Raw genomic sequence first — 71464 nt, 5'->3', positions numbered from 1 at the left:
CGTAGAGGGCCGGAGACAACATTTCTTATCGCTGCCTTCTCCTAACCATTTACAGGGACAGGTGTATAGAATGAGATGGGGAACATAACCTGAACCTACCTAGGGAGGTACACCATCTCCTGCCTCATTCCTGCCAGGGAATGAGAAAATGAGAGAATTCATAACCTCTGGGCAGCTAGCTCTCCCTTTGAAAAGTTACACTAATTGCTCCTTCCAGGAAGGTATGTATGTGCAGAACAAAGAAAATAGAAGGCAGCAACCAAGGGGACACAGAGAGTATTATGAAACAAGCATGCAACCCTTATACTGTATAGTTCATGTCTGAAGGGCAATTATTCCTCCAATATGTGCTGTCTCACATTGTCCAAGAGTAACTGTTCACAGTTCTTCAGAGCATACCTGCTTGTAAGGTAGCCTTTTCCTTTTCTGCAGTGCACTTAGAAATGCTGTTCACTCTTCAAAGCACTAAGATCCATACAAGATTCTTGACTGTTAGCACTGCAGGCTCCTTACACAACCTGACCACTCAAAGCTCAAACAGCCCAGCTGTCCATGCATCAATTCCCAGCTCACAGGTAGCTTGCACACACTGTATTGCACCCACAGCTTTCTGGTTCCAAAAGTACTGTGAAAGTTTCATCTGCCTGGTGATCAGCTTTCATCACTGGAACCCTTCACATCAGTCAATGCAAGAGTTGAAAGACTAGATCCAAGTCAGGATTTGCAGTCTCTGGACACATAAGAGTCCCGTTGTTTTGAATAGTGCTAACAACTCCATCAGAGATTTTCTTTCATGCAAAACTACCTCTGATGTCAATGAGACAACTGACTAAGCAGGCAGCAGGAACAGTAGTATGAATCTGGTCCAGCAGGAATATTGAAGTAGATAATATTGCATATGTCTCCTTTATAAAAATCCTTTCACACTGGTCATGAAAAACACAGACACAAAAGAGGTAACTTATATTTGCACATAAAAAACCCAGAAGGTATAGCATGCTAGAAAAGAGAAAGTATTTGTCTCCCCCCAAGCTCTTTCAATAATAAACACATTGTGTTGAGTTTGCATGGCCTGGTTTTTGGTAGAGGGGGAGCCATAGCTGTGGCTTCTGTGACAAGCTGCTAGAAGCTTCCCCAACAGAACCAATCCTTGGTGGTTCCAAAGATGGACGTGCTGCTGGCCAAGGCTGGGCCAAATAGAAATGGTGGTAACACCTCTGTGGTAACATATTTAAGAAGGAATCAAAAGTTGTGGCACAGTTTTAATTGTGACTAGAGAAGAGCAGAGTGAGAATGTGTGAGAAGAACAACATGCAGACACCAAGGTCAGTGAAGAAGGAGGGGGAGGAGGTGCCCCAGGCACCAGAGCCAAGATTCCCCTGCAGCCCTTGGTGAAGACCATGGTGAAGCAGCTGTGCCCCTGCAGCCCATGGAGATCCACAGGGATGCAGAGATCCACCCGCAGCCCAAGGAGGAGCCCCACCTGTCAGAGCAGGTGGATGCCTAGAGGAGGCTGTGAGCCCATGGGGGACCCATGGAGAGAGGGGCCCTGCTCCCAGACTGGAGCAGCCTGTCCTTAGAGGACTGCACCCCATGGAAGAATGACCCACGCTGCAGCAGTTTGAGGAAGACTGCTGCCCATGGAGTGGACTCACGTTGCAGCAGTTTGCAGGGAACTGTTGCTTGTGAGATGGACTCACGCTGGAAAAGTTCATGGAGAACTATCTCCCGTGGGAGGGACCCCACGGTGCAGCAGGGGAACGACTCTTCTCCCTGAACAACAAGAGAAGCCTCAGATGATGAACTGACCATAATCCCCATGCCCTGTCTCCTTGCATCACTGGGGTAGGAGGTAGAGCTGGAAGGAGAGAGGGGTGGAGGGAAGGTGTTTCTAAGGGCTTATTTTACTTCTCATTATCCTGCTCTGATTTTGTTAGTAATACATTCACTTTATATCTCTAAATTGAGCCTGTTTTGCCCACAATGGCATTTGATGAGCGATCTCTCCTGGCCCTTATCTCAACCCATGAACACTTCATTCAATTTTCTCTCCTCTGTCCAGCTGCAGAGGGCAGTGAGTGAGCAGCTTTGGAGGGTGCCTGGCATCTGGCCAGCATCAAACCATGACATAAATATACAATCATATCAATTTGGGTTGCTTGTCCGTATGGACAAGAATAGACTTAGCTTACATGTTAACTCAGTGCTGTACTCCAAGCTTACTTCTAAGAGCAGTTCTGACGAAAGGAAGTTCAAAACCACCAACTCCCAAAGAAGCACCTCTAGGTGAAATGCCAGTCATCTGTCGTTTGCAGCATAATTACTATAATTATTTAAACAAGTCTGGCCTATAGAGCTGTTTGAAATAGGATAGACAATCCAAGCCTGGAAGCTACCAGATAAACAAGACTGCACAACACTGCTGGTATTGCATGATTCAATTCAGTAAGAAAAGGTAGGTATGCCACTGAAACAAAAATGTAATTCACAGCTCCTGCACTGTAAAAGGGACAAACAAAAGCCGTAAGTTGCTTGGGAAAGAAGAGTTTCCTCTTCAGGCTTTCCTGGAAGTCTGAATGGCCACATGCCTGTAAAAAATACCATTATGAACACGTCTGTCTGTACCCAGCACACAAAGCCTCACTGCATGGATTTTCAGGCACAACAGGCTACCCAAAATGTCATTGTTTCTCATCTCAAATACTATCTGACTTCAAAACATACACTGTGATTTTCAGAGGTGCTGAAAATCTAAAGCAACTGGATATAGTTAATGTAGCTATAAAGAATTCCTAAGGGAAGCATCACTGCCGTAGCCTACATGTAACAGCACAGTCTTAGTAAAATGTGAAGTCCTAGCCCTAACACAGAGCTCCTTATGCTTTATACTTTTTAGAGAATTATAGAATGGTTTGGGTTGGAAGGGACCTTAAAGATGACCTCATCCCAACTCCCCTGCTGCAGACAAGGACACCTTCCACTAGACCAGGCTGTGCTAAGTCTTTTCCAACCTGGCCTTGAACACTTGCAAGACTGGGGCCCATATCCTTGTGCAGTACCAGCCACAGTCTGATCCATCACATACTTTACATTCAGAGTTTTGGGATGCATACAATATTCAGAAGCCAGGGTATAAGTTTTATAACTGTAGCTATTCTCTGCACCAGCTTCCCACTTGGATGCATTTATTTTGCAGAATACCTGACTTATGCTTAAATTAAACCATATCCAAAGTAAGCTACCCTAAGAGCCCAAAACCATTAATTTTACTTTCACCACTTAATTTTATGCCACCAGTGTTGTTCAGACAAGCCCTTAGATAAGTAGGCTGCTTCACTTTCTTGGTCAACACACAAACCGACTGTAGCAGGCTTTTAGAAGTGGACAGAAAACTATCTTTCTGAATAAATTCTCATTCTAATTTCAGCAACCAAATTGCATTCACATGGAATAAATAACTGTTACTTCAGAAAAATCAAGTCTTGTCCATACCCAGACTCAGGAAGTTAAAAGAGAACTCAGACCTAAAGCAAGCAAGCCAAGCAAAGCTATTCCTCTTTTCCCCTTCTCCCTCCATCAGACTAGGTTTTAATTGGCTGCCCTGACAAATAAGCATTGGAAATATAAAAATAAATGCTAAAACCGGCAACATATAAAATACCATATTTAAGAAGTATATCAAGCTTTGTACTACAGGATAAATGGCCTATCAGGATGCATCAGCATGGAACAGTGGGGACACCCTGTGGCCACTTAGATTCTTTTCACTTCGATGTTCACATTATTCTTACTCCATTTTTCAACGACTTTTGCAAATTACATGCAAAGTCACATAACACGAGAGGGCCAGAAGACAATAAAATTTACTTAGTTAACTTCCCACCTACCACTTTATCTCTACAGTTGCTCTGCTCTCTCAGTGTTCAAGATCTTTTCTTCTTAGATATTGTCTTAGCTTCCAAGCTGAAAAATTAAGGTGCTTGAGCTCCTTAGGTGACAACACCAACCCCTGACAGACACGCATACAGGTAAAAAGCAAAATTCTAATTTAATTTATTTATATTTACAGCAGTGTTCATAAAAGGCATGTGCTTCTCAGATCTAGGCATTCTGCCAACAGGAAAAATACTATCAGATGAAATACATGTGCAAATCACCTGCCAATACTGTAAGCTAAGCAACCACAAGAAAATGAAAGGCCACTAACTCTTGTGAATCTGAACACAGTTCCTTTCACCCCTTTTCTTCCAAGGGAGAACAGTTTTAAAATAGATATGTGCGCAGATTATGAGATTGAGCACTCCTTGCAGACAATTCACTGCCCAAAACTCCCTCTGTTTTCATACTTACACAACAGACTTCAGCTACATAGCCTCAAGAAAAGGTCCCCCAGTCAGTTAATGGGACTGCTGTGGCTTCACCAGTCAAGGTCATAGCAACACACTCACTTCTGATCACATTTACTTTACCACCTAAAAAAAAAAAAGAAAAAGAAAAATAACTTCAAGGACAATTAATTTTTATTAATTTTTAAGGTTTGTATGTGAATACTTTCTCACTACAGGAAAGAAGAGGATTTTCTTTTAAATTTACAATTTTGAGCAATTAATAACTTCTACTTAGGATGCCGACAAAGGCTGGGAATAGCCAGTGCCAAATCCCAGGGCATACATCCAAGCATTCCCATGAAGAGCCTCTGCAGTTTGCATGGTCCACAAATTGAGTCGATTTACTGTGGCATTCCAGATGGGAATGTAGCAATCTAGGACTCTCCGCAAGTACTTTGCAGCTGTATAATCCATTTACAAGATCTGTTCTCGTATGTATCTTCTTTAAAGCAAAATGCACATCTCATCCCTCCAAGCAAGACTTTCATGTTTCCCATCAGGAACAGACTTTGTTACTTGCCAGTCATAGGAGATGTCAGCTCAAACAAGATCCTGCAGAAGAAGGCGCACTCCACACCTCAGGCAGTTCACTGGCAATACAAATCAAAATTCATCCAGCACACTGAGGTGATGTAGCATTTCTGAGCTCCAAACACCATTGTCCACTAAACTGAACCCTTAAAATAATCACATTTAAGCTAAAACCAAAGCAGTCTAGGTTATTCTCAGTGTTGAAGTTTGCTTAAACTGTGCTTAGACTGCACAGGTAAAGGTTGTACAGATGTTACAGTCAAGGAAAAAAAAAAGCTCTGCACTACCTGTGCAAAACAAGAGTTCATAATGATAGAAATGATCAACTCAGCTTAAATCTGCTTCCACAAAATACGCCTCTCAGCTTCTCTCACATTTGTCATCTACAGCAATATCAGAAATTATCTAATGATTCATCTTGAAAGCATTTATCATGCATGCTCTTACTAAAGATTTTTTTTTCCATCTAAATATTCACACACAAAACACTTTCAACAAAGATTTACCTGTGGGCTGAACCTCAATGTGCCCAAATCCACTATAAAGCAGGCTGCTCCAGAGTATACACATACCTGCAGTCATAATTGCCCAGCCTCTGGCCAGTTAACATTCCCATAAAACACTACTAAAAAGATTACTTTCTAGCTATTCTACCAACTGGGGGGGGGGGGGGGGAGGGAAGGCACACAGTTTTTGTCAGTAGTATTACTTACGATACATCCGGTAAAGAAAAAAAAAAACCTGGAAGTGCCAGGGACGATCATAACACGTTGAAGTGCCCTACTGCAGAACAAGGTAGAATTTAAGTCTTAAAGGAAGCAAGAGGGACTGTTTGGGCATGCTCTGCTTTATTCCCAAAATCCACAGGGACTGCTGCTCTACTGCCTTCACATTCTGCACACAGACCTCCCTTCCCACACCATGCATCTGTAGCAATTATTAGGCCCGAGAATGTGTTGATATTAGACACTCACTCCAAGACATCAGGCTGTGCACTTCCTCAGCATTGTACAAGGAAACAACTGAGAAACACCTGTGCTACATAACACCAGACTAATCCACTGTTAAAAGTCACAGTTTGTGCTCCAGTCTGCAAAGGTTTCTGCTGAAGAAAGGTGCTGAGCTGCCAGTGAATCATCACTGAGACAGATAATCTGAGACCAAGACAGCTTAATAAACAACTCTGAAAGGATTTTACAGAACCCATGTCTCATGTCACGCTTGTATAAGCTGTTTACAACAAGGGGCTAAGAAAGGAATCCTCAGGGAGCCACACAAGGGGGCATATTCTTCTCAGAAGAGTTACGTGATTTTTGGAATGAAGTAATCTGATGTACAGATGAATGAGACAATAAACAGTTTTTAGAGAGGGAAACGGTAACACTGGATTCAGAAACTAAGCACAGCAGGTTGCAAGCTTACAGAGGGGTGTTGAAAAGATTCGCACAATTTCCCAAAAGCTGATACACTTAATCCCTCAGAAAAGGAAGATTGAACTGTTACCATTACTCTCAAGTGTAATACCAGATTTCATAGATACAATGCAAGCATAAACCCTCCTCATGGCTTCATCTGGCACATGATTTATGTTACTCTTCAATTATTAAGGCAAACACTCAGACTATACCATGCATTATATCACTATAAATCCACTGGAAAGCATTTCCCTTAGCCATGGAAAGAAATCCATACTTGTTAACACGCCACTGCAGTAGAGACTACTATCCAACTACTTTTGTGCAACATTATCAGAAATGACAGGCCCATCTCTCAAGATTCATCACATTCTTATTGCAGTAAGTGAAATGGTTGAGCCAAATGTGGATCGTAATGGGTAAAATAATATTTTAAAATACAGCAGATTAAAAATTAACCCCATTCTTAATGCTAACTGCAGTTGTCTTCAAGTGAAACTTGAGATAAAACACTGTGGAACAACTTGTTCCCTTGATCCCTAGGTTAAATCTATATCATGTATATAAAGTGAGGACACCAGCCTTTAAGTGCTTTCACATTTTTCTCAGATGAAGTCTGTTTCAGGAAGAGAATCATAGGAGTAATAGTTAATAATAAATTAAACCCAACATATTAGCAAGGAGTTACTGTAGCCATTTCTATGAATCATATACAACTGCCTTAAAAAAAAAAAAATTAATACAAGCTGATAAGCTGGAAATGATGATTTTGAAAATTGATAATCCTTTCTTTTGTTTATACACACTGTATTTGCCATACTTGATAAACAAAATATGTCCACAGACAGCATGAGGATTGCTCTAAAACAAACAAGTCAACAAGAAAGTCTGCTCAATTGTTTTGCAGCCTCTGGCAATAAGTGCTGTATATTCATATAAACCTCATGACCAAAACTTTTGAACACTGAACTGCTCCGCAGCGAGAAGGCAAGCATCTTTCTCCCATGTGCAACTGAATGACCAATGTTCATAAGATATACATTTTGTATCATACAAACATTCCTTCTCACAGGATATAAATAATAACGCATGATCTATTACACCAAAGCCAAGCAGGACTGCCGAGTATTAACAGCGGGTACACAAAACACTCCTACTCTCCTCCAACTTTTACCTCGCTCCCCAGTCTCTCTGGGTCTTTTCTAACTACCTATACATGTAACATTCACAATTCCCAAAGCAGGGACAAAAAAGCAGAATTAAAATTATTAGCTCAACATGAGAACATGAAAACAGATAAACACAGGCCAGCCTAATGCCATTATTTTTTTAAACTCCTAATAATACTATGACTAATTCAGAGAAGTGTGTTTTGAAACATCCATGGTAGTTGTCTCTCACCTAAAACAAGCCTTTCTCCTTCCTTCCTGCTGCCTGATGTCATTTCTCCCTTAATCATGCCTTTATTTATACAAGCTGGTGTTTCAAACAACTACCTCACAAGAAAAGTTCAAGTAAATTAGAAATAACAAAATCAAATCTACAAGATCAGCCATGTGAATATATGCAATAGTAACTCCCCAGTGGTCATTCCAGTAAGTCTGTGCCTCCACAAAGGCAAAACAAACTGCAGGAACAAAGCCATAAGACTGGAGCAGCTATCATTTGACAATTCATTTAAATTTGTGAGCCCTGCATCAACTTATAAGGAACAACTTGCACGAGAAAGACTATTCATACAAGCTGAAGCAAACAAAATCATGCTCTTTACTTTTTGTACAGATCACCATGTACATACTATATAGCACTATTTAATTTCATTAAAAAATAAAAATTGCCACATAGCAAGACAAATTCCTGAGTAAGTCCGTCCTTTATTAAATCCTCAGTACGAGATGAAATGTCCTTTCTCCTTGTTATTTTTTAAACTATCGCACATGCTTTAAAACGTGACTAATGAAGGGTAGCTGATTGTCCCGCTGTTTGTTGACAGCCACCAAACGCTGCCTGCCCCTCCCCCGTGCCAGTCAGCGGCTGTTTCGGACTGCCAGCCCTCGTCCAGCGATGGACAGAAATAGTCCTACAAAGATGTCACTTGGGACAGCTGTACGTTCACACTACGGGTTGCAGAAACCGGTTTTCTGTCGCACTAAGCACCAGCTATATTTGGGAGAGTCAGTAGCACGAAAGCCACTGCTGCGGGCACCGAGCTCTCTCCGTGACCGCCGCTGGGCCGGCCCCCCCCCGGGCCCCGCTGGCCAGCAGGTCTGGGGCACCAGGTTCCGGCGTTATCACGCCGGGTGCTGGGCACGTCGGTTCCCGCGGAGGCCGTGCCCCGAGCTCCCCGCCGGCTCAGCCGAGCGCCCCATCTCCCGCAGCCCAGTTCCCGGGGCCACCTGCCGCTGGCAGACGACCAGGACCAGCTCCGCTCACCTGCGCTCACCGCAACGCCGCCAGCCCGCAGGCACAGACGGACAGGCTCCAGCCGCGGTCCGCTTCAAAGCGGCCGAGGCCGGGGCGAGGCCGGCCCGGGGCGGGGGCGGGATGCCCCGCACCGGCGCCGGGAGGGAGCGGCCCCTGCCGGGCGGAGCGGGGCGCGACGAGCGCGAGGAGGGGTCCTGAGGGGGCACGCGCGGGCTCGTGAGGCAGGGTGGGCTGAGGGCGCGCGGGGATAGCCCGGTACACCACACACCCTCGGCCCTTGCAAACAACACGACCGCGGCCGGCCACTTTTTTTTTTTACCTTTTTACCAGCTTTTTTTCCCATTTGCAGCCACCCTCGCACCAGTGCCGCCTCCCTCCCTGCCCGCGCTGAACACACGTGAGACTCCCGCAGGGACGCGGCCGCACCGCGTGTGGCAGCCCTCGGCAGCGCGGGGGCCTTCTCCCTGCGAAAGGAACGCGCTCCCTGGCAGGCAGCCCGGCTCCGCGGCGGGACAGTCGAGCGAGGGAAATAACATAAGAATAAAAATCAGTTCCGAAGCGCTTCCCAGCGCCCCTGAGACACCATTCCGACTGCTGCCCAGCGGCGCTGTCCCCGGCAGAGGGCGGCCAAGAGCAGCGCCGCCGTGCCCGACCGACAACCGGCCCCGACGGCCCTGGTGCAGCCGCCAGCGGGCCCGGACAGGGCAGGGAGACGGGCCGCGGCTCGTGGGTGCCCGGCACCTCCGGCCCCGCCGTTGTGCCTGGGCCTCAATAGGCGCCATTAGCGGCTACCGCGTGGACGGACATCCCGTGGGCGCCGTCAGCAACTGCTGTACAAAACACCCGTGCGTGCTAGGCGGAGTGTCGCCCCTCCGCGTGTAACGTTACGGAGATTTCACCGAAAAGCGCTGCCACTCTGGCACAGAGAGAAGGCTGCTGATCTCCCGCGATGCGCACGCTCTGCCGGGGCCAGAATAGCTCAGAGGGACCCCCAAACGCGGCTCCCCAGCTCCGCCTGCCGCCAGGCGCGCCTGCGCGGGGATGCCGCTCCTGGGGGACCGATGCGCGAGCCTTTCCCTGGGGTTGCCGGCCAGACGGGGGCACACACCGGAGACACGGCACGGCAGAAGCGGCCGGGCTGAGCCGCGGCCCCGAGCCCTCGCCGGTGGGGATAGGACCGCCCCGTCCAACCAAAGGGGAGGCAGCCTGAGCCGTAGGACGTGGAAGGTCCCCGTCCCTGGCGACCCCGCGGCCGCTCATCCCCACGCCCGGCGCCGCTCCCGTCCCGCACTCCGCGAGCCCGCAGGGAGCCGGCGCGGGCGGGCTTCCCATTGGCTGTTGCTAGGTGACGTCCGCCGCGCCACGTGACCGGTGTTAAATGCCGTCGCGGCGGGCGCGCGGCGCGCAGAGTCCGTCCCGCTGGCGGCGGCGGGAGCGCGGCTGCACCGCCCCGGCGGAGCGCGGCGGGCATGGTGGCGCGGCTCTGACCGCCTGTCCCCGGGGGGGACGGCCGCGGGGCGGCGGCCCGTGCCCCGGCGGGTGGGGGCGCGTGATGACGGGGGTGCTGGAGAGTCTGATGCCGGACATGCATACCAGCCAGATCTCCGCTGGCAGCTACCACCAGCACAGCGGCCTGCACAAGCCGCAGGAGTCCCCCACGCTGCCCGTCTCCACGGCCACCGACAGCAGCTACTACACCAACCAGCAGCACGGGGCAGCGGGCGGGCCGCCCTACGGCCCCGTGAGCTCCTACCCCTACGCGGGCGGCGGCACCGCCCCCTACTCTGCCAAGGCCGCCTACGACGTGGGTTACGGTGGTGCCTACGGTTCCTACGGGCCCTACGGCAGCAGGGCCTCTCCAGCCAACAACGACTCTGGTATGTCTGAGCCCCGCGTGGGGGACAGCTCGGTGAGCCTGGCGAGGAGGCGATCGGGGCTCTGGACACGGGGTGGGCCGGGAGAGCGCTCGTTCCCGGTGGGTGCCCCCGACGGGGCGGCCGGTGATGCCGAACTGCGAGCAGGCCCCAGGGTGGCGGGGGCGCTTCGCCTCACTGGGGTTGCTGTTTCTGCCGCAGCAGAGAAGGAAGACTGCGAGCCGGAGATCAGGATCGTGAACGGGAAGCCGAAGAAAGTGCGGAAGCCCCGGACCATCTACTCTAGCTTCCAGCTGGCGGCTCTGCAGCGGCGGTTCCAGAAAACCCAGTACCTCGCCTTGCCCGAGAGAGCGGAGCTGGCGGCCTCCCTCGGCCTCACCCAGACGCAGGTAAGGCTCTCCCGCCGGGGGGCCCCGGGCACGTCCCGCCCCGCCGGGGCCTGTCGCCCTCCGCGGAGGTGGGTGCGAGCGTGGGAGGAAGGTCGGCCCTTGGCGCCTCGACGGCCCCGGGGTGGGAGTGCAGGCGAAGCGGCAGCGCCGCTGAGGCAGCGCCGGGAGTGCTCGGGGCTGCGAAAACTGCGCGTCCCTGCCCCGCCGCGGGCGGCCTGGGCGCCGGGATGGCGCCGCAAAGGCAGCGGCCGCCTGACGCCCCTTTCCCCGCAGGTAAAGATCTGGTTTCAGAATCGCCGCTCCAAGTTCAAGAAGATGTGGAAAAGCGGAGAGATTCCAGCGGAGCCGCCTCCCCGCCGCAGTTCTTCGCCACCGTCTCCCTCCTCGCCCCCCGCCTGGGAGTTCGCTCCGCACCCACGTACCGCGGGCGGCGCCGGCACCGCCAGCCCAAGCCCAGCCGCCGCCTTCCTCGGTAGCTACTCGTGGTACCCGCCAGCTCCCGGCGGCCCCGGCGCACCTGTCGGCGGCCGCTCCCCTCCCGCAGCCGGCGCAGCCCCCGCATCACCACGGCAGCGGCAGCATCTTCTAGGCGCTGTAGAGACTTGAGCCCGCGGGCCGCACCCGGCAGCCGCGGGGCACCGATGTGCAGCACTGGTGTTTTGATGAAGCCTGACTCCGGCCCCGACCATCCCGGCAGAGAGGAACCGCTCCGCGCCCCATCCCACCCCGTTGCCGTCGGCGGCGGGGACCGTGTCTATTCGGCCCCGTGGGGTCCTCCCTCCCGCCGTGAAAATAACCACGCTGCGGAACACGTACTCACCTCCCTCCTCTTACCTCCGTCCATCTTCCTCCTATTCCCCGTCATTTTCATCAAACCACCGGTGCAGAACTCTGGTTAACTTTACTTTTTATTTTTTTAAAGTTGATAGGTGCCTTTGCGGATAACCTCACTTTGATGTTGGGGATTAAAAAATAAAACGATTTAAAAAAAAGATAAATAATTTTTATATGTAGATTTAAAACAGAAGCCTCCCATGTTTAAGGTATCCTTTTTAGCCGTGAACGAAACCGTCCGGCGGGGACGGGGACCGGTCGCAGGCAGCGGTGCCGGTGCGGCTCCCGCCCGTGCGCTGCCTCCGGGCTGGTTTCGTGCCCCGACGGGGCTTCCCCGGGTCGGGCGCCAGCCGCGGCGAGCCCTCCTCTCCGCCCCCCTCCGCTCTCCCCCCGCCGGCAACCTAGCCGCTGACATGCCCCTGCTCTCTTTGATGTCTAGAGTCGTGGAAAAAAAAAAACAAACGGTATTTTTGGTTATTTATTATGGAAAACTTATACACTCATTAATGTTTCTTTTACAATAAGCAGAGATTATTTAAATAAATTATTGTTTTCATGGTGCCCACTCTGAGTTTTTTTGGGGATGGGGGAAGTCGAGAGTGTCGATTGGGACCCGTGCGTTCGCTGGGTGGGAGAGCTGTGTCCTCTCCACCCCCTCCCCCTTGTAACTGTTGCCGCAAGCCTGCCACTTCCCCCCTCCTTCCCCTCTTTCCCGTCTACAGTAAAATCTCGCCCCTGACAGTCTTCTCGGCGAGGCCATGAATCACTCAGCGCTGCCTGCAGCAGCCCAGAGCAGCCCGCCCTTCCCCCTCTCCCGCCTGCTGGCGCCAGCGACATTTCACCCGGCACAGACTCCTGCCGTCTCACAGCTTCCCATGGCGGTCCGGAGGGGTTTGGGGCAGGGCCGTGCCCGGGGTTCCTAGTAGTCCTGGAGCTGGTCCTCGGGCACAGCCCTGACCCAGAGACATTTCGCCTTGCCCCTCTGGCAATGGCACCCAGGGGGGTAAGCTGCATGGTGGCTGCCCCAAGCCCCTCTGTGGTGCTTCAAGGCTGGAGGCACCGACTCTTCGAGATGTGCCCCTTGAGGACTGGACCCCTAAGGATATTCCTCTCTGGGATGCAGCCCTTCAGCTTCATCCTGCCTAGCTGAACTCCTCTGGGATATACATCGTAAGGGCAGGATCCCTCCAGATTGAACCCCTTTCCAGGCAGCACCCCCTCCGAGTTGCAGGTTCATGGGATGTATCCCTCGAGGGCTGGACCCCTCCAGGATGTGACCTTCTGGAACGCTCTCTGCATCCCTCTGAGCTGAACCCTCACTTTGGTGACCTTTGCTGCACCCTTCAGGGCCGCCCCGCTCGGGATGCCACCTCCCGGCTGTGCCCCTCCAAGCTGTAACCCTGAGGGGCATACCCCTGCGGGCTGCATCCCTGGAGGTCCTGTTGCTGGAAGAAGCAAAAGGGAGTAAAAGAAGGGGTCTCTGGCCTTTGTCACCCCGAGGACCCCGCCACTCTTGGAGAGGGCAGAGGGAGAGAGAGCCGTGCGGAAGATCTCGTTGCAGACAAGATGATGAAGGCCCAGGCCAGCTTGCCCGGGGTAGGGAACGAGCAGCGTGGCCGAGACTCTTCCGACAGGCCTTGGCATGAGGAGCCCGGGCGGGGCCGGGGAAGGCGGAGGGGGCCGGCCCCAGAAGGAGACACGTCGGGAGGAGGGGGGGCAAGAGGCGGGGGGAGCGGGAGGGAAGATTGCTTCTGAGAGCTTAGGGAAAGCTTGAGGGCGAGGGGAGGCGGGGGTCGAAGGAGGAGTGAAGAAAAGAGAAGAATGACGGGGGGGTGTTGGAAGACGAGAGTCGGGTGCAAAGAAAGAGAGAGGAGGGAATGGGAGAGACAAAGGGGGAAGCGGCAGCTGCCCTCCGGTCCCGGCGCTGACCCGGCGAGACACCCGGAGAGCCCAGAGGCGCCCCAAGAAACAGCGGGGCCGGCCCATCCCGCATCTCTCCCCTCCTTCACCCTCCCGCCGGCCTCGGGGAGACCCGGCGGCAGTGGCTTCAGCCTCCCGCTCGGGCCGGGGGGACGAAACTTCGCCGCTGGCGGGCGGCGAAGCGCCGGCGCGGCGAGCACGGAGCGGGGCGGCACAACTGGCGAGCAGCGCCGTGGAGCCCCGCGCCCCAGTAGTCTGACAGTAGCTGTGTTCCCGGCAGCGCGGTGTTTCTGCGGGCTATGACCGGGAGGGGTGGGGGGGGGGGGGGAAGAAGTGGGATACACCCCTTTGGCAGGTGACAAATTTTGCTAAATCGGTCGTCCGGGATGCACGAGGAAGCCGTGAGCGCGGGCCATGGCCAGGAAGTCGACGATTCCCATTCCCGTTCCCTCTCCGTCCCCCCGCCCCATCGTTTTCACAGACGTTTCTCGCAGTTAAATAAAGTTCCCCCCAAACATCTGCGCCCCGCTCCCTCCTGCTCAGCGTCTCCAGTCCGATGCAGCATTTGCAGTGCGGAATGTTGCTCGGCTCCGTGGGGTCGGGCAGGATGCCGACAGCGGCATGGGGTCCCTGGGACGGGGACCTGCCCAGCGGGGGAACGCTATCAGTGGTCGGGAAGCAGAGCACACCACACCCAGGACGGGAGCCTTCGCCCTTTCTTTCTGTTATTTAGTTATTTAGATTTTATTATGTATTTATTACTATTTATTTCTTGTCTGCTAGTAGCAGTCCCCTCTGGGCTGTCCGCACTTGGTGTGTGCGATGGGGTTGTTCGTCCTTCAGCATCCCGGTATCTCCCAGAGCCCTTTCAGGCTCCGTATTTCGCCCGCTGCGCGCATCCCAGATGCGGCTCACACCGTGCTGGGGTCGGCGACGGCAAGCGGACGCAGGGGCGCGTTACAGCAGCTCCCGCGCGCACCGCAGATGCACACGTATAGATATGCGTGTGTTTGTAACCTGTTCTCTTCTGCTCTTTTCCTGTCCGATAGGACGGGGCAGACACCGCTGAGAACCATGATTTCCCTCACAAGTTACACGGGGATTGGCCGCCCGGAGCCGGCCGAAGTCGAGGGGAGCAGAATAACAGGGGGCGAGAGATGCCCTGGCCTCCCCAGGACTCCGGGAAGGGTTCGGGGGGGGGGAGGGGAAGGGAGCCTGGGGGAGGGGTGGGACAATTCCACCCCACGTCCCAGTGCCGAGGTTCCCCCTTCCGGCCCGGTCCCGGCTCCGGGACGGGGGGGCGGCTGAGCGGGGCCGGTCCCGGGGGGGGCGGTCGGGATAAGTGAGGGCTCCGCGGCCAGCCCGGTCCGAGAGGGCGGCACGGCAGCCGCCCGGCCGAGGGGGCACCCTCTGGTCCCCCGGAGCACGGGCGGGGCCGGCCGGGCTTATACCGTGGGGAGGCAATTTACTCATTTGCCCGGTGAAAAGAGAAAGCACGAGAAATTCAATTAAAGCGGCTCTGGCAAAAGGAGTTATTTGAGGCATGAATGTCTCCCCTAAAGCTGCAGCAATCATGTGGCATTAGACACTTCCGGAATCCTATAGCCAACTTGAAAAATCCCAGACCCCTTTTTTCCCTAATTTTTGCTCTGATCTGTAATTTTATCCACATTTGCACTAGTTTGAGCATTCTGGCTCTCCCATCTGAAAGCCTGCAATTACTATATAATTCTTCGCAATTTCACATGTCCTAATATGGACTGTAATTTTTGCGCAAGACAATTTCCTGCTATTTCAAGCATCAACATTGTCAAAGTTGTATGTACATAATAAATGGGAATATCAATGCATAGTTTTTAGCATAACATCTTGACTCCTCGATAATTATATCCGTTCGGAGCCTACGCAGAATTAGCCTGAATTGCATGGTAACTGCTGCTGCTTTAAAATTTTTAAAAATTACTCATAATTTTCCCAAAGATTACCAAGATCTCGAGTGCACAATGTCATCAGCGTAATGAAGAGTAAACATTTATGCTAATAATCTGCAATTTTTTTCATCAGCTATAAAGACAGAGGCTATATAGCAGAAAATTTCAGTCATATTCTGCAAGAGCAGAGCTGCAAAAAGGCTGCTGCGCTCAGAGGCATGTGCATCTCTGGGGGATCTCAATCCACATTTGCACTCTCAGGATATTATTATTGTGCTCGGCTTCTTTTTTTTTTTTTTTTTTCGCATTCTTTCTCCCTCCCCGATCCTCTCCCTCTCTCTCACACTCTCTCGTTCTTCTAACTTTCGTAGCAAAAAGCCGCGTTCGGTCCTTTGGTTTGTTGTAAAGCAAAGACTTGTGCCCAGAGCCTCAGGGACTGAGGCGGAAGGTAAGGGTGGCGACACAGGCTCCTTTCTCGCGGGGGTAGGTGAGTTTATGGGGCGCGACGTGGACGGATACCCCGCGCGGGCCGGGAGAGGGGGGAAATACCGGCGGCGGCTCCGCCGGCCCAGTCTCCCGGCAAAACTTCCCGCCGGCGGCACCGGGGCGAGGAAGGGAGTGGGACGGCGGGCCGGGCGACGGGGATGCCGCGCACAGCCGAGCCGCGCCGCGCCGGGGCATCCCGCGGGCAGAGCCGCGCCGAGCCGAAGAGCCCGGCGCGGGCAGAGCGGCGCGGGTGCGGAGCGGGGGCACTCGCCACCCGGGACTGCCGAGCTGCCGGGGGCTGCCGGCGCCGGGTGAGCTCGTTTTCGGCGGTGGTTTCGTGGTGTGCGTTTGTCGGTTCCTTGCGAAGGGGAGCGTTACTGCCCGGTCCCGAGCCGGGAGGCGGAGGGGACATGGCACTTTTTCACTGGCATGAGAGCGGCGGTGGCGGCAGGAGCGGGATAGGAGGGCGGCGGCGGGGAGAGCGGAGCAGGCGGCGGCGGGGATTTCTTATCCCCCTCTGTTAAACGAAGGGAGCAAATTCCGAATGCAAACGGGCTTGGGCTCTGATATTTGATTTTTTTTCTAGTTTCAGGGGCCTCTCTGTGCTCTGCAATTAGATTGACACATGTACAACATCCCCAGCTATTCAAGGGGGTTCGCAGGGACACTCCAAGGGGATTTTTTTCCCTTTTTCTTTTTGGGTGGAAGATATTAAAGAGGTATCTGTTGTTTGGCAATTTTGCTAAGTCTGTCTTCATTACTTCAACATTGTGCATTTGCTAATTTGGAAGCCCCTTCCTATTGACAGCTCTGCTCCATACACCTGCAAGCAATTTGCAGAGCTCCAATATAGGAGAATTGCAGAGATGGCAGCTCGCACCTATTTTATTTTTTTTTTCTTCGCTTTTCTCAATGCACAGCAAATTTGGCTTTCAGTGCGTTATCTCTTTTGTTAATGCAAAAAGATTCCCTGGGCGAAAAAATTGCTCATAATTACCAGAGAGATGGGGAAACTGCATTAGAATAAATAAACCTGAAATTACTGTAATTATGTTGTGTTTGATGGGCTCGGCTTGTAATCAAGAAGAGAATACAGTGAAATGATGCTGACCCTCTTGGGTTTGCAGCTGTACGCGCACTTTGGGGTCTTTTTTTGCAGAAAAGAGTCATTTTGATCATCATTAAGCTGTGTGTAACCTATTTCAGAAGTGTTTGAAAATGAGGGGCACTTTTTTTTTTCTCCCCAACAAGGAAAAATATATCCCAAAATTACATTTTGCCATTTACAGGCTCATCCATAAGGTTGTATTTGCCGGGTGACAATTGGTAAAGGTATAATATTCGAAATCAGGACTTAATCATTGTAATGAGGTATTGTTTCAATATAAGCACCTTTGGATTATTCATAGTTTAATTAATATCCTCATTATGAAAATCTTCGAATCAGATATTTGATGAACTACTTGTCAGCAACAAGGCAGAATTAATTAGGCCTGTATTGAGATTAACATTTTCAAATGTACAATTATAATAGCCTCTAACTCAAGACCGCCTCGCTGAGAGAAAACTTATAATTTCTCTATTTGAACTGTTTAGCAAGACGTTATTGAATTAGAAGCTAATATATCTTTAAAGCCCTCCGAGCTGCCTGACCACCCCGCTCCTGTCCGGTCAAAGGTGTTTGGTCTCCGGCAGAGCCGCCCGGGAGTTGTGCGGGTCCTGGGGCGCTGCGGCGTCGCGGAGCTCTCCGGCTCCTCTCGGGACTTCGGGCCGCTCAGGACCGGACTCGGGCCGTGGCACTGCGGGAAATGCAGACCTGCGGAGCGTTTTCCGTGTCGGATACAGCACCCCCGCGGGCCGCTGCGCCGCGTGTGCGCGCTAGGGCGGAATGTTGCGCTGCCGCGCATCGGCTGCGCACCGGCCCCGTGCACTGGGGAGTGGTGCGTATCTCGGGGTGAGCGAGCATGGCCCCCGCGGGGCTGCACAGATCCCCCGCGGAACCTGCGCGCAGAGATGCGCACGGCCAGCCGGCCGAGCCCAGCCTCTCCCGGCTCCCTCAGCTCTGTAGAGCTTTACCCACTCCAGCAATAGCCACGGGTTGTGCCCGGCGCTGCGCCACGCCGGGGAGCGGGCACGGCTCAGTCTGGGGCTGGGATGACGGCGGCGGCAGAGGCACAGCTTTGCCTCCCGCGGCTCGGCTGTCGGGACGGCGGCCGCGGCTGTCCCGGCCTGCCCACATCCCCTTCCCGTCCCAGCAGCTGTGCCCGGTTCCCCCCCGGCCCCGAGCGACCCCTCCGCCGAGGGTCCCGCGGCCCGTCGCGGCGGCTGCTGCCGCCTAACTGGGACCGGCCGGGCGCACGGGGGACCGGCCGCCCTACCCGGAGCGCGTCGCTCCTCTCACTCCGTCTCGCCTCCCGGTTACGGCCACAGCCGTCCCACCGCGGAGCGCGGAGCCTGACCCAGACCCCGCTCCTGGCCGCGCTACGAGACAGGGAGCATGCATGTCTCTTTTTCCAAACCATAATTTTACTGTCTCAAAGAAACTTTATAACTTATGTACAAAGATTTGTGTGGGTTTTTTCCATTTCCTCCCCCAGATACAAAGCAATAAGTTAACATTCTCAATATAAAACTAAACTTTGACATATAGAACACTAAACACAGTCGAGCTCAGTTTATCACATTTTTCGAATTTCACAAGTAAAATGTCAAGATCTCAGTACACAAAGCATCATGTTTTACAGCCACACGAAACAGAACGGAAATAATAATAATAATAATAATAATAATAATAATAATAATTAAAAAAAGGCTAAATTTGTGCAACATGTTTACAGAACAATAATAATAATAATTAAGAATAAAATATGTACAGCGAGTAGCTCCTGCACGTCGGTTTGTGCATTTCGACTTCGGGCCGGCTTTGCGCGGGGAGGCCGCGTCGGGACTGCGCGGGTGTGCCAGCCCGTCCGCCCTCCCGGCGGGTCCCCCCCACCGCCCTCCGGGCTCTTGTTCCGTCCTCTGCGCTTTGCTTCACCTCAGCAAAGCGCTGGCAGCTGCTGCGATTCCACTTCAGAGTACCAAACAATGTGCATTTATTTCCTTTGTTAAATACGCGAGAAATGCAAATCATTCGGACCAAAACTCTCCACACCAGCGAAGTATAAAAGTTATTGTAAAAGTTAAAATCGCATCCTTCCCTCGTGGTGATTTATTCGGGGAGAAACGGGGGGGGGAACGGGACGACGGACCGTCTGTGGTTTTGTTTGAACTGTGCGTCCAAGCAGTACACTCAGCAAGCTGAGTTTGTTTTTAGCACTCTCATAGTGGTAATTTAAATCAATAAATAAAGCCCCTGTCTTCCCCTTTTAACAACAACAAAAAATATACAGATGGATACTGAAAGGTACAGAAAACGTCGCGGGAAAGAAGCTCTGGTAAATTGTACAGCTTCCTTCCCTCTTGCAATTGAAGAGACCGTCAGATCGGGGTAGTAAATAAATGACCTACATTTCAACAGACACAGACAGACAGACAGGACAGAGGAGAGGGCTTCCCCGCCCCCCAGACATCTTTTTCTGATTGTCCCACAAAGCCGCGGCCGGCGCTCGCTCTGCTCCCAGGCTGTTGTGCGGTGCTCGGGGCCGCTCCGTCAGCTGTCAGCGGTGGGAACCGGCCCGCATCACATCTGTGCTCTCCTGCACCGAGCTACCGTGCAGCGTCCTAATGGCTGGATGGGCAAGAGACCTCCTGTTTGTTTGTTTGCTTGGGCTTCTTTTGTGTTTTTTTTTTTTTTAACTCTTTCTCTCTCTCTTCCCCCCTCTTTTTTTTTTTTTTCCTTTCCTTTTATTTGACTTAATTTCTTTTTTTTTTCCCCCCGTAATAATTTTAATTCTTTTTGGGACCGGTAGTGCTTGCGTTAGGGGAAAACGTACATATAATCACATCAGTTGCGGCTGCTGCATAGCTTCTTGGTGGGCCGAAGGATACCACGACGTGTAGCTGGGGATGTAGGTGCCCGGGGTCCCCGACGAGGCCTTACCGGAGGAGGAGGTGGTATTCCACACTGGAGGCACGGGTGGCGAGCTGCCCGAGAGAGCCCTGCCGTTGGTCAAGGCGCTGCTCTCCAGGGCAGCCCCTCCTTGCTTCATCAGCTTCTTGAATTTGGAGCGCTTGTTCTGAAACCAAATCTTCACCTGCAAAGGGGAACGGGGCAGGGCTCAGCATCCCTCGGAACGGTCCGACATCCCCCCATCCCTCCCAGGGCACGAAGGACTCCCGCACCCGGCGGCCCCCCAGCTTCTCTCCCTTATCCCCCCCGCGATTTCTGTGTTATTTTGTGATGCCAAGCCACCCATCAGGAAATCCCTGGGCCCACTCCAGCGGGTTCTGCGGGGGCTTCCACAGCACCGGGAGTGCCCCGCGGGCAGGACGAGTGTCACCCCGGGCCCCGTTGCCCGCGGCTGTGACCCCTGTGCATTACGCGTGTAGTCTCCCACGCCGACGGTGGGGACACGGAGGGGACATGGGAGAGTGGCCGGCTCAGTCGGAGCTGTACCTGGGTCTGGGTGAGTCCCAGAGATGCTGCGAGCTCGGCTCTTTCGGGGAGAGCCAGGTACTGAGTCTGCTGGAACCTCCTGTTCAAAGCCTGGAGCTGCAAACTGGAGTAAATAGTCCTGGGTTTGCGGATTTTTTTTCCTTTCCCATTAAATCGAACTTCCCCTCCTTCTACCACAGTGCTTTTCTCCGATTCGGCCCCTACAAACAAACGATGCAGAATAAATAATAATAATAGCAGCAATAGCAATAATAGCTGTAACAGTAATAGCAGCAGCAGCAGTAGTAACAATAACAACAGCAACATCAACAATAACAATAATGAGAAGGAAGAAAAGTGAAGCTCGAGTAACGCTAACAAAGGCTCCGGGCGATTATGGCAGCCCAGGCTTCTTCCCAGAGAAAGTTTGCTATTTTTACAGGCTGCAGTTTAGGTTTAATTACCCTTAATTGCATACATTGTTTATAGCGCTACGCAATAAATAATTACGAAGACTAATACGTGCACATCTGGGTTGGTTTCTTTTCCAGCCAAGCATTGTGTGCTCTGTGTATTGGTCCTCTGTGATCCTCAGCCTCTCTTGACTAATATTTTGTAATTTAATTTAATTTTTTACCCCCATAGATTTTTTTTTTAATACAACACCCTCCCTCCCGCCTTGCCTTCCCTCCTCCCCTCCCCCCCCCTCCCCAAAGCCGAGTGCACCTACCTGTCTCCTCTAACCGGGTCTGAGTCAGGCTGGAGCTGTTGGGGTAGGACTGCACTGAACTGATGTAGGGGTTGGTCGAGTGGCTGCTGACCGAGTTCACATAGGGGTAGCCCAGCGGTCGGGAGAAGGACGAAGCTGTGCTGTACGAGCTGTCAGGCTGAGAGTGGCCCGCGGAGTGTAAACAGTGCATGGAATAGTGTCCGTGGGACATGGGAGAAGGAGACATTTGCTGGCTGGGCGGCCCAAACTCCATAAAGACAGCCTTCCCTGAGACGGGGCTATTTAGACTCTCTGGCATAGTAGTCATGGTCATTTCTTGTCGCTTGGTCTGTGTGTGTGTTCTCTCTTCAGCTTGCCTTTTTGGGGTCTGTTGTGTTTCTCAGGACAGGAAAGAACCCAATTTAAGCGAAACAGGGTTTTTCACTTTCCATTCATAAGAAAATGGAGTTTGTCTCTTTGAAAAGTCTAAGCATGATGCTGTAGATCTACACAAACTCGCCTAAAAGCTTTGACTCAGCCAAGTCTATGAATATTCATGAGACGGCGGAGCTGATTGGTCCGCCGTCTTGCATAATCGCTTTGGATTGGTCCGAGGCGCTCGGGGCTCGCCCGGACCCCGGTGAGCGCGGAGAGCCGGGTTGGCAGCGCCGCGCCTGCCCGAGCGCCGGCGGCGGCCGCACGCCCGCCCGCCCGCTCCCGGCCGGGCACGCCAAGGAGCCGCCCGGAACCCGCTCCCATCGCGGGCCGCCCGCTCCCGCCGCCGGCCACCGAGGGCTCCGAGCCGGAGCTCGGCGGAAGGCAGCGCAACCTCCTCCGCCCTTCTCCGCCCCTCGCCGCGCAGGCGGCGCGGAGGGGACAGCAGCCGCGCTCCGCCGGCGTCGGTGGGCTGCAGGCGTTCTTGCAGCTGCCCGCCCCGCTCCGGCAGACGGCGGCGGGACCCGCGGACAAAGCGAGCGGCCCCCGCCTGCCCGGCCGCGCGCACCCGCGGGCGCGCAGGGGTTCTCAGCTCCGGCCCGCGGGTCCCAGCGCCGCCCGCACCTCCAGATCGCGCTGCCCGGCTATTGCCGTTATTGTTTTAAAGGGAGAAAAGCAATCCAACCAAACAAAATCGCCCTGAAAGGCCCCAACGGCGCATTTGAGCTTAAAATGAAAACTTCCGCGTGCGTGAGCGGTAAATGAGGTGGGACTTAGGAGATCCTCCCCAGAAAGCCCGCGATGAATCCCAAATTACTTTGCTAGATAATTAGAAAGTGTTGATAATTATTTCTTTCATAATTCTGCGGTGTGACTGTAACAGGAAAATGATCTTGTGAAAGTTCACACGTGCAGATGTATTAGTTACTGATTCATTTGATTAAATGCTAGTCTCAAGTGCTCTGATCCACAGCTGAAGGCGGCCCCATTAGCATAACACTGATGTTTAATTTTCATACGCATAATTAGCCATATATTTAACACTAATAGCAACATGCAGCCTTCCAGCATTAAACAGCCTGGGATTTGATCTGGCCTGGGCTGAACTTTCCCGGTTACACCTAGGCTGTCTAGGGTGCGCAGTTATCATGGTACTACATCTGTGTAATCAAGCACATTTTGGCAAAGGGAGAACACCAATAAAAGTGAACATTCAAAACAAATCGCAGCGTTGATGTCGTTAGAGGTATTAGCGCCGGCAGTGGGGCTGGGGCACCCCCGGCAGAGCCCGCACGGTGCTCAGGCTCCTTCGGGCAGCGACGGCCCTTGAAGCAGCCGGCCCCTGACTGTGCAAAGCTGGCACAACCGAGCCCCTCTGGTCCGGGTCTTTTTTTTTTTTTTTCTTCCCCTCTTTCATTAGTGGCTCTGTCGGTTTTAATTGCCCGTTTCCTAACGCCTCTTTTGCTTCCTTTTCCCCTCTTTTTTCTTTCTTTTTTTTCTTCTCAGTGTTTTGGGGGTTTTTTGCTTTGCTCGCAATGTGCAAAGTTCATTCTCACAAACTCTCCGAGGCTTGGCGCGGAAGGGGCAGTGGCGGTGTTTCCGCACGCACGCGGTCTCCCCCGGCAGCCAGCTCTGCTCTCCTAGCCATGGAAGTGACCATCCAAGGCGGGTCAGCGAGCTTGACCGGGTAGGGAACAGGGCGCCCCGGCAGCTCCGGCACCTTTGCCGGCCCCAGCCTGACAGCTGCAGAGAGGGGAGGCCGCTCCCCGTCCGCCGGGGCTGCCGTCTTCTCCGATCGGCCGGACACAGGCAGTCCCGGGGCGAACCACAGTCCCTCCAACCCCGCCAAAACCCCGCGGACCGGTCGGTGAGGCTCTGCTCGCACCCGTCCTCCGGAGCAGGGCCACCACCCCTCCGTGCATTGCTGGCCCCGTCAGCGCGGCTTCGGCGGGCGCAGAGGGGCCGCGGCCACGGGACGTCGTGACCACGCGGGAGCGATTGCCACGTCGGGGCTTTCATCAGGCTGGCCCAGCAAGACCTTCTGCATGACGGGCTTGTGCGAGGCGCTGGCTGCCCCGAACAGCCGAGACACCTCTTCAGTCTCGTTCGTAATTAGGATTACAAAGATGCACTATCAATGCCTCCGTCTGGCCGCCAGCGCTCCGCAGCGGCCGGTAAAACACGCAGTCCCACCAGAGTTACCGGCGGGATTTCGGAACGCAGCGATTACCAGGAGCTGCCGGCAGTCCCCCTGCGACGGGCTGCGGGGGATTCCCTGCTCCCGGCTGCTCCGTTCCCGCCTCATCCCACGCCGCGGTAAGAGCGGGACAGGAAGCAGAGGGGCAGACGATGGTGAGAAACTTGACACCTGAGGTGCCATTCAGGGTCTCCCGACGTGGCCAAAACCCACGGGAGGCACCTCTGGTGTGCCTCCGGGACGTGCGGGACACCCAGCTGCCCCCAGTACCCTGGGCAGGTACTGGGGGCAGCGCGGCTGGGCGATGGAATGTAATGGAACAAAATACATGCCCCTCCAGGCAATGCCGACTGTCCTTCGCACTGTTTAATCTCTGCGCATTTGTAAACTTGGCTGCACCGTTTGTTTTGCAGGTTTTATGGCCTTCCAAGTTCCTCTCGGGGAGGATGAAGCTGAGTGGCTGCCCCGCGGTGTTAGCCGTATCCAGGGAGGGGGATCCCTGCTTTTTGAAAAGATGCTGTTAGAAACTATTAGAGCTGAGAGCTCACTGTACTTGAGTGAAAGCAAACAGCAGAGTAAAGCTGTAAGAAAGCAGCTTACTTTTGTCCAGGTCTACTGAGGGAGCCAGTACTGAGCCACTCTGGTTGCCTGAACCAGATTCAGGATTGCGTTGCCCTCAGCACGCAACCCCATCTGCCTGAAATGAGGGACAAGTAATTTGTACCAAACTGCACCGCTGTTGCCATGGGCCTGGGGAACTTCTGGAAGTCCTTTAATTATCTCCAAGGCTACCCCACGTTTCACAGGACCAGGTCCTGCTCTGGTGGCCTCCAAATACCAATGCCAGACCTGTTTGGCTCGACAGGGTGGTCGGCAACTGGCTAAATTGCAAATCAACCCCGGCACCCCTGACAGGCCAGGGACAGGACTGCAGAGAGCACAGGGCTGAGTGAGACCCAGAGCTCATGAGGTCCTTCGGTTCTAAACTCCGTGCAGGAGTCGGGGCTCATCCCCTGGACTGCAAACTTCTCTGCCTCCATATAATGCTTAAACTCTGGCAGAGTGCCTCTCCCTTAACTAACATGGGCACCACAGAGCAGTGATTACCCCAAACCGGCTAATTCTTCAAGCAGGGCAATTATTGATCCCCGGAGAGGCATGCTTTGCATCTCATTTTTAATCACTTTTTGTGCTGTGTAAAAAGAGGCAAGAAGGGGGGGATTGCTGCTGGGAATGATGCTGGGAAGAGTCTGCTGCCTCTGCCTGACACTCTCGGGAAACTTTTTTCCATCCTAGTAGGAGTTACAATCTGGGAAACAGCACTGTGTTAATCGCAATGAAGACAAATTGACTCCATACCTCAGCTATAAAGGGAAAATGCTATGTTTCTCTGTCCTCTCAGCTGCTTAAAGACGTATCATCTGATATCTATTTGTCCCACATAGGATTTGGAAGAGAGAGGAGCCGCTTTCTGTCCCTAACCCCAAATAACCCAAACCCTTTGCCACTTGCAGATGCTCCTTGGCTGCTTCAAGGGTCACAAAAAAGCTAAGGACTTTTATTAAATACTCACCAGGTAACACAGAGAAAGAACTATGTCCAGAGCCAACCCCTTAAATTGCTTTTTCTGTCCCCTGGATTGACTTATGCAGCACCCATTCCCCATAGAAATTACAGAAATCTCTTCTCTGTCCCGAGTGAAACTTGAAATCCCAGAAGTACAGCAAGTCCCTCCACTCCTTGCTCCATCTTTAGGCTTCCTCCATCAGTTTAGTGAGGATTTCTGCTCCCTCGGAGGTAATCACAATGGTATGTTCAAATTGTGCCGATCTGAAATTCACATTTAGCAGTTATTAGGGGGCAAACATATCCACCATGCCTGAAAACTCATTTGTTTGGGTTTTTTTGGGCTGTCAGTGATGACTTCCATGTCTTAAGAAATACCAAAAAACCAAAATCAGGCACCTTTTATTGTCTACAGAAATTGCAGTCCATTTATCCTCCAGAATCTTAAACTTGGGGGATCCTTCCATTATTATTGGCTCTGCAGCAAGAAAAACAAAAATATATTCTAAAGTTAGTTGCACTCCTGTGTGGATTGTGAAACAACCAAGAAAGGGAGGGTGTCCCAGCAGGTAGCTCCCCTTCCACACAGGTCCCATCTCCCTGGGCTGGCACTCTCTTGCCACATTAAAATGTGAACTAAAAAGGAAGACAAAATAGCAAGGTAGGAAGTTGCCCATTCCTCTTTTGTAAAAGCAGGGAATTTTAATCAAGCTTTAATTAAGACCCCGTGGATAATAACCAAAGCACCAACCACATTTATAAACAACAGATAGTTTTAAATATTTGAATTTTTAAAACAGGCTTAAAATGTTCATTAAATCAGCAAAACAACAATTTTCTTATTTCCCTCTAATTGCCGCGCCATTTAGCCACACAGTGAGAAAGCGGGCTTTCCCCCCAGCAGTCCTCCACGACTGGAAGTGAGCACGATCAGTCTGCGGGGCGAGGCTCCGGCTGTTACCGCCGCCGCAGTCCCCAAACCCAACAGCAGCTCTGGCAGGCAGCGAATGACTAAGTGCCACCAGGCTGCTCGGCTTCGGGGACTCGATCGCATCCTTCTCACCCTCCTCAAATCAAGTGTGCTGGCAGAGTCTCTGCCTTGCCAAAAATATGAGTCAGATACTAGTAAAATTTATAATTAACATTTCATTCTTTCAATCTTGTAATTTGAAAATTATTTCACCCAAATTGTTTCTGATGCATTTTTAAAATGATATTTTAATCTGTTCCCTAAGAGGTCAACCTCACCGACGTCCCCCTGTCTGCACGGCTATTTCTATATCCCAATAAAGAAATGCTACAGATCTGGGCTGCTCCTTGTGTGCTTTTTAACAGAAAACCATAGCAGAGAGTTACAAACCTATTGTGAACGCCATTCCCTCTTCCATTAACAAATCACTGTCATTGGCTACAAAAGAAAAAAAAACCACGCGTTTATGCATCTGTGGTCCTTTTTTTTTTTTTTTTTTTTTTTAAGAGAACGCAACCAGCCCTTTGTTTAAACCCCTTTTTAGTTCGCAGGTACTGTGCACCCGAGCCCTGTTACGAGCCGGAGCACCCTCCGAAAACGATCCCAGCCCGGCCGCAGCGAGACCACCCCGACGGCGGCTCCGTCCAGGCCGGGGGATTTATGTTTCAGCAGAGATCTTTCTTTGCCCCGTGACAAACTTTGCCGGTTCGGGCGCGGGCGGGATGCGGAGGCGCGGGACACGGCGGCTGCCGCCCGGAGCGGGCGGAGGAGGCGGTCCGCGGCGCTCAGCGGCCCCGACAACTCCGTTACCGAGCGACTTGTCCTCAAAAATACCCGCGCGACTCTCAGAAAACGAGGCCGGGGATGCCCTCCAGCTTCCCAGCGATTCAATCCCCCCACCGGCAATCCCCCGCCCCGCCGGACCGGCAGCGTGCGTGGGGTGAGGGTGTGTGTGTGGGGGGCTCTGCTCTCTTTACCGCCCTCCCTCTCCCTCTCCCCGGAGCCCTCTCATCGCCCGGGCGGAGCGGAGCGGAGCGGCGCGGGGGAAGACGGGCGCGGCCGGCGGGGGCCACTTACCATGGTGCCACACCTCGGGGTGCCCGTGAAAGTACGACCCGATGCCGTGGCCGACGAAGAAGGGGCAGACCTGGAAGCCACCTTGCCACGCCACGGAGCTGCGGGGGCAAAGAGGATCTGTCAGGGTGCGTGTCCCGACACCACCCCCGCTACACGGCCCCAGCCCCTGCTACCGCGTTGCTACCGACACTGGGTCACCACTTTGCGACAGTTCCGAAACAGTCATTGAAACGAGCATGGGTGAGCATTGTTAGGTTTCAGAGTTAACATGCCTGCCAGTAGAGGCTGGTAGCTCCCGTGCCAGCCCTGCTGGCTAAGTAAAACGGCAGTGCGTTGTCTCCCTGCTTGATGGAGGGCAGCCTTTTCCACAAGCACACTGGGAACTCATTTTAAGATGGCACAGCTAAAGTTGCCAAGTTGGGCAGCCAAGGCCCCAGCACACCATCAAACTGCAGCCTCTACCGAGTTCTCTGCAAGTGCAGAGCCTGTGCTGGGCTGCATACCCAGGGGCCTGCACTGGGTTTCCTGCAGGAGAAGAGGCTCCTGCTGCCAACAGGGAGAGTTAAGACCCCTACTACTTCACTTTCATAATACTTCAAACATTTAGTATAAAAATGAATTGAAAGTCCAGCAACTACGTTCATGCTAAATAACAATATATTTCTAATGAGCCTATCGACACAGAGGCAAAACCAAATCATAACAATTACAGCGTTTCAGTTCTGCCTGCGAGATCTGCCCTACCTTTCATAGCCTGCCTCAGGGAGAAGCATCTCAGAATTGCCTGCAGGACCATGGCTGGGCACTGATCCCTATCCATGCTAGGAAAGCAAATTCCTATTCCAGTTCCCCAAAACTGGAGGACCTGGAGATCCATGGGGTATCCTCTGTCTGCTGGCCCACCCCATGTCTGCAGGCTTCACTTTCAGGCTCTCCCTGTACTCAAACAGTGGCGGAGGCAGTGGTGGACAGAGTGATTTGAGGCAGCTCAGCCAGGAGGCCTACCCATATCCAAACCAGAAGAGTGCAGAGATTCAGGAAGATCTGGAGATAGATTAGAAGTGACAAGAAAGTTACCCTTGTCCCTGCATATCATCCCCACTCCATTTCTAAAATCAAACAGGAGCAAGACAGGAAGGCATTTAGCCTGAAGATATTTTGCCGGTAACATTAAAAACTTCATTTGCTTATTTTGAATGAAGGTAGGCACTGAAGAACTTCAGGTTTTTCTGTATTTACATCTTAGAAAATGCTCTCTCACAGTTTCACTACAGGTGGGAAACAGAAAAAGTTAAGAAACTCAACTAAAGGTAATGCTGTTGCAGAAATTAAAGCCTGTTAAACCCCATGGGCTAGCTTTTATCCGGGTGCAAAGTGGCCTCAGCTGGCTGTACAAAGTAATCCCCTTTGCACACCAGGCTGCACAGACTCTGCAGTGCTGGCTCCAGTGCCCACGGGTCATCATCCCAGAATTTAATGCCACTCAATTGAGGGACATGCTGCTCCACCACAGTGAAATGGCAATGAGAGAGAAGAGTTGGTTAATAAGGCTGCAGTGTTCAGACCTTAGAGCATGTTTTAACAGGATTTGTATATTACCTTTTACCTACCCATTGCTCATAACATTTCTTCATTAATTTTGGAGAAGAATGGAAATTTCAGGTTTAGCTACCCCCAAACTCCAAAGTACTGGCAAAAATGATTACCGACAAAGCTAGAAATTGGGGCTTCATTTGTTTGCACTCGAAGTCTGGGCTTTATAAATCATTTATATATACATAATCTTTATACATCAATTATTTTGAAAAAAATCATGAAGGATTATGCAATGAGAAGTCCTACTAGAAATAGAAAATACTTTCTCCCCTGCCTTTCTATCATGTTCCCCATATCTGGATCAGAGACTGGGCCTGCTTATGATGCTATGATGCTGCTGAAGGCCAAGCAAGAAGTACAGGGATGGCGATGAGTTAGAAAGCCAGATTCCTCAGAAACATACACAAAATCCAAGATCTCCAGTGACCAAGCCCAGAGCAATGCAGATGATGATTCCCATACAAGTGAAGTGATTCTCTGAAGAGAGACTGGGAGAAGCCATCAATGCAACATGTGATAAGGTTTTTTTTCACCTTCTTCTGCCAGTCTTTTTGCAAAATCATAAACAATCACACTAACTGTTCAGCTTTGCTGATGTCCTTAGATGGCACCCCTGACCACTGACAGAGCATGGCCATTTTTTGTATTACTACAGGATTTTTTCTTCCAGAAAAATCCATGTTCTGTAGCAAGACAAATAGTTTTTCTCTGTGCAGCTATTCTGAGCACCATGGCTACATCCTTTCCAGTGAGCAGGGGAAGCTCCATCCTCAGCATTCAGCTACTGCCAAGGAGGATGGCAGTAGCAGCAGGAGCTGCATGCTGGGCACCAGGCGCGCAAGCACCAGGGCACGCAGAAGGCAGTGTTACAACAGTATCCTGTCCTCGTGCAGTCAAAGAAATGGTTCATATGCATTTCAATGGTGAATTCTACCACTTTCTTGCCAAACAGCTTGAAAACAACTCTCTTTGCATCAGTACTACAGTGGTTACTGTCTGTGATCAAAATAGGGGATCCTGGAGGAGATCCTGGAGCTCACAGGGCTTTGACATCTACACTGACAGACACCGTGCCCCTCCTTCTTCCGTCTTGTCTACATACACAGCCTTGGTATTCTTTACGTAAAATGTAACATGGTCAACAGACCTGAAGTGACACACAGAAGAACTGTGGAGAAAATAAGCTGCAGGTATGAAACTCAGCCACTCTCAATCTGGTTTCAGTATTTGCATGTGTTTCAGAAGGTCTTATGAGGCATTTCTCTCCACAACTACTAGCTTTACTCTGGAGTATTTAATAAATCCTAGTGAACTCTTACATCCTTGTGGAGTTACAGTAGAACACCCAATTTTCATAAAAAAACAAAGGTGCTAATCCTAGCTACAACTTGCAAAGGTAATCCTGTAAATGTACATGTTGGCTGTAACTTTGAAACAGCTCTGAGAAGGGTGAATTGAACTATTGGTCTTGGTTAGCCTCTCCAATCTGCAGGATTCCCAGGCTGTGGAATCTGATTAAAAAATCAAGATGCCAGGGAGTGGAGCATTTTTGCACACATTTATCATTTGTTGCTGACAACAGCTCAACATTTTGGTCTCACTGTCTCACTGCCCAGCTCAGGACCCGTCAGCTTTCCCACAAGACAACCTTACAAGACTGCAGCCCCAGCTTCATCAGATGCTTCTTGCAGACAGGCAGCATAAGCTTAGACAGCTGGAGGAGCCCTGACTGCAAGTGGTAAAGCAGTGAAGACAGGAGGCAGAGGTTGGCATGGCTGAGCTGGGCCGCCCAGAATCTGCTGTGGGAAAGGATGTACCAGTCTGCCAGTTCCCCTTGTCCATGGGGCACAGCCCAGCAAATGATTTCCAGAGCAAACACTGGGGCAGCAGAGGCACACCTCACAAGACAGCATCAAGAGAAAAAGAAAGGGTTCTTCAGAATAATCATTGTTAAAAATACCCATTGACAAAATTTATCATCACACATAGTAATCTTTGTTGCATATTTGGGCAGAGGTGAATTGGGCAGGATTAAAAGCATAATTATTTAGTGAGCCCAGTACTTGATTTTATTTTTTGCTGCCATGTGTTCCGTCCCAGTGGCTGCAGTGTCAAGAGTAGCCGCAGTGCTGCTTTGCTTTTGCTGATGGCAAAGCCAGGCCGAGTGCCTGGCATTGGGATGGATCAGCAGTGATGCAGCTGGTAAAGGAACATCACTGAGGGCCAAGCTATCCTCCTGAAGCCATTCAGAGCCTGTCATATGGTGGTATCATGCTTCAGAGAGTGGAGACAGGAGAGATGGGTGTCAGTTGCCATCTGAGCATCCTCTTCCCATGTTGCCAGACAACAGCTAATTCTCTGAAAGGAGGGATAAGTGTGGAGACATGCACTGCTGTCCTGACAGCAGCCTAACAGGGAAATTGCCACAAAGCAGGAACAGGCAGGACTGACTCTCCAGAAAGCTTTCCCTGATACTCAAGCTTTCCCTGAAAGGAGCTCTTGGGTGATAAATCCCTCCTGTTAAGAAGCTGAAAAGCAGGTTGAAAAAATTTCGTTAGGGGGCTGTCCTGTGCAGATACCCTCTAGGAGCACCTAGAGGAGCATTTTCTTTTCTTTTTACCAGATTTTGCCACTTTTTCCTCAAGGTAGGTGTGGTCTAATATTCTTAGCACTCGCTGAAGAAAAAAAAGTGAAACAATCCCATTTTCAGGATTGATAGCAACTACTTCTCTGAGCTCTGTGGTGGCACAAGGGAAGAAAGAATTTAACTGATTCAACAAGATGGCATAGACTGCTCTGCTACCAAGGATGAGCATCCTGGTGAACTGATTCTCAGCCAGGGATGCTTCTCCCACAGTGCCAGCTTCTCTTACCAGGGATGAAACTTTATCAAAAACAGTCCTGCAGAGCAGCAGGACATGAATGGCTGAAGCTGTTAAACAAATCTGTCTTAACACTTCTTGGCAGTGAACATACTTGAGAAACACTGAAAGTGATAACAGCCCCACGATAATTTATGTAGGGAGTTTTTGTTTTTCTTTTTTTTTAAATTAAATTAGAAGTAATCATGTCTGTCTTAGATATATTATTAGCAAAATGGCCACTGAATGGCATACTTGTTTTTTGTTGGTTTTTTTTTTAAGTATTGAAACCAGCATCAGCCTAAACTATACTTATCTGTGATAAAAATATCTACTTTGAATAGCACCATAATATTTAATTTGAGAAATTACAAAATTCTACAGGGAAAATATTCAAGTATTTTTTTATGAAATAGTAATCCTAGACTGAGGGAATGCACAAGTTCAGGGATTCTCTATAATGACAATAAATGTTGAGGTATAATTAGTAATATTTTTGAAAGCCAACAATTGTTTTTTGAAAGAAAGGTACGTTTTAGTTTCAAACTGGAACACAAATTACTGTATTTTTCTTACAATAGTGCTGAACTTTTATTTGAGGTTCTCTGTTTCTGAAAGCAGACATGATGGATTGAAATAAAAGATAATTTATTGCAATGCTTACTTTCAAGTGCAGAGAGAAGCAGTGTAATTGTAATTTACAGTAGCTGTCAAGGAAAATCTATCACAGATGACATTAAAATGACTTATTTTGCCTGAGCCACTTATTGTTTAAATGTGCATAATCTGATAGAAACAGATTTTTTTAAAAAATCTGCTTTATATTGTTCTAAATTAATATCAAAACATATACTTATGAGTTAAACATTTTAAACCATTTATTAATACTTTCATCGCTACGATTTTTTTTTGTAGGAGTTGAAATTTGGTTTATTTAACAACATCACATTTAAGTTTTTTAGCTCTCTACACTCACAACACGTTCATGCACCTAGACTCACTGTCTAAAAAGCAGATTCCAAACTAGATTTATTTTTGTCTGAAAATGTCAGAAATGGTAGAAGAAAATGGACCATAGGGCCCAATTCCATTTACACTGCAACTGACCAATAGTTTTGATATGCCCTTCAATAGAAAGGGGTTAGCAAAGACCCAAATTTTCCTAAGGAAGGTAACTCCCGAATCCATGCAATCTTTTATTTGCAACTTGTAGCTGATGGGAGAATGAACTGCTGTCAATGAAATACTCAGTGTCAGCTATTGAGCTTCCATAACAAAGACTATGTTAGAATATTGACTGCAAACTTACCCCAAGATATAATTTTTCTGAAACCTACTGTGGAAAGGAAATATTCTGATTATTTGTGCCTAAGATACATTCTGCATATGACTTGAGCACCTTTCTAAAAAAGCTGATGAAAGAAACCTGGACACATTTCCATTCTGATGGACCTAAATGTTTTCAGCTTGTAGGTGCTTGTTCTCAGGCATTTATGATATCTAACTCTTGTGAAACTTCAGATTTTGATGTATATATGTATGTATTACATGTCTGTCTGCAAGCAAATGTCAAATGACAAATAACCTGAAACACAGCTTCACCAAGCCATGGTGATCTTTCAGCAGAGGCAGTGTTAAAGTAGTTCTAAACAAATCAGCACATTTAAATTGTCAACACGATAAAATCTTGAGAAATAAAGTTAACGACCTGCTATTTCATATGCAGTTTCGAACAGCTACTAGCTTCAATTAATCTGCTTTGCAAAGGGGACACTGACTATATATTTACATTTTGCAAGTAAACTGACCTCTGTACCAACACAGCAAAAATCCAATGTCACATTCAACTCCGTTCTTTTTCTTCTTCTTCCTTTTTTTTTTTTTTTTTAAAACAGCTAGGATTAATGTAGTGAATCTGTAATGAAATGCATTATCCTGCATGGAGATTTATCAGATTTTCCAACTGAATGCCATGCTTTGCTAGCACTAGCTGGAGTTCACCTGCATGTTGGTGTGGCGTGTGGCTCTTTTTTGTAAAGAGTTAAGTTGAACACAAAAAAAGGGAACAAAGGTCAGCACCCAGCCGCCACTTGAATGTGAGATTTTTCTTTTTATTCCCCTTGATGTATACTAGGCTCTGTGTTATTAGTCTTAATGATGGAAAATTGTAGTGTTGATACAAATCTTTTTTTCAAAGTAGTAGGCGGGAGCTCCATTTGTTAGTAAGTTTTTTTGTGACTAAAAGCCATGGACAGTACATTTATGTAGCAGTAAAAGGCCTAGATGCTCTTTCCATAGCAGAGCTAATTATTCCTACTGTGACCTTACTGATCTACCCTGTTCCTAGTACATCTCATCTGCACGCCTGTTCCTCTGTGTAGATGGTGTCAGAGAATATGAAAAACCCTATAATGAAACCATTTTCATGATGGAGAAAGGCTACTGGAGTTGCACTTGCTACAAAGAGGCTCAATTATATGAGTAATTGTGATAATTTTCTACATTCATAGCCTTCAATGGGGAAAAAAGAATGAGAGCCACAAAAGAAAATTACTTTAACAAGAAAGTACAGAGAGTAAAAATGGAAGAAGAGACAAAAAGGGGGAAAAAATAACCAGAAAAAAAAGTTTAAAAAATAGATCTGGAGGGAGGAATAGCAAGACAGGGAGAACAACAGAAATGCTCAAAAAGCCTATGTGCAGCTGTGTTGCACAATTAAATTGAATTTTTTTTCTGCAGTTGATGAATGTGACTACTGCAAATGTGCCTCTGTAGTTAGCTATCATTTGTTGTTCCGTGACAGGAAAAGGATAATTACCTCTCAGAGAGAATCAAAGGCTGACATGCCCTTTAGACACAGCCATGAATGCAGAGCTCGATAGAATGCTTGAATAAGAATCCAGTGTTCTGTGCCCTCTTCTACTCAAGAATAAATTTTGTTAAAATGCAAGAGCACCACCAGTAAATTTGTTGAACCCTAGGTGTTCAAAAATATGAGGTGCATCTATCGACTCATCCCATTTGCAAAAATAAAACTACATTTTGAATTCACTTCTATTATATTCATGGACAGTAAGATAGTGAGATATGCATTAAATTTCTTTTCCCAGTAGGGGTCTGATTCAACATTTCCTATGAAAGAACAGAAAGACACTATCCTTTTTCTCCAGGCTAGTTAGCCTATAATTTAAAACTGTCAAAAACACAATTTTATACAAAGTCTTCAATAAAAGCTTCTCAGATATAACCCAGAGACGTTTTACTAAAGTTTGATTCAGACTCTGTTACAATATTTTTAAAGCTATAAATATATCTAACTGATATTTTGCCATTCTCTTTTTTTCTTAAAGTATTTGAAGATTTACAAAGAAAAAAAAAGCAGCATCCTTTCAAGGTGACTAAGCCTTGCAGCTTTTAAGTAATCAGAATGAATTCAATAGCTTGTTGGGACCATTAGCAGTCCGAAGAAGTATTGCTTAATGAAATGTATATGATATATGTCTGTTTCTTCTTTTTGGCAAACATTTTAAAATAATCCATAGGTACCTTCAAAAGACTAAGATGCATTTTTATTTAAAGCCATCAGCAGAAGAAGAGTCATGACTGCATTTATGTGAAAGCTAGAAGAGATGCAAAATAGGGAAAAATCTCTGAATGTCTGCTCTTTTTTCCCTGTGACATTAGCAGGCACTGCTCTTTGTAAGATCAGAAGCTCTCGAGTTAAATATTTTCATAGTTTTTAAACAAAGAGCTTATTTATGTTGACTAATTCCTTTGTAACATTCAATGAAAACAATGGTTTCTAACTGTCTTACACTGTTAGACAGATGTGGTGTGGTGTCACACACAAATAAAAAATAAACAAAAGTCCACCGCAAATTAAATCTGTTAATTTAAATCTACTTTATGAATATCTTTGTCTCTTTCTACAGTTATCTTTGCTGACCCTAGTGTAATTCACTTTAAAAAAAATACCTCTTACCCAAGGAACAACATTATATCTTGGCAGTTCACATACTGATATCAGACTGAAATGATGGTTTTGAATCATAAAACATGTCATCAGCTTTATACCAAACCACCAATAACCTTTGTCCCACTTGCCAGCCCTCCTTTTACTTGTCAATATAAGGCTTACCTGATTGTGTTTCCAATTACAGAGAAGGGAGCCCCTGGTCTGCAAGCTGCAATTGCTTCATCTCTACATTTCCTGGCAACCTCCACTAACTTTTCACCAGATTTATCCACATTGCCCACCAAAAAGGTTTCAGAAGTGTCACCATGGTAGCCATTGTAATACACCTAAACATATGCAGAAATGCAAAGACATTTTCTCATTTTGCATCCAGAAACAGATTGTCTTCTTAATTAAATCCATTCTTTCTAGGACCAAGATATATATTGCAACTGATAGACAGGTAAGTCATATTTGCAAGACTGGAAAAGCAAAACATTGCAAAGGAAAGAGAAAAAGCCTGAAAGATTGCAAGGTGCCTAAGGGTTGCCAATGCTGCCAATTAAAAATTCAAGAAAAGCAGAAGCTGCGCATCAGCACCCAGCAGTGCACCAGACAGTGACACTGCTCAGCTACAGGACATGAGGACAACTGGGCTGTTTGTGAGAAGATGGGTGGGGGCCATGGGTGGGCTGAAGGGGGCCTTGGGGCTGTCAGGTGCCCACCCATCCTGGCCCCTGCCCCTGTAGCCAGGGACTTGCTTGCACCCCAGAGGGGCAGGGCACTGAGCCCCAGTGCTGGCCGTGGGCACGGGGGAACCTGTTGGCAGCTGGCAGGGAGATGTAAGTCTGCAGTCAGCAGCCCCCGCTGGAGCTCTGAGCTGAGAGCCATACCCTGCTACCAACAACCAGAGTGAACCCCATGGAACACATGGACCAAATCCATCATCAGCTGTTGCAGGTTTTCTTTCATCTCATTTTTAAGCGGCAATGTGGCATTAACATTGGATTTTACTTCTGATTTCCAGAGATTAATTTTGAGAGAATAAACATACTACTGTGGCACTGAAAATTTTCATGTTCTGAAAATGAAACATGCTGTTGAATTAAATACACATTGTTTCTTTCTTTTTTTTTTTAACATTTCATAGGTTTTAAATGTTAGCTCTCCGGAAATTCTCTGTTGAGCACAAGAAATCTTGGCTATGCACTATGGAGCTTTGCAACACACCATTAAAATGGGGTTTGCAGCTCTGCACCATGGCAGGCAGGCCCATAATTGTAAGACCAAGCCAAATTTCCCCACAAAAAGACAAATTATAACAGTGCACAGTTTTGATCTTCTAAAACATTTTTTCTCCCCCAAACAGTGGCAAATATCCTTCTACAACTAATTACTCACCAAGCTCGAACCACTGAACTTTTGCCACTGGCAAACTATTTGTGAAAGACAGACTCACATTCTTTTTGGTTGATTCCAAACTGAAAAAAACCCACAACTCCAAAAAACTTACGCTACAGACAGTTTATCCCAAGGCCAGGTTTGTCTTCAGGCTGAAATGTAAAGAAAATGCAGGCCACTAGGAGCAAGGGGTATTTTAAAGAAAGGTGAGTGCCAGCAAGGGCCTAACTGGGTTGCCACCACTTCAGCAAAAAGCAGCTGCAATCCTCTGCTCTACCCCTTCCTCTGCCAGTTCAGACTACCACAAAATCTTTATTTTTGTATTTAATGCCCATTGGGTAGGTTTTAAACTAGATAGTTCATATTTAAACTGAACTAGTTTGTTCTTAGCTCTAGCAAGTAAAACACACAAACCCCCAAAATTAAACATCATCATCCTGGAAAAGCAAACACAGATTTAAAACATAGGAGAGTTAAAAAAAAAACCCAAACCAAACAACAACAAAAAAAACCCAACAACAAAACCAATAATAATATTTACTGCAGCCCATCCACTGCAATTACATATTTCTGATGTTAATAAACTACAACCACAGCAACTGTAACATACTATTTCCTTAAAATTCAGTGAAAGACCAAGTTGTAAGAAACATTAACCTGGTAACAATAGGCTGAAAATTGCACTATTCTGAGGATCTAGTAATGGATAACACGGTTGTCTCTATACTAAAATGCATTTTCAAGTCTATGTGTTTCAAGCCTATGAAATTTGTATTTCATCTATGAAATGCTATCATCTTAATTGTGCTAAAATGGGTTTTTTTGTTCAGATAATTTGTACATAGTGCTAGGTATTTACACTTAACCTGAGTATTATTTAATTACTTTATACAACCTGTACACAATTATAAACAATTTGTTGTGCAATATTTACTTTGATTTTTATTCTGTCCAGCTGTGAAACGTCCTAGTTCTGCTCATTAAAGATAAGCTAAGAGATCAGTCAATAATGCCGAAAAGTATTTTTTCCTCAGCTGTTTTGGACTAAGCAATTACCACACACGGCACAGTTCAGTTTTAAATTAAAAAAAAAAAAAAATCTTACAAAGATAGTCAGCAATTCCCATCCTTGCAGGAATCTTCACATTCACAGACATGTCACAATTTATTTTATTTTATGAGAGTAGATGAAAGGCATAAACCTATGTCTTCAAAAAGGCCACTAACATTTAGTCAGACATTTGTGAGGCAGAGTGGACAAGATATGCACACTATGTTAATACAGAAATATTTCATTTACTTTATAATGGAAAGGATTTGTGATATGAGTCTAGACTAATCTAAGGTATCATTATTATCTTGACAGACTGAACAAAAAGTAAAATGAACCTTAAGGAGGTACAAAGAAATACGATTTAAATCCTTAGGTGTTACAAACTGATTTAGTCTAATAAACTGAGCAAAGCAACACCAATTCACCAAAGTAAAAATGAAGGCCAAAATTAAAGTTTAAAAATGCTAGATTGCACTGTGTAAACCTGATAGCCAGAATTCTACTATTAGAAAGTATGGAAAATTTAAAAAGATCAAAAACTCAAGCCAAACTAAACCTGGTTCTGGATCACATGTGAGTATATAATGGGAAAAAGGTTATTGACCCTAATTTTAATAGAAAAAATATTTTAGAAAGCTTGAATCTCATGCTCAGAGGTAGGTCTGCTGAAGATTTCTTCACTCTGCCAGTATGAAAATAGTATCAAGTTACCAATAGTTTCTTTAATGATTTAAAAATCTTGTTTCTATGAGATTCTACTCCCTTGTATGTGACATATTATTGCAAAATAATGGTGGGATTCAAAACCTCTGTGTTCATATTAGAAATAAATAGCACTTCAGAAAAATATAAACATGCACAGCAAAAAGAAAAAAAAACTTGTGCAAGACACAAATATTTTTTTCATAAATGAAATGAGAATTAGGTTTCCAGTTCCTGTGCTTTCTTGCTCCTAGGAAAACCCAGCCCGTGTTTATTTAAATAGCTATAATTGATGATTCCCTGGAAATATTAAGTCACGGTTATATCACACTATTTCTGTTTCTGCTCAAAAGGTTCAGGGCTTTTATACCAGAAATGGAACACAACACTACCTTCGGGGATTTTAATAAATGTAGGGAACACTGCTAGCAAAAGAGTTGCTGTCCAAATAGACTGACATACACAGGCCAATGTAGCCTCTAATGACAGAGTAAGATAATGTCAGGCCCCACTCAAAATCAGCAGGAAGAGGAAGATCAATCTTGGCAGAGTGAAGGAAAAATGCTGGCTTTCTTCATGTTAGCTCATCTCATACATATCTATCTTCAGCTGCTGCCCAGTACTATGGTGCTCTGCATTAACTACACAGTGGATCAATAACAATTACACCTTCTCAAAAACATGACACATAGCAGGATTGGGTTGACATTTCACTTAGGCCAACATTGATCTCAGTGCATCTGATTCCAGTCCTAAATTCAAGTCAGGCCTGAGTCTAGCTGGAATAAACACACAGTTAAAAACAGAAAAGGAAACCAGCTGCTTGTGCCTTGGCTCAGAAGTAAACAGCACATCCATCTGTGCATCCCCCATCTCCAATCCACTATTCTTCCTGTTGCTACTAGTGATTCTAAAGTTGATCAAAGACTATTTTTTATATGAATTACTCACTGTGACATCAATGTTGATAATATCTCCATCCTGAAGAGGTCGACTGAAACATAAACAGAAAAAAAAATAATGGTGACAGACAGTTCCCAACAAAGGGAATATAAGAATAAACACCTAATGACACATACATAAAAAATCAAGAGGTAGGTATTTTGTGATGGAGGAAGGCAGAAGCAAACAGAATAACCATTTTTAATGTTCAGCTCTGACTACCTAGAGAACAAGTGTAGCTGAATATAAAATAATGAGAAACAACTACCAGAAAAACATACCAACACCTGAAAAATCTACCATTATATTTATTCTTTTTCTCTCACTAGGGTTCATATTTTACTTTGTGAGTAGCTGAATGTATTGCGAATATAAAAAAAACCCCCACATAAATTCAAATATATTTATTCCTTAGCCTATACTTATTTTGCTGGATGAAAAAAAAATCAGACTGTACTGGTTTTTTTTTCCCCACACACTAAACTCAAAATGCAATACGCTGTTTTTCTTTAAGTGTCTGGACAAACAGGATAATATATTTTTTTTCTATTTCACATGCATAATTCTATAACAGCTATCAGCATCATGTGGTAACATGCATCTACAATGCATTTACATACAACATTTAGTTAAGCTGAAATATGTTCAATATTAAATACAATTTATTAATTTCAGTTTAACATTTTAATTCCCGGTTGTAAAATGAAAATTATTGAGGAAATACCTGTCAGGAATACCATGACATACCACGTTGTTTACAGAAGTACAAACAGATTTTGGAAAACCTCCATAGCCCAGAGGTGATGGATAAGCATTCTGTCTGATTATTTCATGATGAACAATGGAATCTATTTCTTCAGTTGTCATGCCAACCTAAAATATCAAACATAACATCCTGTTAAAAAAGCAAAGAGAGTTTCTTATATTTACTGAATGTGATTGCAGCCAAGCTTCAATGAAATATTGGACGTTTCAAATACATTGCTTTGATATAAAACACTATACTGTCTGATAGATTTTATTGATATATGGACTTTTTTTCAGAAAAAAAGGTTTTAAATAAAGCATGCAGTAGAAATGAGCACTCAAAGGTTCCTAGAAAATTTAAAATACTACTTCCTTTCTATTCTTTTTTCCATATATACTTTCTCAGAGACACCAATTTCCCATGGCATAGTTTCAGTAGCTGCTACAGAAATGTCTCATTTCAATGTTTTCAGTCCCTTAAAACAAAACATTACTTTTTATTTGTAAAAGAAAGGATATTAAGTCTTGTAATTGTCCTGTACATTTACCACAATGTATTTAAGCATTTTAAGAAATTGTTTTCCAGGTATTCTTAAATTTTATAAAATATTTAAATATTTAGCTTCAAATTTTGAGGATATTTTACTTAAAGTTGCCATAACCTGGGTGATCATAGTGAATCTACAAGCGCTGGCCCATCATTTTTAGAAATCTTAATTTTTATGCTTGACGTTTTCTAGATTCATCTTTTCCTCAAGATTTTACATATTAAAAAAAAAAAATCCCCTCTTGTAAATCATCCAGACATTTTCTGAGTATCCATGGAGTGGAAAGTGCACATGCTTAAAATGACATTATTCTCACTTTTCTTTTGGATCAACTCTGTCTCTGGAATGGTTAGAGCTGAAATTTCAAATTTGGTAGGGAAACCTCTCTCATTGAGAAGTACTTTTGAGGGTTCCTCTGTAAATTGATTTTGATTTGAATGAGTTCTGAGCCCTTGAAAATCATACTTAGTACAGATATGAGTATCATCTTAGCACACTGAAGGAAAAATCACAGTGGCTGTGATTTTGGAGTAACATGTGGAATATAGGTAGGCTGTGGTGGAGGAGACAGTCATATATTGAAATACTGAGTGGCCATGCACAGTGAATACAGGAGAGTGCACTTGTGTACTGTGCTGAGCATAAAACCAGGTCTGTTTACTCAGCTGAATTTTGTTCAGCACAGAAACGTTGTTGGGCAAGTGAGGAGCAATGAACGTGGCTTCAAGACCAGGATTTGGGATTACTGCACATGCCCCCTGCTTTGCAGTAGCCATTGCAGCCTCAGTGCTGGGATGGCAGCTGCAGCCTTGGCACTTCTCTGCCTTGAATACGGAAGCCGTTGGTTCTGAATAAATGTAAGTTTGTTGCTCCTGCCTTTGCTCAAACATCTTCATCTTTAGCCCACAGACAAACTGAACTGCTATGTACTTGGCTGTCTGCTGTTTACTGCTGCTCTGCTCAAGCAATTTGATGTGGCTTTTGGATACTCAGCAGGCAGCCCTCTGGCCTCTGCATGGCTTACACCCTGTGAAAAGCTCTGCTTTTAACAGTATGTGCTTTACTTTTAAAGATACTTTTGTTAGTTGGGCAAGTTTGGGATGCACCTACAATGCACCTAATCCCTTATTTGGAGCAGGTCAATTCAATGGTATATAATAAAATATTTTCATGTCATAGAATCTGCTGCTTTATTCCCAAATCTGTAACTCAAATCAGGAAAGCTATCATATATAATACCATATTGTAATTTGAAGTCCCACAGGCAGTAACGGTAACATCAAAACCATGATCAAACTATATCTCTCTGTATCTATGGATTATAATGCACCCTTGTTATATTGGGGGATCTTATCGCCACTAGCTAAAGCACAGGTAAGAGCCAGTTTGGAGGACTGCGTGCAAGGTGGGTTCAGCAAGATAACAGGAACAGGTGGAGGGTGGGACTCTTCAGGTAAAACAGGAATGCAGAGTTTAGCTTACGAGAACAGCCTGAAAGAGCTTGGTTTGTTTAGTCTGGTGCACAGCTCTATTCCCGCATGAAGGGGAAGACTCAAAGAAAGGCAGGAAGCTGTTTAAATTAAAGAGCAGTGTTGGCACAAGAACAGATGGGTATAAACTGACCATGTGCAGCAACAGGCTGGAAAGCAGAAGATGTTCACGGTCAATGAGGGAGAGTTTTGGAGCTTCCTCCCAGTCAGGGGAGTCTTGAACAAACACTTGTGAAAAACAGAGCTCCCCAGCAGTCTGTGACTGACCTGGGCAGCGGTCTCAGCACTGCAACTCCAAATGCCACTTCCCTCCCAGTACACAGGTCCTGGTTATGTAATTATTACCTTATACATATTTTTGCTCCAAAACATTCATTATGTGTATGCAGTATTTTGCTATTATGCATGATTTGGCACATACTATGAACTGCATCATAAACTACACCATACTGCATAATTGTGTATTTACACATGATAACAACCGAAGAGTATTTGTGAAAAACTGCTCTCATTCAAAATCCACATTGTATCCTGACCCTTCAGAAACATATATACACCCTTAACTTTAAATGAGTAAGTTTTATTGTACTGAGAAATAACTGAACATTAAAAAGTTAAACATGCACAAAGCTAAGTAAGATTAAAGCTTCAGGCAGTTTCATTGGCCATCCCAGCTCCAGAACTAAACCTTTGTGAAATAGTGATGAGAGCTGAAAGAAAAATCCCCTTTTAAGTCAATGGCGTTGACCTACAGTCCCCATCTATCTCTGCATCTCATAGCTACTCAACCCATTTCACCTTATCCAATATGCTATTACATGAAATACCAAGGCAAGGCTAAAAAAGCACTTCATCATCTGCAAAACCTGGGTAGTAGGCTCCTCCCTCTATATTTTTTCTTGGGAGGTATCCCAAAAAGCATACTGTAGGAACATTTCTGGGAACCGTGAGGCTTTATTATCAATGCACTCTGGAAAATTGTGTAGAATTTGGCAGCTGTTTTTTCCAACGGCAGCTCTATGAGTGTTATTGGATCCCACAGGACAGCGAGAGCTGAAGGATAGACGGGAATGGAGAAGGCAGACCAAGTTTGGGCTTGTACACATGCAGAGCTGGAAAGAATGACATATGAAGAAGATGGGCCATGAAATGAAAGGAAAAAATGTAGCATGGGCCTTAGGAGAAACTCACACGATTTGACACAATCCGAACAAAGGGAGATAACAAACACAGAGCTATTACACCTGAGCCACAACTGAGCATGACATAGGTCCAAAATACAGAAATAATTAAACAGGCATATCATGAACTGAATCAAAAGTTAATAAATCCTTATTTTTTCAGGATCAAACTTAAAGTTGGATGCACATTATAGGAGAGTTAAAAGAAAAAAAAAAGAAGTAGGAACGAAACCCAAATAAGTGAAAGCATAAAAGACATCCAAGCTGTTAGGGGACTTCTGTAATTGTTACCTTTAAGCCCTTTCCAGCCAGAAGCAGGACATGACGGGCCAACTGACAAGCTTGACGAAGCCCTTGAATCTGATCTTCATTCTTAATTTCTATGTCGTCTCCCCAGTCTGGTACAATGCCTGTCGTCACATAGTCTGGCTTCTTTATGTGCTTGGAGAAAAAGGATTGAAAATGAAGATCAGAAAACTGAGCATGACAATGGGATCATTTTCTCAGATACTGCCTCCTGCTTCATGGCAGCTTGCCCTTTCTGTCGTAGTATCGACCTTCCTAAGCCATCAGGGCAAACCCTCAAGGCTGCCTCAGTATTTCTTCCACTGCCCTTTTGAACTTAACATTGCCTGTTACTACTGACTTACACAGTCTGTTAGCCTTCCAGTACTGAAACTCCAGATACTGCAGCTGACTTCCAGCACAGACAGTCTCAACTTAGGAAACTGGGAAAAAGACTTAAAAACCCTTCATTATCTTTTGCAAAGAGGGACATTTTCAACAAAAGGCATCTAAACACTGGAAATGGGAAGAAGATGGGACAAACATACAGAATTAGTCTCAAAATTAAACCTGATCAAATCCCGTGTTTCTCATTCAGACAAAACTCCTATTGAGAAATCCATGAGATTGCTTTTTGACTAAGAACCTTAGGATTTAACTCATTTTAATTCAAAGGCTTTTACACATTAATCTAGTTCATATGCTGTGCCCGAATTTGTCCATCTACAACATTACACAAAGGTATCCAAATTTGCTATGTCAAGGGAAGTGTAATATACCTCATTTTTTCCACAAAAGAACTTCTCAGCCCTCGCATGAGGTGAAATTCAATATCTGATTTTTTAAAAATCCACAACAATTTCACGACGTTTATAAACATGCAAGCTAATAAGAACACTAATGTCTTGCACAGAGATGGAAATGCACTTTCTCTCGGAGGGTCCTGGGCTGTTTCACTGGCTGCGGAAGAATCCCTTTGCCCATGACAGCCAGGCTGATTTTCTGCCATGCTGGCCACAGGGTGAGTTTTGCACTGACTTCACAAAATACAGAGTCAAGCTGGCAGGCAGAAAACAAAGTAGGCATTTAGGCTGTATGCAACATGACCATACAACAACAGGGTGTAGGAGTAACAAAGAGTGCGGCAACTAATGAGCTCTGTTGGGACTTTAAATAGGAAGACTATTGCTACTCCTACAGGTATTCTATGTCTAATCCCATAAAAAGTGAATCTTTAGTGAACTTACATCAACTGAATTTCAGATTCCCATTTCTTTCAAATTAATGCTGTATCAACCTTAACAATGTCCTATTGCAGTAGTTTGGGCCTTAATTAAAAAAACCCCAAAACAACACCATTTGTTGCATTAGCAACTCCATACACAGCATCATCCTCGCTTTCTCCTTGGAGGGCAGTCCCCTGTTAACTGAGATATGATCCTACTGACCTCTAAGAACTGTTAAGGGAGAAGCCCAAAGAAGCGTACATACAAATGTCTATGTGGACAGTTTCACACCAACATCTTAAAAAACACTATGTTATTTCAATGTGATTTCTGGCATACTCTGAATAAAAGTAATAACTTTGCCATCAGGTTTTCAGAGTTCATAGAGTTGGACTGATTTTTAGACAGTCTGAGAACTCTGATCTGGGAAGAAAAGTTTTCATTATGGCAATATATTTCTTCCTCTTTATCCTAAAAGAAGCATCTAAATACAGAAAATAAAGTTTGCAAATTCTACGCTTTTAAAGCTTTTGAAAATACATAGAGGATGCAACCCTATGTTCTCCCTGCACACAGAGCTGCCACAGCCTCTTAGGGCTAAGAACCCTACATCCATCATTCTTATCTGCTTTCCTATCAAACAACCTTTTAGTGTTTCGAGCCCATTTCTTATTGGCATAAGAAATCTATACTAAAAGGAAAAACAAAATCAAAAAAAGTACTAATACACATCCTGTGAAGCACTGTTTAGAAAGGGTACTTTGGTTTCTTTTGGCTAAAGGAAAGATACTAAACAGTTAATCTGTATGCTGTAATTAAATGGGGGAAAAAAAAGAAAAGGCAAAAAAGGAAACCAGAAGTGGAGCACATGTTAAATTTGCATTTGCATGAAAAAGTCCCTTTTGGCTCTAAAGTAAATAAAAATAAAAATATATGTTGCAAGGAAAAAGAACACTCAGGCACAAAAAAGACAAGTTTAAAATGTGTAGTGGGGTTGCGGGACAGCTACCAGAAGGTATTGTCCTCTTTCTGACATAAACAATAAAACCATCAGCAAAATATAAACATTTTTATAATTTGCTTGTTAGAGATTTATACAGAAAGGGACTCAGATGATCATGAGTGATTCCTCCTGACTTCTAGTAAGACTGTCTATAATTGTTCCAAACAAGAATCTGGACCCAGAATTGTTGACAGATAATAATACTCACATTTATACTACTATAACTGAACAAGCCCCAGGTTTGAACTCCCTCATAACTAAATACATCACCATGTTTAACATGGTAGACAGCTGAACACCAGCTCTCTTATTTCAAATACCAGACCAAGCAACAAGACAGTGATCCAACCCCCAGCTGTTGGACAACAAATACACTTGATCATGACTGCAATCAAACTGTACACTGACTGAAGAACAGATTACGTAACAGAAATTGCAGTACCTTAGGAACTCGGTGAGCTGGAGAAACCATGGCTGGCCAAACTACACTATAAGCAGTATTTCTTTGTCCCTGAAAGAAGAAGCATCTTTGCTGATGATTGCTTGAGTGCCTGTGCAGGTAGTTACGATTGCAAGAAGAAAAGATTATGTGGCAGCCAGTCACAGAACCTGTTAACAGATAAATTAAAAATTATTAGTATTTTTTCCTAGTTACACATTACAAAATGGAAAGTATGCAAAAAGAAGGGCACCATGTAAAACACAGCACAGAACTCACGTAGTTGCCAAGGGTAATTAAAATCTTGCACTGTTTAAGAAAGAGCAGTAAGAATGAGAAGAAATGAGAACAAAAAAACTTCCAAAACAGTACTTTGAAGCTTTATAAAACACCAAATCTGTTTTGGTTTGATGCATTAAAAAGCAGAATGGGTAAATTCCCCACAGTTTACAGACAGGAGTGATGCTCTAACTGGCTGCTGCTTGGAGCAATTTACACGGCTGCACTGTTCAAGGCTTGGCAAAGCAGTTAATAAGGGACAATAGTGAAAAAAGAGAAGAAAAAAAAAGATTTAATGTTATTTCAGCCAATATTTTCAGCTGTATTTTTGCAGAATTGGTCACGGATCTGAGCATAACAAAGCTAATGTTTCTCTTTGTCCTGTTGCTCAAGACACAAAGAACGGGGTTCATCTTGTTCAGGGGGCAACAGAAAAAACTTCAGGAGATATTTTTAATCTTGGCCAAAAGTAACTGAAGGGATTAAAATTTGTAATTTATTTGGAGTATTTGATTCAGATTTCCATTTGATTCACATGGGAATTTGGGATGAAAGTTTCATAGCTCAAACCTCGTTGTTGGGCAATGACACATTTTTCCCCCTCAAAAAAGGAAAAGGGAAAAAAAAGAAAAAAGGAAAAAAAGGAAAAGAAAGGGCATTGGGGCCCAAAGGCTCTCAGAGACATCAAAACCAAAATAATGCACCACAAAAGACAATGCTAACATCAAAACCAGGAAATTCAAAAGGATTATTGACACTGCCCAATTACATTACAATTACACACAGTGTGTATTTCCACTACTCAAACGTTCTACAATCTAAACATAGGGTTTTTTTCTGAAACATAAGTTTAACATAACAGTTGATCTGCTTCTGAAAAATGTCATTATGTATTCAAATACAAGAGCAATCTTGTAGCAAGTAATCCAGATGAATAACTATTCTTCAGTAAAAAGTTTTTGTTTAAACAGAAGTAACTAAACATTTTTATATCACAGAAATAAAGAAATTAATCTACAGCATATTTTGCATCTACGCAAAAAAAAAATTTTTAGAAGAGTTTCTTTCATATCTCGCATGTTTTTATTCTATTGTACCTTCCTTCCTTTCCTTTGAATGCATTTATCATATTCAGATGCAGAAATTATCCTTCCACATGTGCAACCTTTCACAGACAGCCCTCTTACAGTATTCCATGACATACAGAAGATTCGAGTTATGCACTGTTTTGGAGCCCCAAACCCAGACTGAATGAAATAGTTGCATCAGGTTCGCATTAGAAGTGTTCCGACTGTCTCTTTGCACGTCAGGGCTACATTTAGGTACCGATATCCGAAAGGTTCACTCAGGTGTAGAAACTTTTACTCAAGCAAATTTTTACTGGTGGGTTTTTTTTGGTGTTTTTTTAAAATTGTTAGTAAGCAACAAAGTGGAGCTGAAGGATGAGGTTCACCTCAAGTTCTCAGTATAACCTAAGCACCCCAATGGAAGCTGCCTGCTTCAAAACAGGAGAAAGCGTCTCCAAGGAAGTGAAGCTGCCCAGTTAACAGGGGGATGAATTGGTTTGATAGCCTATTAATTAGAATTTAAACAGCAGCCTCATAACCTACTTTCCTAGAGTCTCCTTCACAAGAAAAAAAAAATCATTGTCCAATTAACAAAAAACACCCAAGCATACAAAAAATAAAGAAAGGGTCACCTAACCTGCAACTGTAAGCACGTCCAGAGAACCCAAAGCATCCTACAAACTCCCTGTCTGGTTTGCTCTCGTTTCTGGAATTTGGAAGCACAGGATCTGTTGAGGCAGCAACTTTTGGGTCACCGGAAGCAGCAATCACTCTGACAGGGTAAGCCAAGTTGCCTCTTTTACAAAGTGCAGTTGAAGTACCTTGCTCTTACCACAGCTAAAGGTACTATAAATATATCAACATCCCACACTCACTGATGTGGTCAGCTAACATCCAAATGGACATCAATACATGAAAATATATTTCAAATGCTCTCCTTGATGCCCAGCATGCTCACTGGGCACCTTGTCAACTGTGTCACAATTTAACTGGGGAAGAAAAGGTGCAGTGTGCTTGTCAATTATTCCCAATGTACACCCCCCAAATACACACTCTTAAATACATTAAACCATATTCACGGGTGCATTTCTATTGACTAGCCCACATTCAGAAGGGATGCCTTTTTATTTGGAATAAAATTTTTACCTCTGTTCTCCCAAGGATACACTGCAAGCGTTGTCACAAAATAGCAGGATAATAAGGTACTGCAGGCTGTTGTTATTCTACTAACTACTCATTATAAACCAGATGCATACAAAAATATCTACTACTTGAACAGAAGGAATGAGACAAGCAAATAAGTATCACCATATTAAAATACAATTCCTAAATTATATCACACGAATTATAAACACAGGACAACTAAACCTTTATTTGAAATATAAAAAATTATAAGAGAAAACATTCTCCTACAAAGTAAAAATAAAATTAAATAAAATGGCATTAAAATATAATGAAGTTACTCGTTTATAATGAAAATCTGGACTCCATCCACACACTTCCTTCCTTAAGAAAGCCTTCTAATGCCTCCACAGCTCCTTTTATTTTTTAAGCTCCCATATTTCCAGCTAATTTGTTATAGCAACATCATCAATCACCCAAGACAGGAACAACTGTCTGTATTCTCCAAGTCTGGCTCAAAGATTCCCTCCTCCCCACCCCTTACACCCATCAAAGCTTTTCTCAGTGCCTTTATTTACTTCTGCAACACTGGTGCTCAAGCACATCCTTTTTGTTCAGCTTTCTGTGTATATTAATTACTGTAAGATAATTCATAAAATGGCATTTATGCATCTTCCAGCAGAAACTGCAGCCACCGGAGAGCGTGGCATGTGAAACTGGGTAGGCTGGTAACAGACCAGCATGACCACGATACGAAGTTGACCCTCTATGTGTTTATTCTGTACCCCAACAGCAAGGCTACATCATCTGCCACGAGCAACAGAATATTTACTATCAGCTGCACTAAGGAGAATTAGCAGCAGCATTACCAAATCACATCAGCAGCTTGGATGCATCGAGCACAGAAAATTACTGACAACTGCTCCACTGAGCTGCCAGTGAATCCCACTGTGCAATCCGTGTGCGTGCATGTCCTGCTGGAGCCGCTGGATTCCTCAGCACACCTTCCAGACCCTCATTTGGATTAATAATATAAATATGCACTGTGAGCTCTTGTGAATTACCAGATTAATTTATCTTTGTGGAAATGACTTTTTTTCCTCTTTTAAATGAGTCAGTCAGAGGGGCTGAATATGGCATTCAAGAATTATGATGGGTGGGAGCATTTTTAAGTGACTGATTTTGCAGCACAATGTGCCCTATATTTATTAGCCTTTTACTCTAGGGCTATTTTAATTGTTATCTGTTCATGCATGTTATACTATATAATGAAATGCTCCCATTTCACTCATAGAGTGGAGAGTTTTTTATGTGTATCTCTATTAATGACCCTTAATTAAGTTGATTTTAGTAATTTAAATGTGATTTTCCTCTGGTCAAGAAGTATTTTTAACGGGAGATGTTGAAAATGAACTCTCACATAAGCCCTTTTCTAATGCTTCTTGTTTAACAGTTACAGCAATTTATCAAGCCATGTTTTCAATGAATGAAGTGTGGGATAGCTGTGCAAAAACCTGCTCATTTATATGATTCATCAAATGTGATTGTTAGCAACCCTTTTTCTGGTATTTATTCATGAAAAATTTCAATTTTCCAAGCAAATAACAAAAATATTACCAATGGATAAACTTTGTGACAGTTCTGAGCTACAATAAATAAAAGGGTACATCTTAAAAGAGACAAGAAATAAATTAACATATTTTAAAATAATTTAGTCATAGTATCAACAGAAGCAAAGTACCAGAATTATTTAGGATTACAAGAATTAACATCCCAAACTATTTAGGAAATAAAATCGACTTGCTTTCGATAAAGTTAACAACATCAAAAGCATTGTTCTGACAACCCTTTTCAAAATATGTGATTTAATCTTTCTTTTTAAACTGAAAAAAGAATGACTGGAGATTTTCTGAATATATACTCACTTGGAGGTAAAACACTAGAGATCTTTCATTTGGCTTGTCAGGTGATTTTACTACTCTAGCATAATTTAGCTACTTGTGCAAATATTCATTTTGCTGAAACTTCTGAGGATTGAAGTTTAAAATGAGGTATTAAAAATCACTAAGGGTAACAATACGTGGAATCCAGCCAAGTCAACTAGGTAAGAATACTTAGTTTTTTACCACTAATTACAAAATGTTCCCATTTTTCAATCCAAAATAATTGCTGTGGTTTGAAAGACCTTAACTTGCAATTGTAACTCTAACTGTCTAATAAAACACCGACTTTGTAACCCCCCTTGTTGCAAAGGTATGTCCAAGCTTCAAAAATAGGATGGGAAAGATTAAAGGTTCTTTCCAGCTCTGGGTAACCTGTGTAGCAGAAGAGCAGCTCACATTTCACATGCAATAACCTGTGCATTTGCTAAAAAAAAAAAAGAAGAAAAAAAAAGAAGGGAAAAAAAAAAGAAAAAAACTCCAAGAACAACACAGGGAAATGCCTGAGGCAGAAGTTGAAACTGATTGGGCAAAGTAGAAGGACAAGAGCCCTTGAAATTAAACAAAAGCAAATTCATTCTGTTGACAGATGTTGATTACATCAAAGCCATGAAAGAACTTTTTTTTGTTTCTCTTTTTTTTTTCCTTTTTTGCAACTAATACCTCCACATTTTCTGTACATTACGGATATAACGTACCTTAATCAACATAATCCAACACATAATAATTCTCAAATTTGGTAAAAGTATATTGCAAGACGGTCTTAACAACAGGCTTCTCCAAACAAGAGTGTATTCACATGGTCATGTCTGCATACCCCTGCTGGTCACGCCATCATCAGCCCCTTACTTCCAGGGGTTAACTGCTCTGGCAGCCAAATAAAATACAGAGAGCGCTGTGTAATTATGGAGACAGTCAAAGGGCAGACTCTATTTTGAAATCTATTTGCACAGACAAGGTCTTCCAATTTTGCTTACAGGAAACAAGCTGGTAAAGGGGGTCTCCTCCTCTCCAGATGCTTTCCACACGTTTTTCCCACATCAGGAAATCGTGGACATGGACACCATGCAGCACTGTTTCCTGGATTGCAGAACTATGTCATTACAAGGAGAAGAGCAAGTCGGTGCTTGCGAGAAATATTTCCTCCTAATTGGATGTATTAGGGGAAAGCAAAACCCGTAAGGACTACTGAAAATGTGACTAGCAGCAATTTGTAAACAGGACGCAGCCACAGCTGTCACTGGAAAAGAGAAAGCAGAAATGAAAGGGTAAAAACACTCTGTTTTTAATAGCATGATTGGGGAAATGAAATATTCATCAGGATAGATGTGACTTCAGTTACGACATCAACACATTGGTGAAAACTTCAACAACAGCATGCTTATGACCCTACCCTGATAAATCGAAACACAGGCCAGTATGTTGCAAACATTATATTCTAACTGGGATTGTTTTATTTAAATATCTAATTTTTTTGGAAATTAACGACAGAATTTGTTTAGTTAATAAAGGCTTTAACAGAACTGTTCTTGTTACTCTCCTAAGAGGCAATGAAGCAAAGCAATGGTCGAACAGCGACCGACTCCAAGGCAGAAGAGTCAGCCCCTCTGCCAACATCAACATGACTCCTCCATGTCACCAAAAAAGTCAGTTTTGGCCCTCAGTTATGCTCCTTGCTAATTACAATTCTGGCCTTACTTCATACAGGGTGGAACTGGGCAATTCATTGGCTATATGCCAATACAAATCAGTTTGTAAATTTATCAACTATAGGGAAACAGATTCTTGTTTGCCTTTACTTACTATGATCTGGTCTAGACTAACAGACTAAAATGATGAATCAGTGCCTTCTGGAATCGTGCTGTGCTTCTAATTCATTATTCAGTCAAACTTAGGGCCAACAAAATAGCTGTTCTGCAAGTTGGTAAACTGGGAAACCACAGAGAATCAGAACCCCTTCTATTTACAGGAAGGATGACAGCCTAAGGGTACTTCATCCCAATAATAACAACATTCAAGTACCAGTGCCCAGGTCATGACAAGCCATGACCCTCCCCACAGCTCCTTCAGGAAGCTGGCTCGATGCCACCTTTTATCAGCAGCAACTGACAGTACAACTTTAACAAACAAGAAGAAAAAATTAGTATTACATCCTTAAAACCTCCTTTGACCAGTTGAGCAGTTCTGTATATATACACAACACAGAGTTACACCAAGGCAGTATAAGAAATAAATTGAGTAAAATTCTGATATCATTAAACAGTACTTCCCCCTTTTATTATAGGATTTAAAAAATAAAGAGTACAATCTAACTATAGCTGAGACATATTCATTAATATACCAAAGGAAATGAATTGTCTATTACAGAACACGGGATCAGGCTGCACAGACTTAACTTTGGGAACAGGACACTGCAGTTCTCCAATAGAGCCTTCCATCCTAATGTTATTTCTACTACATTTTCTCTCTCTGATAGAAAAACAGAAGAGGAAAATAAAAAGACAGTGTTGTCTAAAGCAATATCTCCACAAAATGAGACAAGTCCAGTACAAAAGCTGGACAAAGCAATATTAAGGGTTTCAATCACAGTTACTATCAAGGGAATTTAGGCTCCAGATCACAGCATCTGGCAAGTTTCAACTTCTCTGACTAGCAGTAGAAACATTCCTCTTATGTTACTGCATTCCTTTATTGAGTAAATTAATCTATCATAAAGTGAATAAATTAGAATGAGAAACATATCTGCTCAGGCTTCCATATTTAAATACATTTTCCAAGCACTTTCTATCTATCTTTAGATTTTTTAAAAGCTCAGAGAAATTGCTTTTGCTTGAAAGATTGGTTATTGTATTAATTATTTTGATTTTGTAGGGAAGTAACAGCTATTGGAACAAGTTAGTTTAAAAAATAGCAGTTGTTCCAGACTAAAATAATAAGCTATTCAAACAGTCCTTACACACAGCACAATACCAAATCTTGTTGTTTGTATGCACCCACCCACAGCTCTAACATTCATTGAATCCTACTGGGTTAAAATCTTTTCAGGTGCTCTGTGAAACAACTGTTTTTCACCTGGCATATTTATGTCCTATATACATGCCTGACACAGTATTAAATGTTAAAAAAAATTCTACTTTAACCTCTTAAATTTCCACCTGAAATGGAAAAAATATGTCTGGATCACCATAAAAAACATTTCCCACCCTTTTAGTAGGCAAGCAACACTGCTCAAATAAGAGTAATCTTTGTGTAGGAAATTTAGGAATGCTCCTGAACATTGTATGAAGATGTTTTGTGTAGCTTGACACATGGGAAGAGAAAAAGTATTTGGTCTTTTTCCTGCAATAAGTATTTTGAATACACCTGCAGCCAAATCTCTAAGGACACATGATGATTTCTGAATCATAGGTCAGTCTTATCCCAAAATTAAGAAAAAAAGTGCACATGGCTAGCAACTTTGGGATGAATACCTTCATAAAGTAAGATTACATTACTACTCATTCGGTAAAATTGACAGCTAGTAGTAATTCTTGCCTTGTGTTAAAAGTTATTAATTACTTGTATTGTCCTGTTTTCACATGAAAACACAAGTTATGTTAGGACAGTAAGTCTTTACTGAGAAAACACATACGTGTCCTTTGCTAGAGTGATGAGTCTAAGGTTGGGGAATTACATTCTCTAATCCAGATTTCAAAATATATGAGCAGAGAGGTCTAAGAGTTTAGACCTTTTTCTGCTAAACTGCTGTGGCGGTGGTAGAAATAAGCTCTTATTTTTATTTCAAGAAAATGCTCTGCACAAGGAAGATGTTCTAATCAAGAGCTTGCTGCAGATAACTTGTAGCATCCTGATTAAAACATTTATTTTTAAACCTGTCAGTCATTACTATGCGCTATTAATGTGTAACTTGGAAGCTTATTCATAAATATGTGACATTTGGGTCACTGAATGAATTATAATGACAGAATTATGGATCAAATTTGGAAGAGTACAATATAATGTTTGGGAGATGTTTTAAATTATTTTTAAACACCTTTCACTTATCTCCTCGGTTAACATTTACAAAGACCACTTTTTAGCATAAAAATCCCTGTTTATCAAACAGTGATACAGGAAGAAGTTGTTTACATTTTCAGAAGTACCAACATACATCACTTATGACAAAAAACCAAGCACTCCATAAGAAATGCTCAATCACTGTCAATCATACACACTAAAATATACATAAACCAAAGCATGTGGTATGAAATGTATTAGATTCAAACTGAACACAGAATTACAACTACAACAAACAAAACCCAAATAATTACTAGTGACTCACAGGCCAATTTACACATCTCACCAAACTATTGGAAAGGTAGGTAACCATAGAAACCTGTCAGCCTAAATTCAGTACTTTAAAATTTGTATTTAGTTTAAAATGCTGACAATTCTGTTTCTATTTGACAAAATCTGTATTTTTAAAGGCTACAGTTTCTGCTTTGGTACTTAAATAAATGCTTAAAATGATTTCATCTCTTGGTTACTAATAATTTTATTTTTGATATATTTTTTATATTTGATTTTACCCAAGTAAAAATTGCAGTTTACTGTCGGTAATATAAAATGTTAATATATTTTAATATTGCAAATTAAGTTCTAACATTTCTTTAATGACTGAAATTAAATAACAATATAAAACAAACACTTCTGCACTTACTATTAAATGTTTTGCATATAGACTTTTTAAAGCTGCACACTAGCAGAAAAAATAAATTACTCAAATTAACTGTTAAAGCTGAAATGCTAATAGCCTTTTCAACTTATAGTTCTTTTTCACTGACAACTGCCATTTGCATGGCTTAAAATTTAATACTATCATTAGTACTAATGTCCTATATTTTACTTCATAATCTAAATGAGTAAAATATTATTTTTGTAGTTCACTGGCTCTTATACTTAGGCTATAATGTTCAGTGTGTATTTCATTATGTAGATGAGCAATGGATGTTGTCTAACATGATTTAAATGGGTCAACAGTATTTTCCTACTCACATTAATCATCCAGACAGCCACACACACAAAAAAATAGCCTTGAAAACTAACCTAGGAAATCTCTTTTTATCACTGACTCTTCCCACCACTCCAACAACAGCAAACACATGCTCCAGGAGACGGGAGCCTCGGAAACTGGGAAGCCAAGGCTGGGCGCTGCTCCCCTGGCCAGTGCACAGCTCCCGGCGCTGCCGGCCCCGCTCCCTGGGCTGCCCGCGGCCCCGTGCCAAGAATGATTCTCGTCCTGCGAAGTTCAATGGGAGCTGTGTGTTGACAAACTGAGCAAATCTGAATCGGCAAAATTCATTCTTGGCACGGGGACACACAACTGTGCTGAATGCAAAGGCGCACTGCCTGCTCCGCTGCGCTGGCAGCCGGCTTCTTCTGGCATAAACACACTTGTTAGAGCTCCCACTAAAGTCAAAGGACACAGGATGAGGCCATTTATTGCCAATTGTTTATAAAACACATCAAAATTAAGGGTTCTATTCTCAAGCAATGTAACTACCATCTACGGTCCACTTCATATATGGCATACTGCAAATAAAATGCCAATTTATAAATAACATAGCCCTTCTGTAGAAAGGGAAGCTGTTCTAATAAATGCTAAAGGAAAGAACATAAGTATAAAACAGGCAGAAAGTAACAGGATGATTGTGTACCAAACATTCAGACTCATTTATTAAAAAAATACATTATTAAGCTAAAAAAAACCAAACCAAAACAAAAAAACCAAATCTAATTTCTGAACTATTTTCACGAGGTTATTCACTCACTTTGTACAGTTTATTGGACTATTCCACTGTCTGATTTTCTAAGCTAGATAAAGAAAGGAGTCTTTGCAAGGAATTAGGTCTCAAACTCCTTTTCCTAGACTGAAAAGTCTTTTCCTTTTTTCACACAGTCTTTTCTGCACAGATAGTAAATCTATAAGAAGAAATAAATGTTTTGCTTTCCACAAGATGAAGATAATCTAACTTGCCAGCTAAATAAGACAGGCACTTCTCCTGAACATACTTAGCTACCTTGTCTGCAAAACTGGGCAGTAATCTATGAAATTCTCTATGGGGATGTCCACTTAATCAATTACTAATTTGTAAACTCAACTCAGAACTTTTAGATTCAGTCAATTACACGCCAAGAATCCTGCTGCACATTTTTTTCACATGGAAAATGTGAAGTCTGTTTCAATCTACATGCATGCCCTACTGAAAAGTGATGTGCCTGTGAATTTGAGTTTTACAGCCCTGGCCACAACTTTATAAACGTCAAGGCTCCTGATGTTTTCTGCATTCAGTAGGCAAAGAGCTACAACAAAGTTGATTCTGACATGGCTGTTCCCCTAGCAATGGCACAGTCATTGGAAGCGTTATGCCCATGCCTGGGCCATGCTTGCTCATCCTGCAGTGGTTGGTAGTCCATTCTCACTGCTTGTCACATCAGACAGGACATGAGAAAACCGCTGCCTTTCCCCAGCCACCCCAGCTGATTGTTTTCATCTGGTTGAACTTTCAGCTGCCAACACCCCACCAACCCATTTGCAACATCCATCTGGTTCCCACAGCTGGGGATACTGTTGCAGCAAGCCCTGCCAAAGTCTGTCCACCAGCTACATCATTCTGTATCTGATTTTCTGAATCAGCTTTTACAGAAGAGTTATTTGGACAGAACAGCATCCAAATGAACAAAAACAAGACTGTCTTTATCAAGCAGATTTTAGAAACAGTCACTTCTGCAATCTTTGGTTTGCTCTGCAATTAAATTTTTGCCAGAAAACATGCATTAGTTAAGAAGAGTACTCTACAACTCAAAACTAACAGACAACATAATGGTACTACTCAGAAAGCTGCTGGGACAGAGCTATAACAGCAAAATAATTCTTGCTGGTACAACTTGATCTTTTTGAGCAACTGGAAGAGAACTATTCTCATGAGCTGAGCGTCTGCTGATTTAGCAGGGTATGTCAGAGCATGAACAAACCTTTGTAAACCCAGACAAGACCCACTACTTTATTTACTTCTTTAAAGAACACACATTTCTGCCATGACTCATAGGAATTATGTTAATAGTAATCAGTGCAGAACAACCAGAAATGGGTTGGAGAGGTGAGACCTGCCTAGCCACCCCACAGATGTTAGCTCAAAAAGCACATGGCAATGACATTAAGCCTTGTCATCACCTACCATTTCATTCACAAGGCATGGATGTGACTTGATGCTCAGATCTGAACAAATGGCTGTGGGCAACACTTCCTCTCAGCGTCAAACCAGCATGTCTTTGCGAGAAGCCTATCCACTTTGTCCAGCGGAAAAGTCTACTCAACAAGTCTAGATGAGTTTACAAGCACACTCAAGAGCTGAGAAGTCAAGCAGAATACAAGCAGATCTGCAGTGACTGCACCATTTCTTACATAAAGCATCTCCGTTTTACAAGGAAGTAAGCTAGGAGTTCACTGTTGCTTTTGTCCAACTCCATCTTCACCTGTGTCTATCAGAAAATCTGAGACTCAACAGCTAGAATTCATGTGAGCAACAAACTTGTCATTTTCTTTCAATGTTATGCCACATCTGTTGACTTTCAGATTTAAAAAATACATAAGGCAGGACTGAATTTAAATTTATGTACAAGAAAGCATGAAACAGATAATCTGAGAAGTGTACACATTTCTGTAGAGAACATCTGATACGCTGTAAGTATTAACATACAAATTTAGATCGTGTTCATTACTGCAATAGTTCTTCATGGTTCAAAATGAGCTTGATCTAAAATGAAACATAGCTTTAAACAGGTTTTAACAATGAATACCTGAAAATAAACATCTTTAAAATGTGAAAGCTAGAGACTTTATAGAGCTGGTTAGAGTGGCTGGATATTTATAATCTAAACTCAAAAGACAACAGTGTGACTTTCAAAAACACTCATGGAAGTTTTCTCAGGCTGCACACTACAGAGTATGTCTGCCAAAAGACCTCCAAGGAACTCTGAAGAGCCCTTTATTCTCCTTTCTAAGGCTTCCATGCAGCAAGGCAGCTTGTTGAACACTTGGTTTTCAACATTCTCCTTTTTCTTCAGAAATTAAGAAGGGAAAGACATTACAGATTTGGAAAGGACATAATGTCTAAAAGGATAACGAACAAACTTTCCATACTTTGTTTCAATGTCATAAAACATTTCCAGTGTTTTTCACTCAAATAATTTTTTCAATATGAAGTATCTTGAGGGAATTAAAAAAAAATAAATTCAAACTTCCCTTGTACTCCAAGGAACAGCCAGTTATCATGCAGATAAAGCCCTTTGCCAATGAACAGTTCAGTTGGTAACATTTACCAATCATTTCTCCTAGATAATTTTAGAAACATAGCAATATAATATAATAACTATGACAAAACAGAGAATTCTGACACTTCTTATTATACTAAACATAGCCACATACTATATTTTCCTGCCTGAATTGCATCCAATAAACTACAAGACCTTACTCTGTGGTATGCAAATTTTCATGCATACTCTCCTGCATTTTACTCCTACAGTTAAAACATGCACTACTGTGGTTACATGACACATCTTATGAAGTGAAGGAGACTGCAGTTAAGTAATTATATATGACTGTGAATCTATTAAAGATGAGGCATTTGTTTCTTTCCCATCTCTAACCCAATGCAGCAAACCCAGACTGGGGCTAAACGGAATATTTAATTATCCAAATTGGACAGACTACATGGTGCTGATACATAACAAACAATGCGCAGTTGTTTTCAATTTGTGACTTGACAAAACCGGGGAATTTGATAGCAATACTTTTATTTAGAAAGTAAGTTCATTATCAGTTTGTTTCAGCTTCCTACATGGGAGTCCACACTGCCACTAGAGGATGCTTACAAAAACCAATGCTCAAAAAGCTTGAAGAACAGTGAACCAAGAGGTCACAGCTAGGGAGGTGTGCTCTCAAGCACAGGGCAGCTTTGTCCCTCCTGTTGTTGGGCAGTGTTCTTGCCTGCCTGCCAGCCACTTCACTGTGACATTTTTGCAGAAGCACCCTGCAGAAAAGCACCATACTGTGCAGCACTGGCTGGCAATGTGCATCTGGGGCAGGAGGTTTCTCAGGGAAGGAGTGCCATGGAAGCCCCAAAGTGAGGGATCGGTAGATGAAGGGCTAAGGAAACCTGTGTCGTGTGGCCACTGAGCAGAGGAACATAGCTTTGATGGCAACTGCAGACACAGACGTAAAGGTCAGGGAGAGAAAGTCTAAGTGTCAGAAGAAGCATTTGGAGAAACAAAAAAAGGCAGAAAATGTGGGAATTTGGCAATCAAAACACAAGTCATAAAAAGAGGGTAAAAAATGACCAACTGAGAAGAAACCCTTATAAAAAGCCCATGATTTTAATGTTTTTAAACAGTTCCTTTCAAAAAATCTTGAGTCTGTTTTCACTCTAGATAACACCGAAGGCCAGTGGTATGACCTCAACTGGTGAACAAAAACTATAAGTGACTTTTCCTAAATGGAAACTAGAACTTGACTTCATACCATGCCTTCATACTTAGTGAGTTATAAATTGCTTTAAATACTGGCAGGCAAACAGCCATTATGCACTCAAGAGCTCATACATAATAATACTTAGCATTTTTATAGAGCTTTTCATCTTCAAAGTGCTTTACAAACAACTCATTAATCTCAACCAATGCACCTGCAAGGTAGATAAATATCTGCATTGTAGGTGGAGAAAGACACACAAATTTCAGTGACTCATGCAAAGCCACGCACACTACCAGCACCAAATATCCCTAGCTCCTGGCTCCTAGTCCATGTAGGACCTGAGCCCCACTCTGTGTTGACATCATACCTTCTCTTCAGCCACACAGCCATAGGAGAACTTGTTTTACTGTGAGGCAGTGGCAGAGTGGCAGTCTAGCTGGACACCCTCCCTTTTCCAAAGCTGGTAAGTTCCCAAAGACTGCTAGCTCCCACCAGGATCACCAACTCCAGGAAGTGGGAAGTCCATGAGATGCCAAAGTGAGATTCACAACATAGATTCTCAAACTGATTCACCACCAAGCAGTGAGCTGGAAAAGCCTCTGCACTGGCAGAAGCCTTTGCCTCTCTCCCTATTTATTTCTAACTGCTGCATAGACTCCAAAGCGGGAGATCCCTGCAAGTCAGACAACAGAACCCTGAAGCCTGTGGCCTCTGAGTATTGCCACAATTCAAGGAAACAGCTTTACTCCTCTGGTGTTCTCTAACTGTTAAAAACTTGTAATGAAATTTTGACTTCAAGAACGATAATTCTCTTCCCTGTTGGTGACTGAAAAAAAAAATCTTAATGTGACTATATTGCATGATAATACTTTTAACTTTTTTGAGTTTTAAAAATATATGATATCATTATTTTTTTAAACCTTGGAAATACCAGGAATGTCAAACTTGAAGCAGATGAGAAACGTGGAAGGTGTGAACAATACAATACCTGTGCTGTGCTACAGCAGACTTTATACTCCTTTACACAGAGAAAATGAATAATGACCTTTTAGTAATGACATCTTTATTTCAGATGTTTATTAGTCACTAGATTTAAATAAATAAATAAATTTGAGAATCCTTATCTGTTCAGTCTTCACATTTGTGAAACCAAAGCTTAGTAAGTTCTCCAGCCACTGTAGTTCCTCCCTGGGTAAACAGCTCATGTTTAAAAATGTAAGTCAGTCAGACAAACTGTTATAATAACAGAAAAACAAACCCCACTTTTTCTTAAGATATCAAAGAAAACAGTCTTTCTACAAGTAATGGTACAACGTGCTAAGCAAACATGAGCAGTAAAAGATAAATGAATGGCAAAAATGTATGAAGCTAAAAGAACTCTGCCAGTCTGCCCAGCTGACCTGGGTATAAAAGATAGAATAAGAAGAAAGAAGCAGCCTTTAATTACTCTTCCCCACCTTACTGTTTTAAACTTATAAAGAAAAAAAAATAACAAGGCCACATAATCTGAAACAAAATGAAGAAACAACTCCTGATCACTATGCAGAAACTACAAGTTCCCCACATTTAGAAGACATTTAAGCTTATTATTTCATCGATTTAAAGTGAGCTTGTCTGACTGCCAACACCATGCTTTTAAAAAAAATGTGTCAAATCTACAACTCCCAATGGAAACAAAGGCATATAAGAGCAAACTAAAAATAAAACATACAGGAAATGCAATTAAATTTAATTACATTGAACACTAACATTCATTCTGCAATCATAAAAAAAGTCTAAAAACATTTTCTAAATTAAAAAATCCACCATAATATTCTACAGCTAAGATACTATGCAATCTTTATATAAGGCAGTTTTTCTTGCAGAACAAAACAGATTAAAGAGCAGCATACAAGAACAAAATTAAAATATGCAATTGTATCCACTAAACTCTGGAAGCCTAAAAATGATGATGCAGTAAAAAAACACCCAACATCATAACAGTACTGCTGCAACATTTGTTGTTATTTTGTTTAATAACGCGTCACTTCATTTGTACGCAGTAATGAAGAGATGTCACAGCAACTTCTGTCTCTGAGTGCTCTATTCTTTCCTGCTTCTGTTTTCAGGGTAGGTTAAAAAGAATCTTTTCTCCTAATCATCAGCAAACCAGTACCAGATTTCACTTGTGGTAAAGTATGCTACCCATCAGTACAAGGCAATGCTACATAAGAACAGCAAAGAAAATTAAAAAAGCAAGAGGCATGGTCTGAATACAGTTTTCTTTCAATTCCCTTGGGAATCATGGTTCTATAGGTCTTGAATTCCCAGGCAGAGGGGATCATGTTCATCAGTTATGGCAGCTCCTCTGGGCCTAAGTCCAGGTAGACTGCTTGTCTAAACTTGATGAAATATAGGCGCCATCAGGTAACAGCAGTGGTCAGGGGGACTCCAGAAATGTGTAACTGAAAACTAAAAAATGAAATTAAAACAAGGCTGCAGCTAAACAGCCTCTTTCTACAGGATGCAATAACTGTAAGGCAGAGAGTTTACAACATACAGATTGCTCCTTATATACATTCTCCTGCCTTTTCACATAGATAATATGAAAGTTGGATTGGGCAGACAAGCATATTTTAACAAACATTGATTTTAAATAGAAATGCTTACGAAAGAAACCACTGTGACAAATATACATGGCTTGAATAGACAAAACATTAAAAAAAAAGTCAATGCCCTGTAACCCACTCTCTGTCCCACAACATTACTTCAAAATATTTTCAAATTAAATTTTAATGCTAATAAGTATTGCTAGATCAACAGCACTGGGATGTGGTGTCTAGAAGCACTGCAAGCTACACATGATGGCACATCACCATGTCAAACTGCCAAAGAGAAGAAGAGGCAACAAGACTCTCACCAGATGTGCATTTTGAAGTGCTATAGGAATGTGCTTGTTTGGGAGTGAAGAAGGAAGGAGGAACCAAAAAAAAGGGGAATTATTCAATCCGCAGTTGATAAGATCATTTTAACTGGGTGTCCTACAGATGGTTTTAGCACAGAAAAGGTCTTTTCAGACTGCATACATGATCAAGCACTACTCTGAAATCACAGATTGCACTGGACCAGCAGGACTGTCACAGAAGAATGCTCAAAAGCTCCTAAGATTTTGCTTAAATTTACTCCTGATTCACAACTGTCACAATCAGAATCATGTCTGCTATATCCGAATATCATGGAAAGGAAAACCAGCTTAGATTTCATGACACAGACCTCCACTGCGGTTTTAGAACCATAACAGGTTCAAAACCAGAAGTAGCTTGTCTTCAAGGTGACTTCAGCCAAAATTCACATCTCTTCAAAATAAAAAAAAGAAAATACCATGACAACATAGAAATATTTTTTGGTAGCCTCAACCTTACACTCCAACTATAGCTATACATAGTAAGCCACACAAGAAATGAGGGTAAGTGTGCCAGACTGGCTCAATAGGGTTTCTCCTGCACAGCTAGAAAACACTCACGACACACAAAGCCCAAACTTTACAGGTATGTGGTATGTTGTTTTTATGTGCACCTAAAATTCAGCTTCTAGTCTAGGTAGGGTAATTCAGTGCAAAAACTTGAGCAAAAGAAATTCTATACCTAAATCTAGACAGCCACTTTACCTATGTCCACTGCTAAAGTGCATTTGCCTTGTAACTTAGGAGCAGCAGGCACTAGGGCAGGCTCAGGCTCTGTTTCATCCTGCTGATGCTGTGCTGCCATAAAACTCTCCAGAAATTACTCCCTTGGTGCTAGAGTTTCTCCATCCATCAGCTAGTGCTCACGATTTCAGCCCCTTCTGTCTGCCTTAGCTATCTGCACTGTGAACTCTCAGAGCCAGAAAAATTGTTTTACTGTATGTTCACAGGACATTTGATCCTGTGATTTTAGGGAGTGAAGCTACCTGCTCTAAAATACAAGGTAATTCACTATTTGAGGTCCAGAATTTCTTTAGGAAGGATTCAATCCTTCATTCTTTCTCCTCAAATGCTATATATTACTCTGAACAAGCTTAGAGACCACCAGAGATTTGTCATATACTCTACCACTATTCTTGATGCTTTAAGTAACAGAACATGCAAGGACCAAGTAGCCAGACACGTCACAGTTTGATCGCGCACATAGGCTTGGCAGGGTCATCTTCCAGCATAGATTTTAGGAGCCTGTATTTTTGTTCCCTTTAATTTTACCTCTAAAGATTGTGAAGTGCTATCCTTCATTTCACTGATTTGCTGTATGAGTATAGAGGAGGTTAAATCAGTTATTTGGCTCTCTGCAGAACAACACTAAGCTTTGTGTTGGTTAACACTGCATTTGTGAGCCTGAAGAGTAGAAGACTGAAGAAACACCAAAAGGAGAGAAAAAGTTTGCCACCTGTGCTGCCCAGAGGCAGCACTGAACTGCGTATCTTGAATTAAAATCACAGACTGACTTTCCATTTCAGACTTTCCACTCTGTTACAGGGTATTACGTTGAGCCTTTGCTTCTACATCTGCAGCCAGGTAAGGAAACACCAGACAAGGACAACAGACTCTGGCAGGCAATGTAGAAGTTGTGCATGCAAACAGTCCTCGCTCACAGATATGCCCACATCCAACTGTGAAGACAGAAACAGCACTGTAAAATCCACTTTGGAAGCACAGCAGCAAGACAACTCCCTATGATGGGGCATCCCACTTTCTTGCTAGAGTCATTCCCAGAGCTTTCTGTTATTTTACTTCAGGATCAGTAGCCTATGCACAAAGCTGGACAATGACCCTTCAGCAAATCACCACACCAGGGCAGTGAGCTTCTGCAGATGGCGGAAAAGTGTCAGAGCTCTGTGATAGGAATGGAAAGAGGAAGTAGCTCTTTTCTGCTTAGGGGAAGCTCCAGGTGAGCTTTAAGGAAAATTCTGCAAAATGAAAAGTGATACATGCAAAATACATTTTCAAAGAAGGTCAATTTTGCCCGAAGGCTTATGGCTAGGCTTACTTTCCTTAATTTCTGGCATGTGAAAATGTACCTAATACATTTATCACAGACTAAACACTGGCAGATACAGGACACTGCCTGGGATCTGGGCACCCAAGATATAAGGCATGCAGAGCAGAGAAAGCATTTGCAAAAAGCTGAAACTAAGTACTCTTCAGGAACTTGTACTTAACTGTGTCTCTGTGTGGATTTTAGCTGTAACCACAATGGTGACGCCCCGGTGCCAGGTCAATGGGCACCTTCCTACAAAGGAGAAAAGACTTCTTAGTCTGAAATGAATGGCTACAAGAGTAGGTGTGGGTCAGTAAAGCTGTTGATGTGGCAGAAAATGTTGATCTTCAGCAGCTGTCCAGGACATCTGCTAATGACTTTCCTTCATTTAAAGGCAATCTTAGCTAATGCTGAGAAACCTAAGCTCACAGAGAAACCACACCCTACACATCCACCCACAGCCAGAAGTGATAGATCTTGTAAGAAAAAAACACAGTGTGCTGCCAACCATACATTACCTCTCAACTGAGAGAACAATTAAACACTTTATTGAAAGGGGAATATTTTTTCTCTCATGCCTCAAACCATGAAAGTGCATGTCTTCCCCAGAGCTGCTGCACAGTTGAAATGGGAATAATTCCCCGCCTGACTGATTATTTTCAAGACAGGGATGAAATTACCTTAGGATCATTAAAAAATGGTAAAAGTGTACTACAATCAAATGGTTTGAACTTCTACCACGCATCACTTGCAGCTCATAATGCTAATATTAAATTCTGGAGACATGAGTCTGTCTACAAATTAATGGAAAATGTGAATTAATATTTTCTACCAGCTAATTGCCTAACTCATATATTGCACAGTGCAGACAAGCACATTTGATCTTGAAAACTCTCTTGCACAAGTTCGAAATAACTTTTTCTCATTTGCCAAAAAACTTTAGAATTACAAGAAGTATTTAATTGTAAGTCCAGAATACCAGGAAACAGCCAAGTCTCCCCAAAACTGTTATCTGGATATTCTGTGCTTAATTTTTAAAAAAGCATTAGCTTAAAAGTACTGGAAGTTATTATAGGTGAGGATTAATTGTTTGAGTTGTACATTTCTGAATTTCTTTAAGAGTGAGGAAAGTACAGACGAAGAGATACTTCTACCATTTGAATATTAATAGTGCTAAGAAGACTTTTATGATTCATTCTTAACACAAGAGTAGTATGTAGTAAGCTGAAATTTGTGGTTTAATATTCTTATCAAAGAGCAAGCTACAACAATTAAAAAAAAAGAAATACAACTCCTGTTTCACAATGCACCATCAGAAGGAAACACTGATTCAGTAGCATATGGCAGTAAAAAAATCTGAAATGCATACTTTGATTTCAGGAAAAAAAAAGAAAATCACCTAATTTTGAGTCCTTTCACTTCCCCTTAGAAATACTGAAAAGTTTGAATTTTGTAAAACCATGAGCATTACCAAGGTCTGCAGATTAAAAAAATGCAAGAAATGAACTGTATCAGAAATACTGCTCGTAAAAGATTCAGTAAAGCAGGTACTTTATTTATTGAATCACTTCCCAGATGGAGACCCCTTAGCACACTTTTGTACAGTAACACGCAGAGTTCAACATAAAATGGCAATTTAAAAGTTGATTACCAGTTTTACCATCCTAAATGGCAAAGCCATGTCTGACCAGAAAGAAAAACTACGTAAAATGACACGTCTGCACTCTATCTAGAGCACATGAACCAGATCACTTCATATTGCCTTAGTCTCTTGCTACACCATCTTTTATTAGTCCAACTAAAGTTTCTAGCTTGTGTAATGCTTCAGAATAGTTTGATGATTTTCATAGAAATACCCTGCTGGAGAAGAGTTTATTATTCCTTTAATATATTCAATTTCAGCTAACCTAACTATGAAGTATAGACAATACTCAACCATGCATTACTGACAAGGCTTGTGAACCAAACTTGTGACCTATATGGCCCAAATAAGAAAAAAAAAAAAGAAAACAAACCAGACCCCAAGTAATTTCTGATGAGATTCACCACTTCTGGGCAAACCTGAAAGTGTGAGGCTTTGAAGTTGTACTGCAACAGAATGAACTCCAGCTATGTCCCCCTGCTTTTATTAAAAAAAAAAAAAAAAAAAAAAGTTTAAAACCCCATTTAGGTATTTCCTCCTCATTTTACTAACAGAGGGGAAAGAGTAACAGTCTTAGAAAAATTTTGAAAACAAACATCTCTAAAAGGCTCTGTAGTAGTAAAAGAAGAAGCATCTCACAACATCTCACATTCTGTGGTGCTGGAGACAGCAACAGCTTCGAGCCAGGTGCAGTTTGTGAACTACTAGCAGGTTTCCCACCGAGGAGCCTGCGGATGAATTCCCAGTTCCGCAAGGGGCTGAACGAGGCAGCTCAGCCCCTTACCAAGCAAACAGCCAGCCTAGGAACACAAACTACATATCCAAGGGATGTATCACACCGCGTCAGTCTCTACTGACCTGACTTTAAAAACCCGGCCCACAGTAAGTCACACAGATTATTACAGCATACTTATTCATCGTTAAGGAAGCAAGATCAGAAATCACTTATATCAGTATTTATCACAATAAGTAACTCATTTTACATGGGATGTCTTCTCATCAATTATTTCCCTGGGGCTCTAAGCCCTGAAATTTCATTACAAGAAATTAGGGGCTTCTATTCTACAATACTTTACCTGTATGAAATAAATAGATCTGTAAGAGATTACTATGCTTTAAATCATCTAAGATAGAACTGTAGATATAAATGCAGTTCTTTCATGTCTTCTACTTTATTACCAATAAAGTATCACAGATGCAATTATTATAACACCTGAAACTGTGATAATATCTAATTAGACCGTTTACAAGCCAGTGAACCAGCACACAATCCATACTATTTCTAACTACAAACTGTGACAGTGACTTGATGTGTCTGTGTTCTGGATGTTTCCTAGTTTTCTTTTACAAAACAGCAAATTTAATTCACACTTCTATGCATCACCTGTAAAATTATTTTTGAATACTTTTCAAGAAAAGGTGACAGCTAAAATGCAGTTCAATCCACTGCTAGTCCACTCTGAAATGTAGCATTCCAGCATGCAGAATTTCACAAAGGTTTGTGGAAACCACTCACACCCTAAAAGAGCTGTGTGCCTTCTTTTGGGGTTGAAAATGTTTGAATTCTGACACTAGCAAGGCAGAAACTATTCAAATAATTTCCCCATATGACTACTGAAAAGTACTTTTTAACTTCCTAATATGTTTCAGTCAAATAATTTTCTTTTTTTTCTTTTTATAATAAAGAGCTTTTTTTAGGCTAGCCTAAGTCCTTCTGATACGTGGAGGAAGCATTTAACACATATACAAACTTCCAAGATCTCTCCTGCTCCAATGGACTTATGTAAAAACAATTCCATAATAAAGAAAACTTTCATCATTTATAAAAACACATCAGCTATATTAAAACAAACAAACAAACACACACAAGAGGCTATAAAAAAGTAATTTCGTTCAATTTAGGTAGAACAGATATCCTTAGGTGAACAGAAACCCAATTTAAATTACTTTCGTCTTTCAGTATTTGCAAATTAAATTATACTGAACTGTCCAATTCGGAGAAAATCGGATTTAGTTTAATCAGTCTTGTCTTAACTATGACAGTTTAGCTTTCTCAAGTCTCTGTAAAAGCATATCCCCTAGGGAAGCTCAACAAGATTCGATGCCTGAAGGGAAGGTAGGAAGGCTTACCAAATTTTATTCGCTTGGTTCTTTTAACTGGATGACAGACATTGGGTTTTTAAGTGCGCATGGGGCTGAAGACGGATGTAGGATATGGGCACATAACCTTCGCTTGTGAAAGGTTATGTGGCAGAAAAAGTGCTTTTCAGAGAACCTCAGGGCACGGGGGACAACGGGCGCTGAAAAGCCATTACACCGACGGGCATGCCAGCAGGTAAGAAGTTCTGCAGTTGAACGGGTTGGCAGAAGAAACACGTATACTTATGTTAGATTACTTCAGCAGCAGAAATCACCACAGCAAAACTCAAGCAAAACACTCCCGCAGCTCCACCGCACCGCGGGGGCCCCGGGACGGCGGGAGCTGCCGTGTGCCGGCCCCACGCCGAGCACACCGCCGGGGGAACACGCCGGCGAGCGAGCACACCGCCGGGCGAGCACACCGCCGGGCGAGCACACCGCCGGGAACACGCCTTCACAGAAGCCGAGACTTGACAGCTGCGGCCGCTGCTGCGAGGTCCCGCCGCCACACGCCGCCCCCCGCCCGGACGCCTTCGCGCGCCCCGGCCGGCGGAGCACTCTCTCGCAGCCCTCGGCATGCGCGGCGGGACCTTTCGCTCCTCGATTTCAAAGCGAGCGCCAACTGAGCAGCGGCGCGGCGGCGGCCGGCGAGAAGGGCAGAGCGGCGGCCGGCGAGAAGGGCAGAGCGGCGGCCGGGCCGGGCCCACGCCTCACCCCGGCGGCGGCGCGCACTCACCTCCGCTCCGCAGCGCGCGGGCGGCTCTGGGCGCCGCCATGCTGCCCATGTGAGGCTGTCACGTGGCCGTGTGTGGCGGCGGGCCGGGAGCGCCCCCTTCCCGCCCTCGGCCGGCGCGAGCGTGGGTGTGAGGGCGGCGGGGCCGGATCGGCGGCGGGGCCGCATCGGCGGCCAGCCCGTAGCGCACTGCGCCGTGCCGTGCCGTGCCGTGCCGTGCCGGGCCGCGCCGCGCCGCGCCGTGCCGTGCCGTGCTGTGCTGTGCCGTGCCCGCCCGCTGCCCGCAGCTCCTTGGTGCCCGGAGGTGCTGCTAGCTGCCCTTCTGGACGGCCCCCATCCCGCTCAGCTCGACAACATCCCTAGCGGGATTGGTGACTGCACCTTCCGCCAGCGGCAGACATGGCAGTGAGACAGAACTGCCGAAAGTGGGACTCGGGCCCATGAGTGCTGGAGTTACCTCATAATTTCTTTCCATTAAAAATTAATCAAAACCCAACCAACTAACCAAGTAAGCAAGCAAGCAAACACCACCACCCTCCCCCGCAACTTGTACTTTTGTGAATAAAATACTCACTAGTCTTTATGAGCTAAGAAGGGATCTAATTAATGCAAAGAAATGCCTCGAAGGCAGGTGCCAAGAGGATGGTGCCAGACCTTTTTCAGTGGTGCCAAGTGACAGGATGAGGAGCAATGGCCATAAACTAAAATACAAGTTTCACCTCAACATGAGGAAGAGCTCTATGTGGAGGGTGGCAAAGCACTGGAGCAGGCTGCCCACGGAAGGGTTGGAGTCTTCCTCTGGAGACATTCATAACCCACCTGGATGCATTCCAAAACGTAGAAGTTATACAAATATCCTTACATCCTCACACACGTAACAACCTTTGTATCCTTACATACGTGCATGTGTACACACACAGTGGTAACCTGTGG

At 44.3% G+C, this 71464-nt stretch overlaps 3 protein-coding genes across 6 annotated transcripts; 1 reads left to right on the top strand and 2 right to left on the bottom strand.

Annotated features, from left to right (window-relative positions):
- The first annotated feature begins 10222 nt into the window (after nucleotides 1–10222).
- Nucleotides 10223–12416, top strand: DLX2 (distal-less homeobox 2). Its single transcript, XM_039555578.1, is given in 4 exon segments — nucleotides 10223–10635; nucleotides 10834–11021; nucleotides 11295–11528; nucleotides 11530–12416. Coding segments are annotated over 4 exon segments (828 nt in total). The 5' UTR covers nucleotides 10223–10310; the 3' UTR covers nucleotides 11611–12416.
- Nucleotides 12417–18698: 6282 nt separating this feature from the next.
- DLX1 (distal-less homeobox 1) lies at nucleotides 18699–22126 on the bottom strand. 2 transcript variants are annotated; one of them, XM_039555168.1, is made up of 4 exons: nucleotides 21460–22126; nucleotides 20751–20950; nucleotides 20128–20388; nucleotides 18699–19922 (listed from the first exon to the last, which is right to left on the bottom strand). In XM_039555168.1, exons 1-3 carry the CDS (start codon nucleotides 21770–21772, stop codon nucleotides 20134–20136), a joined length of 768 nt encoding a protein of 255 aa, XP_039411102.1. In that variant the 5' UTR covers nucleotides 21773–22126; the 3' UTR covers nucleotides 18699–19922; nucleotides 20128–20133. The 2 variants fall into 2 exon arrangements, with proteins under 2 accessions (XP_039411102.1, XP_039411101.1); XM_039555167.1 differs by having other exon boundaries at nucleotides 18699–20388; nucleotides 21460–22125.
- A 1134-nt stretch (nucleotides 22127–23260) lies between these two features.
- On the bottom strand, nucleotides 23261–70631 carry METAP1D (methionyl aminopeptidase type 1D, mitochondrial). Of its 3 annotated transcripts, none has more exons than XM_039555166.1 (10): nucleotides 70535–70631; nucleotides 47117–47283; nucleotides 44452–44601; nucleotides 40919–41067; nucleotides 40204–40246; nucleotides 36279–36442; nucleotides 27684–27781; nucleotides 26997–27044; nucleotides 26036–26114; nucleotides 23261–25900 (listed from the first exon to the last, which is right to left on the bottom strand). In XM_039555166.1, exons 1-10 carry the CDS (start codon nucleotides 70581–70583, stop codon nucleotides 25822–25824), a joined length of 1026 nt encoding a protein of 341 aa, XP_039411100.1. In that variant the 5' UTR covers nucleotides 70584–70631; the 3' UTR covers nucleotides 23261–25821. The 3 variants fall into 3 exon arrangements, with proteins under 3 accessions (XP_039411100.1, XP_010405082.1, XP_010405081.1); XM_010406780.4 differs by lacking the exon at nucleotides 70535–70631 and adding an exon at nucleotides 69790–70411; XM_010406779.3 differs by lacking the exon at nucleotides 70535–70631 and adding an exon at nucleotides 52499–52708.
- Nucleotides 70632–71464: the final 833 nt, after the last annotated feature.

Source organism: Corvus cornix, chromosome 7 (genome assembly GCF_000738735.6).
Source record: "Corvus cornix cornix isolate S_Up_H32 chromosome 7, ASM73873v5, whole genome shotgun sequence".
In the NCBI taxonomy this organism is placed as follows: Eukaryota; Metazoa; Chordata; class Aves; order Passeriformes; family Corvidae; genus Corvus; species Corvus cornix.
Note: the sequence above shows the minus strand (reverse complement) of the source record. Positions and strands in the feature narration are given on the sequence as shown.

Bases quoted from the DNA above. Each gene is read 5' to 3' on its own strand.
- METAP1D (XM_010406779.3), bottom strand. From the start codon at position 52,562: ATGTGGGAAAAACGTGTGGAAAGCATCTGGAGAGGAGGAGACCCCCTT. The intron at 44,602-47,116 runs GTACTGCAATTT...TTTTTCTCCAAG, and splicing joins CAGCTCACCGAGTTCCTAAG to CACATAAAGAAGCCAGACTA. The intron at 26,115-26,996 runs GTTTGTAACTCT...TTCTTGCTGCAG, and splicing joins GGGAATGGCGTTCACAATAG to AGCCAATAATAATGGAAGGA.
- DLX1 (XM_039555168.1), bottom strand. From the start codon at position 21,772: ATGACCATGACTACTATGCCAGAGAGTCTAAATAGCCCCGTCTCAGGG. The intron at 20,951-21,459 runs GTAGGTGCACTC...GTTTGTTTGTAG, and splicing joins GACCCGGTTAGAGGAGACAG to GGGCCGAATCGGAGAAAAGC. The intron at 20,389-20,750 runs GTACAGCTCCGA...TCCCCTTTGCAG, and splicing joins TGGGACTCACCCAGACCCAG to GTGAAGATTTGGTTTCAGAA.